The 72089-nt window shown below is 35.0% G+C and overlaps 1 protein-coding gene across 1 annotated transcript; it reads left to right on the forward strand.

Annotated features, from left to right (window-relative positions):
* The first annotated feature begins 4822 nt into the window (after positions 1-4822).
* LOC121974853 (la-related protein 1B-like) lies at positions 4823-35760 on the forward strand. Its single transcript, XM_042526111.1, has 6 exons — positions 4823-5461; positions 5572-6136; positions 6231-6381; positions 6470-6560; positions 34796-34867; positions 34969-35760. The coding sequence occupies exons 1-6, from the start codon at positions 5048-5050 to the stop codon at positions 35293-35295; spliced, it is 1620 nt and encodes a 539-aa protein (XP_042382045.1). The 5' UTR covers positions 4823-5047; the 3' UTR covers positions 35296-35760.
* The last annotated feature ends 36329 nt before the right edge of the window (positions 35761-72089 follow it).

The raw sequence follows: 72089 nt of genomic DNA on the forward strand, positions 1-72089 counted from the left end.
AATTCACTACTATGTATATCAAATGGCATAAGTCAAAAGTACCCGCCTCCAATAGGAAAAGTCCAATCAGTCCAAATCCGACGCCGAGATACTCGTCTCGCGTCTAGGTCCTGTATATCAAATAGATAATGTATTTAGCTATATAGCTAAATAAAAATCTCCAAACCTATTTAATATTCTTATCTATTCCTTAATTCAACACATATACCTAGGTTAACATTAGTTATTAACCTATCTATCAACCATCGACAAATGATCAAAACCCAATACCTTACCTCAATTCACAACCATTCTTGTTGCCAATGAAGGGTTGTTTGCTGCTGTAATTCAAGGTAAGCATCTGTTAGAACAAAGTGAGCCAATCCGCTGTGATTCCGGGTCGAAGTGCGATCAAGCAACAACACCCAAACATAAATCAAGCCCAAATTCACAGCTAGATACAATACTTACCTCTAATATCGCCAATCTGTTGTATCAAGGATCTGAAAAAAAAAAACAAAAGATACAGATATAATGATATGATCTATAGTAGCTATAGAACAAGAACAGAACACTAGATCACGATCTAAACCCTCACCTTTCTGTCACAATACCGTATCACCAATGCTCTGAGGAGGAAGCAATGCTCAGAGCTAGGGCACGCAAGGTGAAACTTGGGCTCGGCTCTTGGCTCCTATCTGAAGCCAACTCAAACAGAAGTGGCAGTAGCGCTGGGCCGTACCTGCAGCCGGAAAAGAGGCCTCGGCAGAATTCTGGCACGACTCGAGAAGAAGGAATAAGAGTCGATCGGCCCCGAACAGTGAAGGTGTCGGAAAGCAAGGAGTTGGCTAGGGCACAGATAAACCTCGGCCGGCAAGATGGCGTTGGGCACTAGAGTTCGGCTTCAGTGCTAGAGCACGGGTGAGTAGTTGGCGTCGCTGCAGGGAAGAGGGATCGGGAGGCAGAGGCTAGGGCACCGGCGATCGGAGTAAACACCGGCAGTGAAACTAGGCATAGGAGCAGTCGGCGGTGTGCTCGACTAGGGCAGAGGATGGGTCGCCAGCGTCGGCACCTAGGGCTCGGCACTGCTCGGCGTCGGGAGAAGGAGAAGATGTAAGAGGAGAGGAGGAAACCGAGAAGAGGAAGTGGAGGAAACCGCCGTGAGCGCCGGTTAGGGCTCGGCGTCGGAAATGGCTCGGGCGTGCAGAGGTTTTCGGCGAGGAGGAGAGGAAGTAAAGAAAATAAAGAAAAAGCAAAATAAATAAAGAAAAGGAATTTAGAAATTCAACTTTTCCTCATTTAATTGGGGAAGCCTAAACAAGCTTTCCCGGAACCCAAATTTTATCCCCCGTTAACTCGCCCATACAAGCTCCGAAAAATTCCCGTAAAATTCCGTAAAATTCCCTTATTAATATTTGCCTATTTTCGGTATTTTACATCTGCTGTAGCAGTCACGGCTTCGCTAGCCACTGTCTGACTCACTCCATCGTCGCTGGCCAGCACATTTGTCTCTCCAACATCATCGAGCGGATTGTCCGAATGGTTGACCGACGCTAGGCCACAACTCTCTAGCTCGGCCACGCCCGTAGCATGATCTCGACATCCGGAAGCCTGTTCTTGCCGGCCAGACGTGCACTTAATATGATTTAGGCTGCATAAAAGGAAGAAAAATCAGTTTGATTCAAAGTTAAAGAGAAGAAAGAGCATACCTAGGCTGGACGGAAGCCGCGTTCAGATCAAGCTTAATTCGAAAATATATAAGACGCTTTCCAACAGTAACTGGTGGATATGATACTTCTGACTGGCCAAGGCGGAAGCTAATTAGAGATAGTCCAAGCAGCTTAAGTATCTCCTGAGAGATGGAGGTGTCATCACTTCCATCTGCCAACTGGTCGGGAAGTCTAGCCGAACGGGAAAACGGACGAAAAAATAATATTCCCTTCAATGCTTATTGGAGGTCGGCATTTTATCAAAGAATACTAAGTCTACTCGGGCTTGGAATAAAAAGGTGTCGGACTCGGATAACTTAGGATAATAAAAGTAATGGAAGACTCGAGGCACTAAGGGATGCCGTACAGATGAAATAACACGATAACCCCACACAGCAACCTAAACAAGTTCGACACTAGTTGATGTAGAGAGATGTGGAAATATTTACTGATGGCGGAAAAGGAAGGATGAATCAGAAATTGAAGACTGGTGAAAAATTGGTCCTTAAAAAAGAGAAGCAAGTCGGTGGGAGGTTTGTGTGGCCGGTCGTAGGCAAAAGGAATGACAATTTGATAATCATAGAAAAAATGGTATGTGGATTTCAGCTGGTCCATCTCCTCCCCGTTAAACTTGGATTTGGTGGAAGTGTACCAAAGCCCGGGAATAGACACGGGCAGTTGCGGAGAACCAACCATCGAAAACAAGGAAAGCGAGAAGGGGTAAAGCATGGATTCAACTAAAGGAAGGAAGAAGAACCTTACTGAGAAAGGTTGTCGGCGAAGATGAGGAGAAGAAGTGTCGCAGAGAGTGCTCAAAGACGAAAGCGCAAGGCAATGACAACGACAAGCAAATGAAGGTTTATAAACCTCACGATCGATTGCCCAAAACCATCCGATCAAGGGTTGTATAAAACTAGGATGAAATCTGATCGTGAAATTTGAAAAGGCGCCTGTCACATCACTAGCAGATATCTTCCTATCACGTCAAACGTGCGATGACAGAAGGTAGGACACATGACAGTCGACCACGAGAGAGCATTAATGAGACTTAATTAAAAGACATGGCCGCATGCTCGGCCATAATAATCAAAGATTTGCATAGTTTTCTAGAAATTTAGATGATGTCAGCCACTATGAACTAGCGCTCGTCCGAGAAAGTGTAGAGAAATGGAAAAATTCACTAAGTGCTGGCATCAATGATCTCGATCGGCACAAATATCTTACTATGGTATAGCTGAGTGGCCGATCTACCACCAGGCTTATGAGGAGCTCGGGACAGAAAGAGGAATGATCGGTCGACGAATTAGATTTCTGAGTCGACGATAGAACTTCGATGCTCAGTATATCCGAATGGCACTTGGGCTCAAGTTAATAAACTAACGTTGAACAACGATTAGAAGATATGAGCTGACCGACATCCAAAGCACAGACAATGTCCAATCGGGGGAGGTCACCCGATGCAGTGCTCGTCTAGTCAGTCAGACTTGCAGCATCCTTCGACTACACTTGAGGGGAAGGCTTGTGTTGCGGTGATAAAGAGGGGTCCATTAAGTGTGGGTCAAAGGATGGAGATAGCAGCTGACATAGAGGTCAAAGTTAAAGAGGTCGATGCCAAAGGATCAAATGGGCTCACCCTCCAAAAGGGGGTTGAGCGGAGCTCTACGACAATGGCCGATTGGTCATAAAGCTTCCGACCAGCAAAGTATTAGTCCAAGCAGAATGCCCATACATCCAAGATCATGAGGCGCTTGTCATGGAGCAGAGGACCATTGGGACGACCTGAGCGTTAGTCTAGTTGGGCAATAACAAGCTACTATACCCAATCACCATAAGGAAGAACAGTAGAAGCCGACCGATCGACAAAGTCCTAGCCGATCGATCACCCGCTCAGCCGAATAATAGGATCATTGTCGTATTTCTCGATGTCCTTTTGGGAGATAGTGCCACTGACACATGACATGACCAATAGACGGATCGTACGACAGAAGCTTCTACTATCTTGTCAGAGATATGCATGCCCTGTTAAGGTATGATATTAAAGGCACTCTCCTGACAGGTCCTTTCATAGAACAAATTGGAGAACATGCCCACAACCACATGAAGAACGCGCTTATGTCTTGAGGAGTGTGCACGCCGCCTACCAGGGCACTATATAAAGGGGGTCTATATATTGGTAGAAGTACGCGTTATTCACTATTTACGCCTATGCCTACTGTTGCTTCGTCTTTTTTCCTCTTTCCGGTGACCGACTTGAGCATCGGAGGACCAACGCTGGGATCCCTTTTCTAACTCGACACTCACGTTTCTTATGTTGCAGAGCGAAGTGAAGTCTACATCTAGTCAACACAATAGCCACATCCCTAATTTATTATCTCTATAATTTTTGGACAGGATAAGAGGTAATCTTTCATCTCAATAAAAGGAATCTAGGTTATTATATCTTTAGAGTGATTGCCGATAATTCATAATCACTTGAGTAGAGTAATACCATTTTAATAAAAGAAGAGTACTGACCTTCACCTTAATTGAAAATGATGATACTAAGAAATATACATCTATTATCTAAAGGAGTATCTTGATAATCAACCGGGGTGTGTAGAGAGTTTAAATAAGATAAGGATCATGTTACCATAAAATTCTATCGATTTGAATCGTCAATTTATCATCGATTATTTGTTGATTCATGGTCGAGCTAACTAATTAGGCTCAACTATTAGATTAACACTGTCAATCAATCTAAACAATATATTTTTTTAAAAATATAGTGACCTTATAAAGTGTGATGTAGTGATAAAATAAGAGTAATAAGAGGGTTTAAATTCCAAATGAATGACTATTTATTGTGGATAAGCTCAGGGAAGACCGGCTAACTTTAAAATTATTCGAATGAAGTTCACCTTAGATTATAAAAGAAATAGTATTTTATTAAAAAAACTAGTCGAGATTATAAAATAACCTTATGCTTTACTTCTTTTATATAATTTAAGGATGAATTATAAAACATAACCCTAAAAGAAAATTAAAATACAGTGCTCCTTTAATGGGCAGGGTCCTTTTAATTTTTGCCGATGTTATTTGGAATATTGTCTCATTGACGCTGTTGTACATGCAGTCCCTATTATAACGAGGCTTTTAATGGGAATAAAACGAGGCGACCGAAGCTAGAGATGCACGAGAGACACCCTCGCTCTCATTGCTCTTCCTCCCGTAGCCCGTAGGTCGTAGTGACTTTTTTTGTACCCTCGCCGGAGTCTTGAACCACCAATTTTATTCCCTTCCATTTCCCTTCTCATCCCATCGCCGGCGCAGCTCCCCCATCCGTGACGCTTTCCTTAACAACCTCTCCTCTGGCTTATCTCATGGCCGCAGGCGCCGCCGATCCCTCTTCCCCCTCCACCTCCCCCCGTTCCTCACAGGCCACCCTCCACCCCGGGCCTCAAGTCAACGGGGCGGAGACCGGGGCTCCTCCCTCCGGTGTCCCGCCTTCCCCTTCCTCCCCGTTGCCGGTCGTCGCGATCCCCGACCTGGAGATCTCAGATCGATCCCCTCATGAGGCGTCTCCAGAAGATGCGTCTAGGACTCCATCGGACGCCGCCCAAGGTAAGAAGCAGGCTTGGATGCGACCGCCCAATGTGTCGGCGAAGGGGGGCGCCGCCGTGATTGGAGGAGCCGCGTCTTGGCCCGCTCTCTCGGAGTCCGCTAAACCCTCCCCCAAATCATCCTCGTCCGATGCCCTGAAATCCCTTTCTGATGCACCGCTTTCTGCGCCGGCGGTGAGATTTTCCTGATTTTGGTCGAATTGCATAGGTTTCTAATGACATCGATCTGAGCACCTGTGCGTGCTACTCTGGTAATCTATTTTATGGTTCTCTATTCTGCTTAGGGCTCTGCGACGTCTACTTCTTCGCCAAAACCCAACTCTAATCCTTCTCTACTCCGGAACCATGCGACTCCTGCCCGTCAGAAATCAATGAAACGTGGCGGAGGCAGTCATATTAGTAGCAGTGGCACAGCTGCTGATGGCGGGATGTTACTGTCTTCACCACCACCTACTTCGTCACCTATGGCAAATTCGGAGAAGCATCAACCTTCAGAAGTCACACTCTCACCTCGAGATCAAATTCCTAGAAAAACCACTAATTGGGACCGTGGAAACACCACGGGCGGGTCTGGGTCACATGCCGATGATGGTGGCGACCGTAGAAGCTATGGTGGTAACCGGAGGTGGAACAATGGTGGGGGTGCTGGTTCTCACAACAACTATAGTAACCACCGTGATGTTGAGCGTGGAGCCTATGATGGATATCGTCGCAATGCAGGTGCCTCAGACGTTCGCATGCAGCCGCGGAATACCAGGCTCATCAGGCCGCCTACACCCGTGTCACCTCCTTTCCTTGGCCATCATCCTCCTCAGCCGGGGCCTTTTGAGAATCCAATGGTCTTTCCTGGTAAGTGATCTGATCTGAATCTTTGATATGCTGTTCTCCTTGATAGTTCCGGTATGGTTCACCTATCATGGCGATGATTTTAATCTGCCTTCAGATGTACCTTCTCCTATCTTTTATATTGCTACTCAGACACCTCCTGGAGGTGTGCCCTTCGTACCTCATCCAGCAGTGCCTCATCAAATGTTTATTCCTGCTATTGATCCACAACGTGCCAATTTATTGAAGCAGATAGATTACTATTTCAGGTGAACATCCCTTTTTCTATTTGATTCTGGTTTTTGAAATAATTTAAGGTGTGTTTGAATTCATAGCAATTGCTTTGCTATCCTCCAGTGCAGAAAACTTGTGCAGAGATGTTTATCTGAGGCAGAACATGGATGAACAAGGATGGGTTCCAGTGTTTTTGATCGCTGGTTTTAATAGAGTGAGTAACCTATAACTGCCTACCTTTTAGTTTTCCTGTAATCAGTTCATGTTCATGCCATGTATCCTAACTCTAGCTATATGTCACCTTTGTTGTGTATGGTGCTACATGAACTGTTATCTGCATATTTAACATAAACTTATTCTACACTTTCCCTCTCAATTATTGAAGAGCAGGTAATTTTTTTTCTGTATAAATGTCATAAATGCCATAAATCTCCTATTTAATAGGGTGCAGTTCTATTTCCTTAGTTATCAATTAATTCAGTGCATTTTTGTTTCTTTTCTCGTTTGGAATTTTGAACGGTACTATGTTTCATCAGTTGTATTTTACATAATTTGTTATTATAAAATCAATGCATATGTTTAAAATAAATAATGTAGAATCATTCTCTATTGTATATTTATCTTTAAAATTTTTAGAGGAAGTATTGATATAACAACTAAAAATTATGAGTCTACTATTTGGGGTTGCCTAATTATATCTATATCTATATCTATATCTATATTCTATTATTGAACTATATAAAACTATATTGTTAGAAATATCCAAAATTTTTGAATCATTTTAATTATGTTAAGTAGTGGTTCTTTACTCCTTTCATCTCGAACACATTCAACTTCTCTGGCTACAAAATGTATTACATTTTACATAACTTAATTGCTTCTTTTGTCTCTCAATTTATCACCTGTTATTGATGCACCTAATTGCTATTGAATAATAGTAAATTTACCTCTTATAACAAGCTTAAATATTTATCTTACGTCTTGTTTGGTAAGTGAAATCTTTACTATATTTAGTTTCTCTCTGAAAATCATGTTTAAAATGTATATTATTACAACATCATCAATAAATCTAACATACATCAAGAAGATTTAATATGATTATTAATTTATTTATTCATTCTCAGCAAAATTTAATAGTTTTAAATGCTCAGATTCAATTATATGGATATCTCCATCCATTGAACACTGTGTGAGACTACATCATTAGCAATACATATATCTCTTAAGATTACTTTTAGTTAGATACTTAGAGTAACTGGAGTTGTTTGGTCTCATGCCATCCCTTGCAAGTTCAAGTATAATCAATTCAACTTATCTAAGTATAAAATCTTTGAATTGCCTTATGACATCTTAACAATAATTTTAAAACTACTAGTACATAGACATGTTTATCACATCAGTATAGTTACTAATTTTTTTAAACACTTGCTATAGTTATCTTAATTAATACATTTTTCTTAATTAATAAAAATCATAGGGGAATAATTCTTTTTCTCTTTTCTTTTCATTAGTTATCTTATTAAATAATTAATAATGTAATCAGTCTTCCAAGCACAGGATCAATTTAATTCAGATTCTGTATTCCATCTCTTATTTTTATCTGAAGCACTATTTCCTAAAGTTTCATAATGACTCATCAGCTTATTTAACTAAAAGCACTATGTCTAAAAACTTTGACAAATGACTTAGTCAAATTATACCTTAATATTCTAAACTCTTTCAAATTTGGAAAACAATTCAACCTCTCCCTTTGTCTAATAGTCTAATGCACTTTCTTGTACCACCAACTGTAGATATATTACACGTCTACTTTTGGCAAAGAATTGACATATTCCTAATCTTTTGTATCTTTAAAATCCACATGACATCAATTTTTTCAATCTCTTCTTCCAAATATCCTCTTCATACTTTTGAAAAGCCTTACATTAATTCCTTAAAATTGCATCTTTTACTCCTGGATAACTAGAAATGATTATTTTCGTACAGTTTCTAAGGTCTACATCTGGCACCATTAATTGGTTTTGATTAGTTAAGCATTCCCCAAATATGTTCTTATAGGTTTACCTTTGTGGTCAGTTAAAATCCTATTGAACTGATGTCTTTTATTCTTAAATAGGAGTTGAATGCCCATTTTTAAAATGAGAAACAATAAGATATATCAAAATCCAAATTCCTACTACTTTATTTCTTTCCAATTAAATTTCTTTCTAGTAAATGTTTTTGATCATAATATGCGATGAATAGTTTCATTTATGGTTTCTGGAATTCTATCTGATTTGATGATGCAATCCTACTTGTAGTACTAACAACAAATTGTGTTAGTCCTTAGTATTGAAGAGCGATTTCATGGATCTTTTATCTCAATTGAACTCCATGCAAGATTATATCACTAGTCATATGTAATCTAATAATAATATAGTTTTATCTGTTCTTCGCTACCTATCATGCATTCAAATCTAACGGATTCAACTTGTGTCATTATAGTTTTTACTAGTCATCTTTGAACATGATATATCATTTTAGTCCATTCTTTTCTCATTTTATTGTTAAATGAATCTATATTTTTTTGATTGGTCATCTTTTGGATTAGTAATATTCTTTATTATCTTGTAATCTCACACTAACATGCATAAATTAGCATTCTCATATTTGACATTTTGTTCTTGTTGTTTCCAACTACCTAATGTTTTGACCAAAACAACTGTCTTGTCTTACCATTAGCACATAAGATTTGTTTTGCTAAGAGACACGACAATCACACAAGATTCCAAAACTTCTTTTATTCCAACCATTCATTCTTTATATTATAATGATATCTTTATCAATATCAAATAGATCCAATATATTATTATTTTTTACTTGTTGAAATTTCTTGGCCATCCATTTTAATTATTTCTCACTTCTTTTAGTATTGTTGAAATTACATTTTTATTTAATTTTGGTGCTACTTAAAATCTATAGTTCATTGACATAATTGACACAATGATATAGAATAGATAAGATGTGCCTAGTAGTATCAAATTTTGATAATTTTTTGATTGTGCCTCTTGACATGATATGACATGATATGAGGTTTTACACCGTGATGCCACTTTCATTATTAACATTGATACTAAAGCCTGTTTGGAAATTGTGTTGTGCTTAGACATGATTGAGTAATCTCTCCCATGTCTCCTGTCCCAATGAATATCATATTATATTACACTCAACAGACTTTCATACACATCAAAGCATACAACTACAACCACAACACCCAAATTCTTTATTTCACTAAGTAGAGTCAGCTATATTGGGCTCAATCCCTTACTATATCCTCATCCTGATTTGTCGTTGCTAACCAAGTCTTCTTTAGTCACCCTATTCCTCTATTTGTCATGATCTCATATTTCCTAATTGGGATATTTATTGGACGTCTACGTAAGTGCCTGAACCATCTTAAATGTTTCTCTTAGAATTTTTCCTTAATAGGGAAACCTCGACAATTATACCTTCACTATTTTGTTGATTTAGGTATTGTGATTTTGTCATTTACTTTTAATTTTAATCTAATTGACTATCTGATTCTTATAACCTTATTTTGTTGAAGTAAATAAGTTAAGTGGAAGGTGATTAATAGTCTTAAATTCATCTTAATGTATCTAATGCATGTTGAAGTGTACCAAGTGTTGATATAATATGGTATGGTAAAAATTTAATTTAATTGATTATCTAATTATTATGGTTTTGCTTCTAGAAGTAGAAAAGCTAAGTGGAAGAGAATTGAAAGGTGTAAGACTCTTCTGAATTAATTTTGAAATTCTGTGTTGGCATAATTTGACATAACAAAATTTTAATTTAATTTACTACCTAATTGCTATAATTCTGTAAATATACCTTTGATGGCATTATCCTTTTTAAATATTTTTTAATATCAATTATACAACTTTTATATTGAACTTTTCAGTAGATTGAATTTGAAAATTAGAATTATGTATTTCTTTTTGATTTTTTTCTATATTATATTTACTCTTCTATACTTGTGCTTCAAAGTATTATTTTATTGCAAATTAAATTCATCATTTGCATATTGAGCATATTGAGGTACTTAGATGGTGAAGGCATTTTCTGTTCTTATCAATGATAATTATAATCCATTAAATTAAAACTCATATTCTTAAGGAAACGCCTTTGACACTGGTTTACTCTGGGACCTAGCATTGCCCTTGATTTTGTTATTCAGATTTGAGACTGACATTAACTGTTTTTTAATGCATGTATATGCATATTTTTGCATTTCTTTTTTTTCCCTTTTGTAATGGTTGATAACTAAATTTTAACATGGTTATAGAAGATGCAAAACCATTGTCTTTAGCTACAATGATCTCCATAACTGAAAATTTAAAATATAAATGATAGAGTAGACTTATGTCCTAGGTATTTTATCTTCCTTACCTGAGTTAATGAATTATTTATGAGAAAATTAGGTGACATGCATATTAGGATAATATGTAGATACTTCACAGGAGACTTTAAAACAACTATTGTTTTTTCTTTTTTCTTATAGACAAGACAATGGCGACTAGTATATTATTTTGTATTGATTTGAAAACATCAGCTATATCACATTAAGGTTACTGATGGTGAAACATAGACTATATTTGCTAACCAATTTTGTTGTTTGTCACTGCCTTTAGGGTTTTCCTTCCAGAAAAATATTCCTTTGTAATAAAAAAATAAAAAACTGCGATGGTATCATTTATATTCCAACAATTGAATGTATAGTCATTAAAAACAATATTGGGATTGAGATCGTATAGCCAAATAGTGCAAGTATTGTTGCAACAAATGAGTAGGATTAATGAAATTGGAATCAATAGAAAACATTACCAAAAAAAAAAAGAGAAAGATATAATAAAATTATTGTATCCAACAACAACAACAACAACCAAGCCTTTTCCCACTAAGTGGGGTCGGCTATATGAATCCTTTTACGCCATTGAGCTCTATCGCCTATTATATCATCATCTATATTTAAATAAATTTTATCTTGTTTTATTGTTGCTAACCAAGTCTTTTTTGGTCTTCCTTTTCCTCATTTGATATGCATGTTTATCATAGTTTCACATCGCCTAACTGGAGCATTTATTGGTCGTCTAAGTACATGTCCGTACCATCTTAAACGTGTCTCTCGGAGTTTGTCCTCAATAGATGCAACTTCGACTTTCTCTCTAATGCTCTTATTTCTTATTTTGTCCATCTTTGTATGCCCACACATCCACCTTAACATCCTCATCTCTGCAACTCTCATCTTTTGCTCATGTGCTCGAGTCATAGCCCAACATTCAGCTCCATATAACATAGCAGGTTTAACTGCGGTTTTATAGAACTTACCTTTAAGTTTAAGAGGTACTTTACGGTCACATAAAACACCCGACGCTCCCTTCCATTTCATCCATCCTGCTTGTATTCTATGTAAGACATCTCTCTCAATCCCTACATCATTTTGTAAAAATGATCCTAAATATTTAAATCTCTCGGTTCCGGGCAACTCGTCCTCTCCTATCTTAACAATTGTTTCATTACTTCTAATATTGCTAAACTTAAATTCCATATATTCTGTCTTTAATCTACTAAGTTTAAAATCTTTCCCTTCTAGTGTTTCCCTCTAAAATTCTAGCTTAGCATTTACTCCTTCACGTGTCTCATCTACCAAAATAATATCATCTGCAAACAACATGCACCACGGTATTGTGTCTTGAATGTGCTCAGTGAGTTTATCCATAATTAGTGTAAAAAGATAGGGACTTAGGGCTGATCCTTGATGTAACCCTATCTTTATTGGAAATGCTTCAGTTACTCCGCCTGAAGTCTTTACTCTGGTCGTTACATCCTCATACATATCCTTAATAAGTTCAATATATGTTACGCTAACACCTCTCTTTTCTAAAATTCTCCATATAAGTTCTCTTGGGACTCTATCATAAGCTTTTTCTAAGTCAATGAATACCATGTGTAGATCTTATTTTTGCTCCCGATATTTTTCAATTAATTGTCTAAGGAGATGTATAGCTTCTATTATCGACCTTCCAGGCATGAACCCAAATTGATTTTCTGTCACTGTGGTCTCCTTCCTTAATCTTTTTTCTATTATTTTTTCCCAAAGTTTCATAGTATGACTCATTAGTTTAATACCCCTATAGTTTGCACAATTTTGTATGTCTCCCTTGTTCTTATATAAGGGAACTAGAGTACTTATCCTCCATTGATCAGACATTTTTTTTGTTTTCAATATCATGTTAAATAATTGTTAAATAATTATTGTATCCAACAAATTACCAAATTTTTTATTATATGTCATTGCACCTCTAATTTTTAGTAATGCATCAAGCAAATATTGTCATATTTATTAATATAAAATTAATAAATAAAAATATAAAATCATATTTTTTTATTATACATAATAACACTAGATTGCATTTAAAAAAATATAAGTGTTATTATTTCATATTCAATGTTATAATGTTTAATCAAGTCTCTTCTAATATTCAAATTAATTTTTAGTTGGTGTTAGTTTCAAGATTATTGTTGAACAAGCTAGATTTTTATATTCTCTATTGAACCATGATAATGACTGTTGATTCATGATAACCTCCCTCGAAGGACAATAAGGGAGAGAAATTTATGAGTTGTTGATTCTAATGAATGATATTAAGGTTGAAGTAATGATCCTTGATCTTTATCTCATGGTGAATCTTGAGCTATAGCGAGGTTAAGAAATTTAAGAGAGTGAAAGACTCTCTCATTCCCGTGTTAGGATTCTCTCATAATCAAGCTAGGATTAAAGAAAAGGTTAGACCGGTCACTTTATTTTTAAAAATCATCTCAATTTGTCCAAAGCTTACCACAATTTTATCCATTTTCATTCTCAATTTGAATTAAACAAATTTAAATGGATTTCAGTAGTTCTCTTATATAATTTGACTGTATATATTTTTTTAATCTAAAATTTATTTAAATTTCTCTTGAATCTTTGTGAGACATCGATTTCATTGAAAAATAAATTGGATTGAACCTTCCTGATAAATGAACTGCATCATTGTCATGTGCTTTTACCAATTATACATGGAAGTGCTTCTGTATCAATACAAGGAAGTGGGAGGGCTACATACCAACTTGACTTCTATTTGGGCAAAAGATAAAACGGTGCCCCTTATTTTCATTATTATCAAAAGGTGCCCTATCTTGAAAAAAAAAATATCAAAAGGGCACTCCATCCTATTTTCCATTCCACCTTGTTGCAACACTATTATAGCAGGCTAAAGTTGCTACAACAGTGTTAAGATGAAAAATAAGATGGGACATTGTTTTGATATTTTTTTTGTCAAGAAATATGGAATGAAATTCTTACTTTTTTCATTATGCACGATAATGAGTGTCTATATATATATATATATATATATGTTGCACATTAATTATGTATATAAATCAGAAAAATAGAAAAGAATAATTAAAATATTTTATTCCTAAACTGGATCCTCATATTAATTGTCAACTTTTCAATACTCCCCCTCAAGATGGTGAATTGATATCAATCCATTTCCAGCTGGATATAATCATTGACAAGTCATGTCTATTAAGTTCCCTTGCAAATGCATCTGCAAGTTGTTCCTTTATAGATACAATAGGGAGTACAAATTAACTTGTTGTCTAACTTCTCCTTTATAAAGTGCCTACTGATCTCGATGTAATTTGTCTTGTCATATTGTATTGGATTATAAGCAATATTGATAGCTAACTTATAGTCGCAATATAGTTTCATAGGCTCCTCCCACTTTATTTTGAGATTTTTCAGGATGATCTTCAACCATAGTAGTTCACACACACTTTGAGCCATAATAGCCCTAAACACTGCTTCTGTACTTGACCGAGCTACCATATTTTATTTCTTTCTCCTCCTCATGACCAAATTATCACCTAGGAACATGCAACAATCTGTCGTAGAACGTCTATGATATCCTACGTAGTCTGCATAAGTGTAAGTTTGAAGAATCAACCTCTCACCTTAAATAAAATTCCTTTTCCTAAATTAACTTTGAGATAGTGGACTATTTGATTTGCAGCTTGTAGATGGACTTCTTTAGGATTATGCATGAACTCACTTACCACACTCACAACATAGACAATATTCGACCGAGTGTGTGGCAAATATATTAGCCTCCCACTCAATTTCGAGAACCCTTCCTTGTCTATTGCCTTATCATCATTCGCCTTTCCAAGTTTGTGATTGGGATCAATCAGAATTGATGCATATTTACATGCTAATTTATTAGTTTCCTTCAAGAGGTCAACCACATACTATGTTGGGAAATGAAGATACTTTGCCAAGATCGATCTATTTCTATCCTAAGGAAGTATTTCAAGTTGTCCAAGTCTTTGATCTCAAATTACTTTGCCAAGCAGTTTTTCAAGACCTTCATTTTTTTTTTCTCATCGGTCCCGGTAACAATTATGTCATCCTGAAAGTCGTGTGTTTAATGAATAATCTATGATCACTTTAACTTTGTTCACCTTTGTAGATCTACTAAACTAAGCTCTTTGAGAGTCCATATAATAACCTTTCTCCCTTTGATCTCTCCTCTAAAGTATGATGGAATCACCATATATATCTCTTCCTCTAAGTCACCACTAAGTAAGACATTCTTTACATTAAACCAGCGATTGAAATGTCTAGCGTGCCGGGTAGCACGGATGGTTTTTACCTTTACGTGCCGTGTGACATGGACGGTTTTTACCATTCGGTTGGAGAAGCGAAACCGACATCCTACACGTGGCTGTTTCAAGCATGCATCATGAGTAGTAGGGCATCCAGAATGCGTCGCCGGATGCTTTCGGTGCCGCTGGAGGCGTTGTGGGACACCTGAAGCGTCACGGGCGTTGGAGGCTTCGCAACGCTTCTGGCGGAGCCGGAAGCGTAGCGGGATGCTTTCGGCGTCGCTAGAAGCGTCACCGGATGTTTTCGATGCTGCTGGAGGCGTTGCTGGATGCCTCAGGCACCACCCGAGGCGTCACGGGCGCGCGTCATAGAAAGAGCATGTCCTATGCAAAATTAATATTGTAATTTAAATAATTCAAACAATTTCCACATAAATGTGATATTTTGAAGAGACTTTCATAAATCCTAATTAAATTATCTTAATAAAATATAAAAAATATATTTAAAATTTTAAAAAATTAATAAATTTTATTAAATAATATTCTTAAATTATTTTATTTAAAAATTCTAAATTTTTTCATAAAATTTTTAATAAATTAAATTTATATTTTGATATATTTTTTAATTATTTTGTATATTTTTACTATTTTAATATTTAATTGATATTTTAATATTTTTATTATTTTAAATATATATTATTTAAATTAATAATTAATTAAATGAATAAATAGTTAATTTATATAATTATTATATATAAAATAGCATATTTATATTAATTTATATAATTATAATTATTTAATCTGGACATTGGAGAACTATAGAGGTTATCTAAGCAAAATGTTACAAGAACCAATGCTTCCATCTGATTCATGTCACTCATTTTAGTATTAGCAAGGTAACATATTATGATGTATTAATTTTAATTCAAATTATTGATAGATCAATTTTTTTTATAGAAAACTATATTTAATTATTTTTTCTAACAATATTAAGTTGTTTAATAATGGAGAACTTATATAAAATCAATATACAGCTTATTTTTAAATTATACACAATAAATATATTTATCTAATAATTACTATATATAAATAAAAAAAATACCGAAACCATATCGGTACGGCACGATACGATACCGAAATTGTATTGTTCCAGTCTGGGACCGAAATCTCGGCACGGGTCGAAATTTTAAACCTTGCATCAAACTATTGTAAACCTCAATTGAAATTTGTGGCAAGGATATAGAAGCCTCACTGTATTCATTTTAGCTACCGGTGTAAATGTTTTTTTGATAGTTCACTCCATAGGTTTGTGTGTATCCCTTAGCAACCAACCTCACCTTATATCTCTCTAGAGACCTATCTGATCTTTACTTCACCATAAACATCCATTTGTATTCCACTACTCTTTTATTTTGTCTCAACTCTATGAACTCCTACATTTTGTTCTTCTCAAGTGCTTCTATTTCTATTCTCGTAGCTTCTCAACATTTCTCATTAGATAAAGCCTTAGATAAGGCATTAGGAATTGGGATGATATCTAAATTTGCTAAGAAACTTATATGTGAAGAAGAAAATTGTGAAAAAACACGGACTCTTATCTTATTTAGAGGCACAAGATCCTAGAACTCTGATACCATGTCAAGAAATGTGGAATGAAATGATCTCTTATTTTTTTCCATTATGCATAATAATGAGTATATATATACATTGTACATTGATGATTTATAGAAACTAGAAAAATAAAATCGTATAAATTAAAGTATTTTATTCCTAATGGATCCCCATATCAAGGGTTTCATGTGTCAACGGATTTCCATGATAAGAGCAGTGTTATAAATGATGGTAAGCGGTGGTGAGGCGGTCAGTGACCACCTACCGCCTTGGCAACATAGTTGGTTGAATTTTTTATATACTATTTTTATACATAATATTATAAATAGTCATCATTCTTTATGATATATTTAATTAAATGATGTTTATTCATAAATAAGCTTCAGATAATACAATACAATTTATATAAGGTACAAATAAATATATAAATATAACTAACAAGATAATTAATAAAGATTCATCACCATATAAATACTAAGAAAATAGTATCATTACTTTTGTCAAAAGCCTATGTTTAAAATTCAAAGTTTCAATTCAACATGGCAACAAGCCAACAAAAATTAGACTAAACATAACTAATCTTCTAAATCATCCACACATGCACCATCAACTGCATCCATAATCCTCTCATCATCGAACTCAAAATCAACATCTTCATTCTCTTCCTCGATGTATCTAAATCCTTATCAAGTTCCCTAATAGGGATGCTCCTTGCACTCTTTGGTTTGTAGCACTTCATCCGCTCCCGAGGCCTTTGCCACCATTCTCTAATTAAGTACTGAACCCGACTCAACCTCATCTTCATCACCACCATCAATAAGTCAATCTTGAACTTCACTAGTTTGAGAGGATAGAAACAAATCTTCGTCTATTTCTCTTTTACTCTTCTTCTTCATAAGATTGACGTTGAATTTGACATATACAAGATCATTCAATCTTGATATCTTGAGCATATTCCTCTTCTTTGTATGTATCTAAACAATTAGAAAATTATTAAAAACTAATAAAAAGAAAGGATAAATAACATAATTTATGAATTACTATTTACCCTTTCAAATTGGTTCCAATTTCTTTCACACCCGATGAACCACTTGTCAAAGATAGAAATCTCATTGCTATTTTTTTATAAGTGAGTGTCACCACCATAATTAGATCATCCAACTTCAAAAAGTAAAGAGACAAAAAAATAATAAACCAAGAAAAAGGTAAAGTGACATGTATGTTAGTGAATAAAAATAAAGGAAAGAGATGTACTTGATCAAAGTCATGATACACATCCACCTTCTCATATGCTGCGGTCGCTATTTTTCTTCCAAAGTTTCCGGATTTACTCTTAAACTTCAACAATTCATCATTAGAAATGGTAGATTGCATGTCCTCGTCGGTGGAAAAAATTCTCTCCAATTCAAGAACTCATTCATAACATTGATATTATTTTGTATGGTTGGATTTTTGAAGTAAAAAAATCAGATTTAACAAGTAAGCGACATGATGCAAAGAACTATCAAGTCTAATCTTATACTTCTCATTAATAATCTTCAAAATAGGGATGACATTTTGAAACCCTTTCTAATCTCTTTCTTGGCTTATTTAAGTGCACCAAATAAAAAGACCATTGAGAGCTTTTTGTCACCTTTCGCTAAGGGTGAAAATATTCAAAATCAAAGAAACATCATTCCAAAAGAGATACTTTTACTCTGTCGCCTTCACTTGAACTTTCTTGCCTTTGATACTTCCCAAAGTAAAAAATGAAGTAGCAAATCTAGTCATCCCGGGCCTCACAATATCCCTCTTCTTGGTATATTTCTTTATAATAGTCAAAGTTCCATGATATGCATAGATGAATATTGTTAAGGCTTTTGCTTTCTCAAGGATTTTACTAAACTTGGGTAACTTTTCAATTGCTTCAAGTATGAGGTTGATTATATGAGTCACACGAGAGATTCAAAAAATTTGGGGTTGTGTAACCTTGAACAACTCTATTGCCGCTATATTATTTGTAACATTGTTCATCACTACTTGAACAACATGTTGGGGGTCAATTTCATTGATGTATTTTTCCAGAAACTCAAATATGTAAGCCCTAGTGTGTGCCTCCATGGATTCATCAATAGAACCAAGGAATGAAGTGCCTAGTTTGCAATTACTACATAAATTCGTAATGCTTCTCTTGCGATCCGTCCATGCATAGATCATAATTGAACATCCATTTTTCATTGACTCTTTTTTATGTTTTTTTAGAGATAATTTGGTCCTCTCAACTTCTTGCTTCAAAAGTGACTCTCTTAGAAGATATTAACCAAGGTTTGCAACCCAGGTTGAATTGACCAACTGCCTCTACAAACTATCTAAAATTTTGATAGTCAATTGCATGAAAAGGAATCTCCGCCTCATAAATCCATCTTGCAAGGTACTCATGCACATCATTTGTAAACTTTATGTCACGCCCTGAGGGTAAGGTTGTCCAAAGAAAATCGGGCAGCACCTCCCCTGTAGCAGTGACAAATGAAACCAGTATACAATGCACAATGCTACTCACAAGCTATTAACAACAACCCACATGGCTGGAACAAAAAAAGGATAACCATGCAGTTGTATAATAAGTAGCCCACACGGCTTTAGCAAAACACAGCGGAAGTCACAAAATAACGATCACAAAATCATAAAACAATCAACTCCGAGCCGGCTTGGCTTGACACCACAATATCAAACCAAATACAAAAATCCACAAAGTTAAACTCTATACAAAAAATACATATACACGAACAAGTCCAAAGCCAATAATGCGAATGGAAGCAATAACAGAAGAAGTCGCTCGATGTGACATGAGACTGACGGACAGGATCTCCAGGCGACTCCACAAATCTTTTACCTGCTACCTAGTGAAAGAAAACCAGTTAATGGGGTGGTGAGTGCTAGGACTCAGTGGGTAATAGACAGATAGTGCATGAGCATAACATATATATCTAGAATTCATAAGTATACAGTCTCGTAGGGAAACGTAACATGAACTACAGTGAAATCATAATAAATATCCATAACTGAACCCATAAACTAAACTAGCAATAGAAAGTCAGGGGTAGTGAGGATCTGCAATAGTACTGCTCATACTACAAGGGTAACATGTGAGGTATATACATACTACCCCAAAAGAAAGCTAGTGTCTTAACACATGCAATAGGTATATAACTTAACATATGTAAGTATATCACATGGATACAATAAAGCAACAGTATGAGTAAGCAAACAACAACATAAGCAAATATAATAATAAAAGCTTATGAACGGATGGTCACTCCCGCCGACCCCTCTACACCACGACCCTTGTATGGTCGAGAGGCCGGGATAATGACAACTGTACACACTCCAGTTACCATTACTCTCGAGTGGCCGAGTGGACAGGCACTGAGTAGCTAACTAGCTACGTAGCAATGGAGTCCCTGTTGCTCGCAACTCTAGCTACCACTACCCATGAGTAGCTGAGTGGGGACACGACATGACAAGCGGCATGTACTCTAGCTACCACTACCTATGAGTGGCCAAGTGCGCGGCTCTAGCCAATGGCTCAACCACAAGGGAGACATGGTCGCCGACATGCATGTAATGATATGATGTGCAATCATTGTATATATATATAAACAGAAATCAGGTATGCTATAGTAAGCCAGCATGCTCAATAAGATATGTGAATAAACAGCAATCAAACCAAATAGACATAGTATCTAGTATTTGTTAAGTATCATAGATGGCAACGAGAGACTGTATATAGACATCAAATCGATTATCTCAAATATCGAGTGAATAAGTATTAAGCTTAGGAAAAAATACGAGTGGAGTCAAGGTCAATACAGTTACTATCCAAATACAGCTCATGCACTAAGGTCAAAGAACTAAAGAATCAAGGTAAGAAGTACCCGGCTACTCGCCTTTATCTATCAATCGTGCTAAACAATCCCACGTAGAGACGCTCGTCTCGTATCAAAGTCTTGCAATCACGTAATGTACAATTTAGCTAATCACATATACAACAACTAACTAAATTCAAAGCTCAATCCTAATTCAATTAGGTAACCATGTTTAATTCCATCTAATGATCTAAATCCAATTAGATGATAAGTCCATCCTTAATCCACCAATCAATTCCTTAATTCTCACCAATCAATCACAAATCAAACCCATCATAAATCCTTCTAAATCCACTAATCACTAATTAATTCACAACATCAATTTAATAATTCCATTAGTCACAACATCAATTTAATTAACAATTCCAATACAGAAAATGAAATTAATTCTGTATTAATCCCATCATCAACTAATTCATCAAACCACAACCGATCACAACTCAACAACCTATTGCTACTAATCAAAGGTTAATTAACAACATCATCTATAAACAATACCTCCTATTCTTTCAGAAATGGAATCACTCCTATAATCAATTAACCCATTCTTCAATCCATTGTATCAAGTACCAAACATGATAGGAAAAATGAGCGAACTAATCATACCTAATCCAAATGCATCACTGTTGACTCATAGACAGAGAGGCTTATTGTCGGAAATAGTGGCCGAAACTAGATGAAGCTGCTGTCGGAAAACAGTGGTCAGAGTTACAGTGGTTGGCCAAACTACAAATCACAATCTCCCAATACAAAAAATGGAAATCAGATCGCTACAAATACAGATTGCTACTAATCTGACACTAAGCATCCTTACCTCAGTTATGTATTGATAGATTTCTCTTCGACAAAGACCAACCTCTTGCTTGTGGCCGAAGCAAGGATTAGGCAAGCTATGGGCGACAATCGGTGATGGCAATCAAGCGGTGGCAACGATGTAGCTGCCAACCTTGGGTAGATGCGACGCTAGCTGCTGCTAGGGGTTGATGTCGAGCAAAGAAAGGTCGGATGAGGTGTGACGACGAATGATTGCAAGGTGACAACGAGATCGGGAAAGAGGCGACGAGAGGGGAAATGGACGATAGTACTGGCTACCGTGGCTGTTCCTCTGTGCTCTGCCGGTGAAAGAGGCGTCTACGATGCTGTCGGGCAGGGATGCACGAGGAAGAGGGGCGGTGAAGATGGGATCGAGAGAGATGGAGAGAAATCGGTGCATTTAGATTTTGGTCACTAATGCCACCTTTATACTTAGTATATCCTTAGGGTTTAATCAACCAAAACCTAAGTTAATTCCTCACTCAATTCTTAGCTTTAATGATATTCCAAACAGGCCTTCTCTGAACGTACAAATTCATCCCCTTAAACATGTCACACAGATTCTGTTTAAATTCCGAAAAATTTCTAAATAATCTAATAAGGTTATTTCTCCAATAACACTTATTATTAAATTGTCGGATCTTACACTTTAACTTCAATGCATCATTTGTGTTTTGTTGTCTTGCTTTGTTGGATTGATTGTGGATCTCCACTTATCAATAGGCTTGAGGTGCTTTGACTTCTTTTTAGAAGAATCTCCCTCTACTTGATAATCATCATCCTCTATAGTTACTTCTGCCCTCTCTTCTCGCTTCTTATTCTTGCTATTTTCAAGATAAACTCATACTCTTTTTTTTGTCTTTATCGGATGCTTTTGGACATGCTACAACTTGTCTTACAATATCCGCAATATAATGCTTCATTCAATAAACTCCTCCTTTAATAAGCCTTTTACATAATTTGCATGTGATCCGATCTTTTTTTTTCTTTACAATACAACACCCTATAATCTCAAATAATATCACTGGACTTTTGCTTCAATTTCGTCTCCGGTTGTTTCTCATTTTCCATCATTAATCTTCAATAACCAAATAAAAGATCAAAAGCTAGAACAAAAACTTATTAGAAATATATAAAAGTTAACCTAGTGTGCTGGTGGTGACAACAGGCAGTAGTGGTGGGGGCGGTTGGAGGTGGGTTGTGGGTGACTTAGTGGGTTGGTGGAGTTATTTATATTTTGAAAGGGAGATAAAGTGTATTGATACATCTAAGGTTTTTCTAAATTTTATTGACTTTAACCGCCTCACCTGCTCTCTTGACCGCCTCACCCATTGCCTCGTTTGCCTCGTACGCCGCCTTGTCCGCCTCACCCATTGCCTCGTTTGCCTCGTACGCCGCCTTGTCCGCCTCACCAGACTCGCCTCATCTTTGACCGCCTAAAACGCCGTCTAAGGCAAAGTCAATGCGGTTGATGTACGCCTCTTGCCTCGGCGGTCACCTCGGCCTTGCCACTGGAAAAAGGACAGGGTCTAGGGTTTCGTTCTGTGCCGAGCGGAACGGGGGAAACTTACCGTTCCACCCATGCACCAAAACCGGCATCGGAAGAGCAATGATTTTGGCGTGCGTCACGCAACAGAAGGAATCGCGTGCGCTCGTCGTCACGCTATAGAAGGAATTGTGCATGCTCGCGCGATAGAAGGAAGGAGGAAGAATGAATCATTGGGATAGTTTACGGATCACTTACCTGGAACATCTGCCTCGGCGAGGCCACCGGTGAGAGATTAGTAGTGTTGGTGGTGGTGAGGCGACGACGACGACGACGACGACTCCCGTGCGAAGGGAGGCGGCGAATCGTGTATCGCGATGAGAAGAAAAAATAGGGTTTTTAAAAAACTTATAATTAAAATTTAAAATCATTATTATATATATAATTTCAAATTAATTATTATATATTATATAAATTATTAATTAATTAAATAAATGGTTAATTAATTAATATAATTATAATATATAATTTTATTTTATTTTGTTTTTTTATTAAAAATATAAAAAAATTAAAGTAAAAAATTAGATAATTTATATAATATATAGTTATATAATTTAAAATAATTTTAAAAATCAAACTTTAAATTATTTTTATAAATTAAAAATAGATAAAAATGTTATAAAAATATTTAAAATAATTTTAAAAATTGATAAATAGGTTTAAAAGTTTATAAATAATTCTAAAATTTTAATTGTTAAAAAATTTAAAAATATATAATTTTTTAAAATTAATTTGATTTTAGAATGCAGCCAAGTTAATAATTCTCTCTTTATATATAAAATATTTAATATAGATTATTTAGAATATCTATAAACTATAATTATATAAATATATATTAAATAAATTAATAATTAAGTAAATTAAAATTTTATATAATTATAAATTATTATATATAAATTAGGCTTTTTCTATTAATTTATATAATTATTATAGATAATGTATATCTTTTTATCTTAGAATAAGAGATTTAGAATTATAAATATTAAAGAAAATACTTTAAATTACCTATCCTTTATTTTGAATGTTTTGATAAATGTATGCTATCAAGTTACATAAAGTTAATATAACAACTTATTTTTAAATTTTTTATATATATATATATATATATTGTATCGAAACTGTATCGGCAGGTCGAGATTTTAAACCTTGATAAAGGATTCCCCGTATCAAGAGATTTCCATAATCAACTATCCTAAAATTGTTGTAACTTTCCAACATTTTCAACATAGGGTGCCCTTTGGATGACAATGAAAATAAGGGGTGAGTAGGAATTTAGTGACACTGAATGCTGTTATGTTATAGGCATTAGCTAATCTTTACATAATCCAACTTTCAAATAATAGATCCGTAACTAGATTAAATTTCATTGACTCCAAGTGTAGATAATGAATAGCTGCAAATGAAATCTCATAGATTCTTAGTTTTGCAATTGTGATTTACCTTTGTTGCAACTTTACTACCATCGTTGATGGTATAGGAATAAAAAATCGATGATGCAGTTGCACTTTAGTAAGATGGAACAGAGATTTAATGAGCAAAAGAATGCTAGCTTAAAGCAAATTCAGCTTATAATCTACAATTTGGTATTCATAAATAGAGAGACACGTTGGCATTTGATGCTTCCTTTTCTTGCTTTAGTGGATATTAAAATTTTGGATAAATATTTTGATTTCATCTTTTAAGTACTCCCCTCTACTTATATATATAGTGGTATTTATTAAAAAAACGAATGGACGATGCGCATAATATGCCTATCTAGGTATTTGTTTTTTCTTTTGTAATGGACAAATTTTAACAAAATCATTTTTTTATTCAGTGACACTCAAATTTAGTTTCACATTTGAATTTGTGCATTAATAATAAAGTAGTTTTAAATGTTTAGATGAGCTAGTTACTATGAATTTGGACTTCAACATTTTGGGCTAGTTGTTGAGCCTCAAGTTAATTGGTCAAATCTCTTATCTACGTGGCTTATGACAATTGGTGTCAAAGTAAACCATTTTATGTATTTGAAAAGCGATGTATGTATGACGTTATAGACACCATTAAGTCTCACATGCTGCCAGCCAGTTAGGCATGCTTCAGCTCAATGAGTTTGGCTATTTGGGATATCAAACTTTAATGTGGTGGCTCAGTTTAGTTATACACTGTGAGTTGTGAGCTAATAAAGGGATTTAAATGAGTAAGCTACTATGAATTTGAGCTTAAGCATTTTGGTCAGTACTTGGATCTGACAAGTTAATGTGGATCTTACAAATTTATGGGCTATTGCTCTCAACTAAGTGGGTTGGTATTTTGTTTCAATGAGCTTATAGGGCCTCAGCAGACTCACCTATATAATGAAAAAATAAGAATACTGTTTGAGTCAGTATTTAATCATCCTTATATAAGTTGATGAATGATTTCTGAGAAATTTGGTATCATACTCTTCCAGTTAATATGTAGATACTTCCCAGATGACTATTTTAAAATACCATTGTTTTTTCGTTTTTAATATGGCCAATATGAGCAGTGAATAATGTATTCTTCCATTAAATACACCACATTAAGAATAATGAAGGTGAAATACAGACTCTGTTTTACTTAATGCTTTTCATCGTTCGTCACTGGACTTTAGTATTTTTTTCTTCTAGAAAAATTTCTATTGTAATGATTAGGTTGGAATTATATCATATATATTCCAATACACGAAAGTACTGTTTCTGTAGCAGCAAGTGGGAGGGGGTAGATATCAACCAGAGATTGAAAGTTCTATTTGATTTATTATTCAACTTCAGTCTTTACCATGTAATATCATATTTTGATTTAATTAACCTTACAAATATATATCATGTTTTATTTATAGCTCAATATTGGTTCCGTGTGTATGAATTTAGTTATATACTAATTTTTGTTTTGCTCTAGGGAATAGCTAATCTTACATATCTAATAAATCAATCAAGGTTTGAGCCATGTTGATTTTTTGTTCTTTAATTGGGATGATAATATTTTATTATTATGTTGGCATTTGGATGTATAGTGCCGCTATAGATTTGGAGGTGGAGGAAAGAGATGAAGAAAAAATTTGACATTATCTTGTATGGACACAAATTTAAAAAATACTTAAATTTGGATTTTGTGTTCCATCTGAAAGGGTACAAATTTGACATTATCTTGTATGGACACAAATTTAAAAAATAACAATATTATCTCAATTATCAAGGGGCATCGAGTGTTGGCATAATGCGTCACCCATCAATATGATTGATGCAATGACATTAGAAACATCGTATGTATTGAGTAATATTGAGTTTAGATAATTTACCACAATAATATGTTTCGATTATGTCGTTCGGCATGATATGAGATTTCAAACCATGAAAATTTAATTTCATTTACTCCCAAGTGAATTTAGGTATTCAATGAATAATACTTAGTTAGACGATGTGAGAGCATGACAAATACACACGTTAGTAGAGGAAGAGGGAGATCAAAGAATACTTGGTTAACAATGATAAAATATAATAAAATTTATTTAAATATATATAAGGATATAGTAAGACGTCAAACTCAATGGCGTATGAGGATCTATGTAGCCCGACCCACTTAGTGGGGATATAGACTTTGGTTGTTGTATTCCCAAGTGAACTTAGAGTAGTATGAAATCTTATAGATTTTTAGTTTTGTAATTTTGACTGATGTTTATTGCAACTTTCCTAGCATTGTTGATGGTATGCCAATCAAAAATAGATTATGCAATTGCACTTCGTTAAGATGCCACATAAATTTAATGGTCTAAGAAATGAGAGTGCAAAGGAAATTGAACTTATAGCAAACAATTTGGTATTCATAAATAGAGAGAATGACATTTGATGCTTCCTTCTTCTATGGATATGAAATTAAAATTAAGGATAATTTTTTTGCGTTCATTCCTTAGGTAGTTCCCTTTACTTATATATATATATTAATTTATTATCATTATTTTAACACCCATATAATGTTTCTTTTTATAGATATGCCCTTATTTATTTGTATCCCTAGAATTCCTTAAGTTAATTTAAGATTATTATTTAGTCTGTGCTTGTTATAAATGCATTTAATTCAAGGATCTCTTAAAGACTTAAATCAACAAATTCTCTAACTTATTAATGTGGTGTTAACAGATGAAGTGAATCTTCTTCAATTACCTTTTCCTCCACAAAGTGGGAATCAATCTCTTATATGTTGTCTTCTTGTTAAATATTATATTGGAAGCAATGTCATTGGCAATCTCATTGCCACGGTATAAACTTTATTTGCTTGGTAGGAGGATTATCTAATTCAACCATCAATTGTTTAAGCCAAACAAGCTCCCGTGTAACTAGAACCATAAGGGCTACCTTTATGCTTGACTTGACCCCCCTAAAATTTGCTTCTTGCCCTTTAAGACCATAATAATTCAATGTGGATCACCTATTTATAGGGGAACATGCTTAATAAGTACATGTATATCCTATATAATCTAAAGATGACTGCAGCCCAATGTAGTAACCTTTTTAATAAACATAAAAGAGCGGTGGAAAATATATTTTCATCAACTTTTTAATTAAAATTTAGGTGACCAACTTAACTTAGGTAATTTAAGTAGGTTAAATGAGTATAAAAATTTAAATTTAAATTTAAATTTTTATCATAGAATTCAAACTTTAGAAGTAGAACAAATTTTAAATAGGATGCATAATGGAAAAATCGTTGGACTAGATGATATTCCGATAGAGGTATGAAAGTGCTTAGAGAAATAAGGTATTGAATGACTTACAAAATTATTTAACATGATATTGAAAATGAAAAAAAATATCCGATTAATGGCGAGTAAGTACTCTAGTTCTCTTATATAAGAACAAGGGAGACGTACATAATTGTGCAAACTATGAGAGTATTAAACTAACAAGTCATAGCATGAAACTTTGAGAAAGAGTAATAGAAAAAAGATCTAGAAAAGAGACCCTAGTGACGTAAAATTAATTTGGGTTCATATTTGGAAGGTCGACAATAAAAGCTATACATATTCTTAGACAACTAATTGAAAAGTATCTGGAGCAAAAATAAGATTTGCACATGGTATTCATTGACTTAGAAAAATCTTATGATAGAGTCCAAAATAAATTATATGGAGAATTATAAAAAAGAGAGATGTTAGTGTAACATATATTAAACTAATTAAGTATATTTATGAGGATGTAATGGCTAGAGAAGACTTCAGGTGGATTAATTGAAACATTTTCAATAAAAATAGGATTATATCAAGGATAACTCTAAGTCCCTATCTGCATGTTATTTTAGTAGATGGGAGATGTGAAGGAGTAAATACTAAACTAGAATTTTCTCGAGAAACATTAGAAGTGTAAAATTTTTCACTTTGTAGAGTAAAAATAGAATATATTGAATTTAAGTTTAGTAATATTAGACGTAATGAGACAACTGTTAAGATAAGAGATGAGTTGTCTGAAACTGAGAGCGTACTTTAAGTATTTATGATCATTTTTACAAAATAATGGAGGGACTGAGAGAGATATCTTACATAGAATACAAGCAGAATGATTAAAATGAAGGAGAGTGTCAGGTGTTTTATGTGATTGTAAAGTACCTTTAAAATTTAAAAGGAAGTTCTATAAAACGGTAGTTAGACCTACTATATTATATGACGTTGAATGTTGGCTATGACTGAGCACATGAGCAGAAGATGAGAGTTGTAGAGATGAGGATGTTAAGGTGGATATGTGAACATACGAGGATGGACAGAATAAAAAATGAGAGTATTAGAGAGAAAGTCGGAGTTGCATCTATTGAGGAAAAACTTCGAAAGACACGTTTTAGATGGTACGAATATGTACTTAGATGACTAATAGACGTTCTAGTTAGGCGATGTGAAACTATGACAAATATGCACATTAAATGAGAAATAGGAAGATCTAAAGAGTCTTGGTTAACAACAATAAAATAAGATAAAATTTATTTAAGTATAAACGATGATATAGTAGGAAATAGAGTCCAATGACGTAAAAATATCCATATAGCTGACTCCACTTAGTGGAATAAGACTTGGTTGTTGTTGTTGTTATGAAATATTTGATATAACCTCTAAATTATACATAAGCTTTATTAGTGTCGGCTCGGTTATTAATTGAGACCTGATATCACGCATATGCCAACCATATTGCATGAAATTCTTGCGGTTAGCCATGGGTTTTTTCGCATGTTCATGGTTGGCATAGAACAAGACAGAAGGATCACTCAATGTTCTATTGATTACGTGAGAGGTACTATAAAAGACTTGGGATCTTATCAGCAAGTGATAGTAAGTGTTGATTGTCGAGAAGCTACAAACAATGTTGGCAGAAGGTTTCAAAATCTCTTCGTCTTTGGAGTAGTGACGTGCATGCACACGTAATGGGTCTATTATCGAAGCTAGGAGCTGTGGTTCAAGGAGGGAGTGCAAGTGAGAGGAGGTGGTCACCAGTTGAATGCGATCTCGGTGCAGTGGGAGAGGAGGAATCACAAAAAATCAAGAGAGTTATTATTAAATTCTCAAGAGAAATCATGAAAATTATAAGGAATTGTAATCATGGCGTGGTTATAATGATTGTTTTAGGAAAAATAATCATTACGTCATAGTTCACAAATTACATAATAATAATCCTCAATTAAATAATATCACAGACCTACTTGTTAGTATTGGAACGACCCTAGAACTACAGCAAAGACAGAATAACCAAATATTGGAACAAATATCCTTAACACAAGTACACCAAAATCAGATCCTAAGCAACCTAAGACAAAAACTTAGATTTTCTGAAAGAATCACAAGATTCTTTAGATAGGAAGGTTAGCCAACTTAGTCTTCATATTAAAAAGGACCTTATTCTACTAGATTTTGAAACTCACTACAAAACAATATTACTTCAAATTAGAGACTTAATTCAAACATACAAGAACCAAATAGAAAAAGAAGTAAAACTTCTACATACAACACTAGAAGAAATCAAATTTAAATGAACAGACTGCCGTACAAAAATACCCATTATGAAGAAGTCCTTGATTTCTCCAAACAATTCTCTAAGACAAAAGATAACGGATATTGTAGCTTTGAGCTAATAGGACTAGGAGACCAAGTATTAGTTCAACAAAATAATACTATACTCGTCTTACTTCTTTACACTACATAATAACATTATTGGAAAACAAACTTTTGACAATAGAAAATCATATATAGAAGAGTAATAAAGCTACAGATCTAAAAGAAGCATTAGGAAACATAAACAAAGACCTAAGTAAACTCTCACTAGGAAAAATAGTGCCTAGACAACTGCTAGTACCTATAAGTTTCTTACGTATAAAGAGGACAGTCAGATGAGTCTCACAAGAACTTAGACTGAACCCTTCACAAACAATAAGAGTACAAACAGAAACAAATACAACCAACTCCTGGTTTAACACTATAACAAGGAGATGAAATAGTACATCCACATATCAATTAGCAGAACTGATAGATGTAGAAAGAAACTTAGTGCTTTTTCAAATGAATAATTAAATTCACTTAATCTAAGACGCCTATACAAAAAAGGAATCTTATCCTTCTCAACAGGACACAACCCCTTCACCTGATGGAGGAGAAAAACAATTAAATCTTATGATCGAAGAAAGAACACTCGGAAAGGAGACATAATTATATACATCTAGGACTAATTGTGTTTGACCTTCAAGGTCTAACACGAAAGGGTATAGGAGCTAAAGAACTTTTAGTTCTCTATGACTCTAGATTCTCTGACAATGAAAAGACAATTATAGGACTTTTCGAGGTAGATATGAACACTAATCTAATACGGTCATTACTTTTGCCCAAATTTTAATATGACTATTATGGATTTTATCAAATACATTAAAATCTCTATTCAAGCAAAAGGATAGAGATTTTCAAAAACATAACATACAGATTGATATAATTTTCTTAGGAAAAACAATGACTCACATTAATAATAGTTTTCGGGTATAAATACATAACATCATTGAAGCCCTAACTACAAGAGGCATCTATTTCCTAAAACCCAAAGACTTATCTTCTGAAACTCTAGCAAGACTAGATTGGAATCTTAGGGGGTGTTTGGTTTAGGGGAATAGGAGTGGGGAATGAGAATGAGAATCATTGATTGCCATTGTTAATGTTTGGATTATAGGAATAGGAATACAAATAAGGGAATGAATCCTTGAAATTGGATAATAACTCATTCCCATGTACCTCCCTTTCAATGAGTCATTACCCTATTTTCATCAATCAAAATATTCCCTTATTCCAAAAATACCCTTGACCTAAAACTAAAATTTTCTCCCTTAATATCAAATATCAAAATATATTTATTTATTTTTTCTTTCATATCACTTCTCTCTCCTTGTTCTCTCTCATCATATTTTCTCTCTCATCATTTTATCACACACTTTCTCTCTCCTTAATCTCTTCTATCACACTCTCTTTCCTCTTTTTTTCTCATTACACTTTCTCTCTCATCATACTTTCTCTCTCCTCAATCTCTTCCATCACACTCTCTTCCTTCTTTTTTTTCTCATCATACTTTCTCTCTCCTCAATCTCTCTTGTCACACTCCGTCCTTTTTTTCCTCAACACACTTTCTCTCTCATCATACTTTCTCCCTCATCATACTTTCTCTCTCCTCAATCTTTCCCATCACACTCACTGTTCTTTTTTTTCTCATCACACTTTCTCTCTCATCATACTTTCTCTCTCACCATACCTTCTCTCTCCTTAATCTCTCTCATCACACTCTCTCTCCTCATTTTTCTCATTACATTTTCTCTTCATCCTCTCTCATCATACTTTCTCTCACATCATATTTTCTCTCTCATCTTTTCTCATCATGCTCTCTCCTATCACACTCTCTTTTCTCATTTTCTCTCATCACACTTTCTCTCTCTTTATTCTTTCTCATCACACTTTCTCTCTTATCATATTTTCTCTCTCATCATTCTCTTTCATCATATTTTTCTCTCACATTCATCATTCTCTCACATCTAATTTTTTCTCTTACTTTCCTTTAAGGGTAAAAAAAGAAATTTTGATTGATTCCGATAGAAAATATGCAACTAACCAAACATTACTTTTAAGAGTGATATCCATGCTCATACCCATTCCCATTCCACAATACAATGATTCTCATTTCGATTCCTATTCCTAGGAAAGAACCAAACGCCTCCTTAATATAGATTTAAACACTCAACCATAAACTCTGCAACCGACGAAATCAATAATCTATAAAGATAGGCATGGTGGTTCTATAGTGAGATTTAACAATTATAAGCCCTCCACATCACAAAGAGAGGAAAATGAAGATGAGTACAGAAGAACAAAATATAGAAGTTAGATAAGGATTGAGAATTATATTTTGATGAAGAACAAAATATAATTGCTAAAAAACAATATACAAAAGTCAATCTCAGGAACCCTACAGAATCCAGTGCCACGAGTACATCTCGACCAACCATTGCAAGTACGATATCACGAAAGTATAATGAGAACAATGGATTATGAAGAAGAACATCCCTCGAGAACAAGAATAACTCCATATACTAACAATAATCCTTTACTTAGAACCATAGGCAAAATGAGGCCACCCGAAATTACCTACTTTAGGAAAAACTCAGTACTTTTAAATATAGTTGAATGCGATGATCCCCAAATGTACGACACCTACCTAGAGCAATGGATAGTCTCTGTCAAAAGATATTACCAAGCAAGACATGAGCTTGACATAGAATATGGTGAAACTATGATGAGGATAGGAGAAAACTACTTAGGTGATGTTGCTAGAGCAGCTTAGGAAGCCTATAAAACAAATTTCCCAGAAGAAATAGCTTGTATAGCCTCCCAAGGAAACAACATCCTAAATTTCTATTATACCATTCGTAGGTTATTTACAGCCAGAGATGCAATTATAGGATTAAATTTACGACAAGGAGAAACCATGAGAGACTTAGAGTAACTTCAACTATTTAGCTGAAATTAGATTAAGCCATTTTATAATGACTTTCTTTCCTGTACATCGGTCTCGGGAAATTATTGTAATCCCAAATTAGGAGAGATTATTTAGTAAACTACTAGGCGATTTTGGAAAAGAAATTCATAGGGCTGAAAGAAAATTTTCTGGCTTGATTATAGAACGAGGACCAAAAGTGTTACCTAGTTAACTAGATTCACACTAAATATTTTGTAGAGTCAACAAGGCTGAGAAAAGTTTTTCGTAGATTATGTAATCCGCATGCTTCAGGTTCATTTCAAGAGGAGTTATTAGAGTAGATGCACATGTAACTGTTATTCCTTGATACAATCCATGTGATTCAAGCATCTACCAATTACCTTTTTAGTCTACAAATCCTAAATATAAACAAAGTCAACAGGAAAAGTTATTGGGCAATTTAGTCACCTAGTTTTCTTATAGATATAAAATCAAAGAAAATTTAGGAATATCAACAAAAAGAAAATGTTAAAGATGAAGTAGGAGTTATCTCACGTGCTCTTTCCTGTAGTTGATGAGAGAGAACCATTTTCTAGAGTAACATTAGTAGAATTAGATGTCGGTTTAAGGTATTAATGTGTTATCAAATATATGCTTTGAGGCTATTTTTGAGTTCAGAGAGAGTGGGCGGCTAAGCAAACCCTAGTAGAATTAGATGTTGGTTTAAAGTATTAATGTGTTATCAAATATATACTCTGAAGCACTTTTGAGTTCGGAATCTAAATTTTTGATTCAAGACATGCATCATATGAGCACAAAAGTGCCTTCATCAACTAAGGATGTCATGGATCAAAATGGCTAATTCCTAGTAGTACGCCACTGAAGAAAGTGTAGGTATTCCTTAACTGATATGCCGATTGTAGATCTAACATTGGAGGGTTTATTACTAAGAAGACCATTGTTGCTTGAGCTGTGACATGCTGCTAGGTTATGTGATGCGGTTGTGATAGGAGAGAGGAGTACTCAGTTTGGCTAATGGAATTACAATACTCAGTGTCGCTGCAACACAACCAGGAAGGTGCATATATTGTTTGAGATTCTAGCATGCTTGCTTTGGCTACTAGAGGCAAGGAACTCAATTGATGATGAAAAAGAGAAAAAAAATCATTTGTGAAGAAATAACTATGAAAGAAGACTCTGGAAGCCTCATTAAGAAACAGAACCAGTTTGAAATCCACACCAAGGGAAATTATCCTGGGGATGTAGCTTGTAATGTTTTGGAAGATGCAGGCAGTAAACAAGGACAAGCAACAAACCTTACTGCTGGATCTGGACATGAACGGCTCTGCAATTGATGGAGTTTGCTTGACAGAACAAGAAGCTTGATGTAGATACAAAAAGATTAGTTAATATAATGAAAAATGACTTTAATTAGTTTGAATATTGCTACTGTTATTTTTTTGCAAAGTGCTCACTGGAAGGATATGCTTTATGTAGTTGACCATAGATAGTTGGGCCCGATAATGACTGTTGGATAACAATGATATTCAGGACGAAGGTCTTCGTAGTATTTCTTAAGTGTTATTTGGAAGCTTCAAGACAACTACAAATAGACTTATAAACCATTTGCGTTTGCAATCAGAGACTATAAATAGGCCATTTGCTTGAAATGTCTTTGCTATTTGCCACTGCCTATTTGTTGACATCTAAACCCTTTGAAGTCTGAAACTACATGTATTTCTACTTTCTACCCCTAGGTACAAAAATTATGATATTTAACTTCGGGGGTAGTCACCAAATTATGGTTCCTTGATATTTTCCTTTTGCCTCTTAAATCTTCATTTATTTTGCCAACAAGAGAGTTCTCATGCCATTCTTAAAATTTATCTATGTTTTCCAGGTCAAGCAATTAACAAACAGTGTGGAATTCATATTAGAAACCTTGCGGCTGTCAACTGTAGTGGAAGTTCAGGTACCTCCATGTTGTTGGTTTCAGTTTATGAAACAGTTTCTAAGTCCTGTTATGCATGATTTTTTTTTGCTAGATTGCCTTTATTGTTATTCATATTGCAGGGCGATAAAATAAGGAAGCGTCATGATTGGATGAATTGGGTTTTGCCACCAACTGATAGTCAGTCTGCTAATGCTTCTGTAGCATATCTAAACTTCAATAATCTAGCAGCTCGTTTGCAGTCTCTTGGAATTGGACCTGCGTACCAGAACAGCATGAGATTTCCAGATCCCAATGAGGTTTTACTCAGCAGATCAGCATCCGGTAATTTGAGTAACCAGTTTCAGGTGCCTGTAAATCATAATTGGGATGCGAATAGTCAAGTCACTATTGCAGATTCAGATCGGATCAAGTCTGGACGAAGTTTACACAGGAGCGACACATTTTGAAGTGCATTCACTCTTGATGTCTAAGGCATAGGTAAAACATTTGCTATGCCAAAACTGGGAAGCTTTTCTGAGATTGAAAAATTTAAAATAAAAATAAAATCTTCCAAAATTCTAAGAAAGAGGAAATTTGAACAGAAAAAGGGAAACAGAAATACAAGCTACAATTATGAGGAGGTTCTATTTCTGGACAGATGGTGTTACTGCTGCCTATCTTTTGATCATTAGTAGCTGTTCCTCTTAATTTTCAGATCAAACCATTTCTTTTCTAATCAAGGGCCTGGACTAGGCTCATTTTGAGTTCCTCTTGTAAGACAATCAAAACATCCCTTAGGATATTAGTTTTCTTTCTCATCTTTTGAGGAATTTTGCTGCATAAATTAAGGGCTACGCTGGAATGTCAGACTATTTTGCTAGGATTTCGTTTATCACTGCTGACTGAGATTCAATAAATATTTACTTGAACTATATCGTAGATGGGTTGTTCTGAGCTTTTGCATTCATGCACATTATCTATGCTTCATTATAGCATCACTAGTTTCTGATTGTTCTGCAGTAAAAGTTTGATATTCTGTGTGAAATAATAAAAAAAATGTCTTCTTTATCTTGTACTCTAGCCTCATTCTTTGTTTGAAAGAGAATTTAGAGAAGTTGAAATGTTAATACAATTTATTGAGTCGGTATGTGGTTATAAGAAACAGCATCAAAGATAAAAAAAACACTTTCCCAAAGCCATCAAAGTGCTGCAGTAGTACGTAGTATATAATTTGGAATAAGAAACAGTATCAGGATAAAACATTTCCCCAGAGCGAATCTAAAATATGGACAGATCCATACACTTTTAGTATATGGATGCTCCATTATGGAGTATGCCCATACCTTAGTCCCCACAACTTTAGGGTTGATTTACGGACATCTCTCCCAAATCTTCACGAGCTCGGGATCGAGCTCCTTCGTTTCCCCATGGATCTGGGGTCAGCCTGTGGACATCTCTCCCAGATCTCCACGATCTCAAGATCGACCTCCTCAGCCCCATGCAACTCTAGGGGCAGCCTCTTGACGTCAAGTTCACTTGCAATTAGTATAAGTGGGCTTTTCCCATACCATTTTATTCATTCATAACAAGTTCATTACATTGTTTCGTTACAAGTTGCTTAATCAAACATATTACAAATCTACTTGAGCACAAAAGCCTAAGGATGAAGACTCATCAAAGCTCTTGGGAACGTAAGCAGCTCAACCTTGTTCACTTCCAACTCCATCAGAGAGGCGTTCTATTTGGACTTTTTTCAGGGGCACTTCCCAGCTTAGCTCAGTTGCTCAAGGCTAACTTCAGCAAGGCTTTGTATATCCTGCTAACCTTAACACTCGAGCCCGTTTTGTACATCTTGACTCAACCTGAAGGGGGGCTTAGTAATGGTCTCACCCTAGTTTAGCAAGTCATCCCTACGTGGCCTCACTCCACACTAGAATTTCATGTGTTCTAAGACCCTGGGCTAGGTTGGCACATCACCACTTTGGGAGGTCGATGGATAAATGCTATTAGGTATGCCAAGTTGTCTACTTTGAGCTCCCAAAGCTTTCTACTTTGAGCTCCCCGAGCTCATCTCTGAGAGCCTCCATAATGGTTGGAGCTCTTAGAGAGTTTATTCGTTGCCATATCCGTGTCACGTCAAAAGTAAAAAAATCTCATATATTTCTACATTATAAAAAAATCTCTCAACAACTCATTCATGAGTCTCATACTTTTCATTATATATATATTTCTCATCTCTTCCTCGTATTTTACATTAAATATAATTAAATTTTTATAAAATTAAAATCCATAAATTGCTAATATGAAATAACATTAATAATTAAAAAAATAATAAATATTATAGTACATCAAATAAAAAGATATAAATTATAATAATATATAAAATAAACTTAAATATATCTACAATAGACTACGTCTCCATTTAATTTTTTTAACCATTTTCTTATGTATATGAAATTGTTTTAATGTCTTCTCACTAGTATCCTTCATAAGAATTTCATAATCCTTATGAAAGATCTCGGTTTCCCGCAAGGTCATTTTTTTTTACATTTGATATTCTTTAATATCTTATCATTCATTGTTGATGTTGTGTTCCATTGTATCGTCCTTTTTGACTTTGGATTTACTCCTCCTCTTTGCTACCTTTTGCTTTATTGGATAAATGCAGACTTTAGAATCATCCACACTAACACTCGTATCTGGATTTGATGTTGAAATGTCCCCCCGATTCAAATGTTTTTGCCTTTTTGCTAAAGTAATGAGATTGTGGAACATATTTCTCATACTCTCTGAGAACCCTCCACATATGCATATACTTAAAGTCCTTGTTATTATTATTGGCTTCCACATATTTAGTGCATTCTCCAACACATTCTCATCACTCCAACCTCTTTGACGATGAGTATAAAAATTATTATAGGTTGTAGAAAATTCATTTACCATCCGTGCAAAACTATAGTAATGCGATTTTAGTCGCTGATAGCTTCTCGTCATAGATCTAGTGGGATGATGCTTGTTTTAGTAATCAACTATATATTTTCAAAAAGCTTGATCATTTTGGTCATTAACAATGACTGTATCAGTGCTGATAGTTGTCCATAACTTCACAAGGACCACATCTTCATCGAGAGACTAAAATCTTCATTTCGAATCATCTTTCTCTAGTTCAACTTACGCTCTTCTTGTGATGAGTGTGGCGGCCATTGAGTTGTTGGAGTAGATGATGACGTTAGAGATTTTTTGTCGCTAATAGATGGGTCAAGAGTAGTTCTTGATTCATTCGAAAGCATGACTAATAGTTGAGTAGGAGAAAATACATAAGGAGAAGACATCCCAAATTTTCTACCAATGGCTAACTAATCTTGTGGTGGATACATACCAAATGGAGCTAGGGCGGCGTTACTTGGATTCTCAAAAATTTTGAGAACTTTGGGAATTTGAAAATTTTGGAGGATATTGTGAAACATATAAAATGTTTTAAAAATTTAGAGGGTATTGTGTTTGAGAGAAAAAATGAGGATATTGGACATTTGGAGGAATATGAGTATTTTAAGAAGATGTATTTTCTTCTATATTTGAAGAATTCAAATTTGTAAAAGAAATATTGAAATTTTCATCTATCTCGAATATAAATAGAGAATAAAAAGAAAAATAAGAAGCAGAGAGTGAAGAGAATAATAAGATGAATAAAAAAAAAATGAGATTGAAGATGTATTTATAGATTTTTAAAATTTTAAAAAAATTGATCATTGAACAATGACTAAAAATTAGCCATTATTCAACAACTAAAAATTAGTTATTGTTCTTGATGCTATTTTTTTTACAAATATTAAAAAAAGAGTTTATTTTAATATTAAAAAAATAAAAAATTTGAAGAAGCAGCTCCATGGTTATGGAGTCGCTTCTTTGTTTAATCCAAGGAACTCCCTCCCACTATGGGAGGGAATTCCTTCCCATTGGCCACGCAGACAGTGGGAGCTTCGAAGGAGCTCCCACTGTGGATGCTCTGAGTACTCTTAGCTCCTTGAGCTATCTATGCTAAGCTCCTTGAGTTATCCCTTTTTAAGTTTAATAAGTTGTACATGTCTTTGTTGGGATTGTTGACGTTGCTAAGTGGGGTCAATAGTGATTTACTTGGATTGTGCTTGTTTGTGTGCTCGTTTATAAAAGATTAGTATGTATTGGAAATAGATATAAGAATAATAAACGCACGCATAGGAGACACAAGATTTTATGTGGTTCAAAATACCCGGTTCCTACTCCACGAAGAACCCTAGCGGTGTTCCACTCATGAAGGCGCCCCACTTGCGAAGGTGTGGCTTTCCCAACTCACGAAGAACCCTAGAGGCATTCTTCATAGGTATATATTTGGTCATTGTGGAAACTAGACCTTGAATTGTTGCTTTTTTCCATGAAAGACTGTGTTTTAAAGCCGTGCATTTCTCGTTGTTTTCTTCCTTGGATATCTCCAATGAATTTCTGTCTGGGTTTGTTTGTTTTAACATTGTCTTGTTGCCATTTTGCCCTTTTGTACTTGCAACAAAGCTATTAACTATGACAATGAATACATTTTATGTAATTTCCGTGACTCGGTGATCATGTGGTTTTGATTTAGTTAAGTTATATTTAGTTCTTGCTAGTTTGCTTCATACTCTAAAATAACTTTGATTTATTTAGGTTATGTTTAGTTCTTGCTAATTTGATATTTTCCTACCAACTATCTCTTGGTTTAGAGATAATGCTAAATCTTGCAACTTGTAAGTTGAACCTACAAATTCTATTTCAACTAATCCTTAGGCAATTCAGTTTCAAGTTCAGAAATTTCTAATTCCATTCCTATATTTCCTTATTTCAGCAACCCCTAGTTTTATAGCCGTCTCCTTAGCAGTAATTTGTATTTCTGCAATTCTAGTATTCCTCGTAGCTATCTTTGAATACCTCAGGCTCAATATGTAGGTCTTTGAGTCATGAAAGGGTGAGCTTCATGGGGAAGAGGGAACACCAAATGATAATGAATAGATAAGAGCTTCACATGAAACTGATATGTATTCAGGGAACTACAATAGGACTTGGCACACACATGTAATAATTGATACCTCAATTATAATCCTCCTTTCCTAATCCTTCAATGTTAAGAGATCTACATCAAGAATCAAATTGAATCCTACAGAAGCCTAGCAAATCCTTCCTTTAAGCTCCTCTCATTTTTTTTTTATTGTCAGCTCACTCTGATTTTTTTTTTCAATCTAGAGATTTATAAACCAACTCTCTTGTTTGCAAATGCTATTTTTTTCCAACTCATCTTCTCACACTTCTAGAAATCATATAAGAGTAAAATGATTAATGCCCTTATCAAATCACTTAAGAAACCTTGCAAATTTACTTACATTTTCAGTCTTGTAATTTGCATCTTTTTCAATTTTAGTCCTGTTATGAGTTAATTTACGTTCTTAGTCCTGTAACTTGTAATATTTTCCAATTTCAGTCCTTTTTCCTCCAAAATTGAAATTTTTCAACGAAAAATGTCTAGTTTGTGGTTGGAATATAAAAAACACATGGGTCATAAAAAATTAAAATCCCCAAATTCAATTTACAACTCATCATTTTCCGTTATAAATTATAATTTTAGAGGAAAATGACTGAAATTGGAAAATATTACAAGTTACAGGACTAAAAATATAAATTTACTCATAACATGACTAAAATTGAAAAAAGTGTAAGTTACAGGACTAAAAACGTAATTTTCTCTTTACTGTTTGGTTCAACTTGTAAAAGTGATTAATATCCTATTGTAAGTCCAACTTGCAAACAAAATTCTTGTTTGAAATAAAATTTGTAGGTTTGTATTCAGTATTTTTAGTTTTATTAGAATTTGAGATTTTCCACATTGCTTTTGTTGCCCAATTTACATGATAGGTTGATATGGCTCGGTTAGTAGTAAGGTAGGAGATGAAGATGATTTCTGTACTCATTATAATAGACCTAGTTAGCCTCAGTGACTAGCTATGGGGTGACTGGTCCGGTCCCATGGAATTTTTCCGTCAGCCACCAAGGTAAATCGGGAAGTGCTTGTGGTGAGTGGTCAAGATGCTCATCATCCTTTGGTTGCGCTTCCCATTTGGAGGAAAAATTCTTACAAATTTACCATAGCTGGGGATTGAACCGCGGGTGCCTGGATGATAACCTGAATATCCTGCTATTGCACTATAGCCCTGAGGGTGATTTCTATACTCATTATGTGCATGAAGATGATGGAAAGCAAGTTATTTATGCTTTTAGTGTTGACAATTGTCTTAGCTATCAAGTAGAGTGCTAGATTGAGGAGCAGCATATCATATGCTTATCATATCATATTCTTATCAGGCATTGTTTATATATAATATTAGGTCTATAAACTTAAATGAAATGGGTTTTCATAGTGATTGACAATGTGTTGATAACTGTAGGATGGATAGAAGGTCTTTAGACAAACTTTGTTATTTGCTAACGAATCATGGAAAATTGAAAGGAAATAGAAATATATCAATTAGTGAACTTGTAATATCTTTTCTTCACATTATTGCACATAATGTGAAGAATATGTTGGAGCAATCCTAATGGTCCGTGCGACCATGTGTTTTGGTGTTTGGGCAAAGAGTTTAAATTAGGTTCACCCTTGTATTTGATATGTGTATTTGAGTTGTGCAGGTTTGCATGATACACATATGACTCAGGTTGATGGCTTCGGGTCAGATGAAGGATGAAGCATCTGAGGGACCATGGACAAGGCAGCAAGGACAAGGGCCGAGGGAAGCGACTTCGAGGCATACACGAAAGATGACATTGGGGACAAGCTGCGGGCTTGAATGCATTCGAGGGATGAGAGCTAAAGGAAATAGGCTTGAAAGTAAGAGATTACGGCTGCAATGAAGAGTCAAATGAATCGTAAGGGTGAGGGTCTGAGTGCTAAGAGATTGTACTCAAGGTAGTCTGTTGGATCAAATGGGTACGATAGAGGGGGGGATGAATATCATGTTTTTAAAACTTTTCTTTTACTCGTTAAAAATAAAGTCGTGCAGCAGAAAAATAAAGAACAATTCAGTTACTTGATTCGGAGCATAGTTCGACTCCTACTCCAAGGCCCGCGATCCTTGACCACACAGATGGGCAATCCACTAATACTCTTCTGTTTTCGGAAAGAAGCAGTGCGTACAACATGCAAGATAGTAACACCCTACTATCTTGTAAGATTTTAAGTACAATGCAAGTTTTTCTAAAATAAAATATACCAACAAAGATTTACGATGAAGCTTGGTCGGCCCTTCTGGATGGAGCAACTTGCGAGTCATAGACCAGTAGCAGAAGCTTGCACAGAGATGATTTTTGAAGTAGAACAACGTTAACTTTAGCCTCGGACCTTGAGCTCTTTTTTATAAGAATTGTCAATGTTTGGTCGATCGATGCCTGGGTTCGGTCGACCGAACCAGCTCCCTTTCTTTCTGGCTGAGATCCGATGTTGATTCGATCTTCGATAATTAATGACCATTAAGGGTTTGGTCGACCGATCCCTTTGTTCGGTCGACCAAATAGGCACCTTCCCTGTTCGTCGAGATTTGCCGAGATTCGCATTTACTGTGCCATTAATGATTGATCATTCGATCGACCGATCCCCTGGTTCGATCGACTGATCAGTGTAGTTTCCTTCTGTTTCTGATCGTTGCTGATTGAATTAAACTGTGCCGAGTCACCTTGTTCGGTCGATCGATCCCTACGTTCGATCGACCGATTAGGTCATAACCTGCAAAACAGTGTTAGACAAAGTATTCCTGCAATACAAAGGTTAGCACAGTAATATATAATGCATGAGTAATATTAGACAGTAGAACATGTCTTGATCTCAACTTGAAAATCTTCCTGGTTTCTTCAGTTGGATCAGTGATCTTAGGTTATTCCCTTCAGGAACTCGATCTCTCTGTCACTCCTCCAGTTGTTTACCTCAACCTACCTATCAAACATTGATCCTCCATATCTTGTTTGGACTTTTCACTTAGCCTTGATCGGCTCGCCAGGACTTTTCTTTCAACCTTCGGTCCTCCAGACCTCTCGATCACACTGCCAAGCGTCAGGTCCTCTCGACCCACTTAGACTTTCACCTGGGTTCCACGATCTGCTAAGACTTTTCCTGCCTAGTCTCCAGCTAGGTCTTTCTCGATTGAGAAAACAACCTGCACACTTAGTTAACTTGTTAGATCACAATAAAACTTAACTTGAAGCTTTGGCAACATCAAGACTCAGGTTTGATTCTGGTGCAACTTACACCAACAATGTCCCCCATTTTGATGTTTGACAACCAAGGTTCAAAGTTAAGTTAAAAAGTACAGAAATAAACAAGCATTTTTAATTTACACTCTCCCCCTGAGTTGAACAACTTCCCCTGAATTCACTATCTCTCCCCCTTTGACACACATCAAAAATAGGGGAAGCTAACAAAGAGAATTAAAGTAGAAGTTTGATAAAAATATTAGAGTGAAAAACTCTTTAAAAATTTGTAAAGTTATAGATTGTGAAAAAAAAGATATTTTTTACCTTTTAGAATTTTAAGGTAAGGAATTGAAAAATATGTCGAAAGTAAAAGTTTGAAAGAGAATAAGTTTAAGGCATTGGAAATAAAACCAAATGTTTGAAATAATCGTAAAGTAAAAGTATGAAAGATTTGAAGAGTATAAATTTTCTTAAAATATAGCAAGGTTATAGTTATTCTAAGAAAATAATTTTGAACATTTGAGTGCAAAGTTTAAAATTTTAACAAAGTTAATATTTTGAAAATTTGGTAAAGGAACGCTTTAGCTAAAATTTTTTTTAGAAAATTTAGTAAAGATAAAATTTGAAAAGTTGCTTAAGGAAATAAATTTGAATAAACTTTTCTAAATTCATAAACTCCCCCTAAAATTGATAACTCCTAAAAGTCCAAGCATGGGTTAAGAAAAGAAAGTCCTTATGATGAAATGTCCAACCTTCGTACAAAGTTAACCATCACAAGATAGAAGCTATTGACTCAGGTTGGTCAATTTGAGCATTTGGGATTAACTAGGTTGTTACTAGCTAGGAAACTCAAATTGATCAATGTTTTTATTTAAAGTCCAGATTTATAGTGATGCACTAACATAAGTATCTGATAGGCTAAGTCCTAAGTATCCCACCCAATCTAGGTTGTACAAGCAAGGGATCCTACTGTGCTTGTGAGATGCTGGCTTCTAAAATCATAGAATCATGCAATTCTACAGTAGGGTCTAGGCTACTCTAGAAAGATAAAAATATTTTGAAAGAATTTTGAAAACAAAATTTTGAAAGAATTTTGGAAAATAAAATTTTGAAAGGGGAAAGTTTAGAAAATTAATTTTGAAAAACTACTAAGTAATATTTTTCAAAAACATATTAAGAAGCCTACTCTATAAATGACATGGAAAGAAATTGAAGAAAGATAATTATCACAAAGCGTACATAGTCATAATGCAAGGTATCTCAAAAGTACAAGTCACAAATAAAAGTGCCAGAGGTCACTCATCCTCATCCACATCATCATCTTGAAAATAATCAAACATCCTTTGCTGCTCCCTCTCTAAAGCATCAGTACGGTCTGTCATCTCCTAACGAAAGTCTGCAATCTGTCCTTGGAGAGAGGTGTACTGATCATTAATCTTAGTTTCTAAGGAGTCAAACCGACTAAAAATGTCATCTTGAAGATGACTAAAGAAATCACTAGTCGGTGGGGAGGTGCATATGAACTGCTCTGAGCAATTTCAAAATAAGGTGTCATGGCAAATCCTGGATCAATAATCAGTGGAACAGGTATGCCAACTGGAATCGGTTCATCTTCAGCAATAGCTTCCTCGGCAGTCGGTGGAACGTAATGTGGATGGGTCCGTTTATACACAAGACCCTCGGCACTAGTCCTAATCTCAGCCAAAGATAATTGCCTAATTCCGACAAGATCAAAGTCATACAAATCAATTAGCTCTCCATGGTGAACTCCTACCCCTAAAGAAGTAATATACGCGGTGAGGACATGGCACTGGATCATGTGAACTTTATTCGAGGTGTTGTACCCCAAATAGTAGATAATAGATCAAAAGATCTAGTATCCTAAGTCAAAGTCAAGATGGTGTCGTAGTGCGTACATCAAAAAAAGATGAATAGGATACAGAACCCCCTGATCCCTAGATGACAAAGGATGAATACATGATACAACCATCTTATAAAGGGCATTGTCATTTGGACTCAGTGGTACAGTAGACATCTTCTTAGGACATACCCCCTCAAAAAATTTGACATACATAAGATCTAGACTTAGATGGGCAAAAGGAGCAGGTAATGTGTCAGGAAGGGAAGCACTAAAAAAGATACGGTTAACTGAAGGTCGGATACGTAAAAACCTGAGAAACATATCAAGATCAAACAACATTTCTCGGGTTGCAACTCTAGTCCTATAGTGATGGGGGTCAAGTTCACACAGGTTGTGATAAAATTTAGAACAGAGAATGAGATTGTAAGCATGGCGACAAAAGACAATGCTATCGAGTTGAAAATGTTGAGCGATGTCTATGACCTCTAGATAGTATGTTTGATATAATTGAAGATAAAGATAACGAGAACCTATAACCTTAAATTTTTTATTTGGAAAAGATTGTCATAATTATTCAGAGGAAAACCTAGGGTCTTGGCTGGGATTTAAGAGCTAGGCTCCCTTTGTGTAGTTGTAAAGCTCTTTTCACTAGTATTAAGGAAATAAAATAAATAACTTGTATACAAAAGTAGAAAGGAAGAAGTCGGAAGATATTTACCGAGGCATTATCGGGCTCCGAGAACGAATAGATCTAGCGAAAGATCCTTTGAAAGCAAAGAAGAAGGCAAAGAGGAGAGGTAGTGGGTTGAGGCTTAGGCTCTGCCCGAACACCGAATATATAGAGGATGATCGATCGATTGATAAGGGGTTCGGTCGACCGATCCCTTAAATTCGGATCTTTATGACTTGATTTGTCGGTGTTCAATCGATCGAACAAAATGATCGGTCGGCCGATAAATTTACTCTTATAGAGATATAAGTTAGGTGTTCGGTCGACGGAATTGTAGTTCGGTCGACCGAAAAATTGAAGAGTTCAGCAATAAATTACTTTTTTGGTCGATTGATAAATGGGTTCGGTCGACCAATAAATTAAACGTGAAGTTATTTGTTCGGTTGACCAAACCGGTTGTTCGATCGACGGGGAAAAAAATTAACATTTAATTAAGTTTAAAATAATTTAATTAAGTTTGAAATTAATTAAGTTTTTTAAAATGATTTTTAATTAAGTTTTAAAATACTTTTTAATTAAGTTTTAAAATAATGAAGTTTTAAAATCATTAAGTTTTTAAAATGATTTTTAATTAAGTTTTAAATTACTTTTTAATTAAGTTTTAAAATAATTTTTAATAATTAAGTTTTAAAATAATTAAGTTTTTAAAATTATTTTTAATTAAGTTTTAAGTTTTAAAATAATTAGTTTTTTTAAATGATTTTTAATTAAGTTTTTAAATACTTTTTAAAATAATTAAGTTTAAAAAAAAATTAATTTTTTTTTAAAATAATTAAGTTTTAAAATACTTTCTAATTAAGTTTTAAAATAATTTAGTTTTAAAATGATTTTTAAGTTAAGTTTTTAATTAAATTTTAAAATACTTTTTAATTAAGTAATAAATTTTTAATAATTAAGTTTTAAAATAATTAAGTTTTAAAATTTGAATTTGAAAAAGTTTATTGAACTCATGTTAGATTTAAACTTAGCTTTGGGTTAATCAAACAAGCTTTCTAAGGATAAGTTTTCAATTCAGTGGCGAGACATATAGTCTTTTTGTATATGAACGGTGAACCACTTGCTGAATACTTTCCAAAATAATCCTGCCAAAAAAATTTAATACTAAGTTTTGGTCTAACTAGCCCATGTTTGACTAAGGTAACTTCAGTCAGATCTGCTAAGTCTAGTGTATCAGGTAGAATACACAAGATTCAGCCTAGACATGCCTTCGACAAAGCTTCTTTGACGTACTATCATCACAATCCATTCCGATGTTATGTTGTAGGGTTTGGTAAACCTTTTTAACTAACCGTTCTAAGCAGAAAGTAAACATAATCCTAAGTGTGTAAGATTAATTAATCATGTTGGTTGAACTGTTTTTCTATTTGCTCCCCCTGAGTCATAGCTTAGATATGGTCTATCTAAGTAATGAACAATGACTTTTAGGGATCAAGTAGAGATTTGGTTTAATTGGTTTGGTTAAATATTTTATATGGACCCATGCTTGGACTTGACTTATAGCATTTTGACTAATTAATGACAAATATGGTTTGTTTGTTTGATTTGGTTTATAACCAAGTCCTGATTTGTTGTACATGGCTTGTTGCGATCCAAGTACCATATTTAGACACTTGGATCACAGTTTGAACTTTTCCAACGTTTTCTTGAGTTGCTCGACTTGACATTTCAAGTTGGAATTTTCTTCCTCAAGTTTTGCAACTTGAGTTGAAGTTTTGACTTGAACTTGGTTAGTCAAGTTACTCAAATTAACTTGCTTCTTAAGGTGGTATATTTCCTTAAGTAGCAAGTTATTTTGTTTTTCGAATTTTGATAATTTTCTAAACAACCATTTAACAACTTTAAGTAAATTTGACTTCGAATAAATCGTTACCATATTTGGACCTTCTAAAACGGATGCGGATCTGTGGCTTCTCTCAGACTCGATGTTGACCTCGGAATCACTATAGTTTCTGGACTCGTACTCTTCCTCGAAATCGGATTCTTCATTTCTTACCATAAAGGCAAGATGGCTGGAATGCTTCGGTTCTTCCGCATCGGATTCCTCGGAGGATGACTCGTCCCATGTCGCATGGAGGGCTTTCTTTCTTCTTGTCGACTTGGGCCTTTCTTCCTTTCAATTTGGGCATTCGTTTTTGAAATGCTCCTTCTTATTGCATCCGTAACAAATAATTTCTGATTTATTTTGCATATGGTTAAGTGGTGTCTTCTTAGCACTTCTTCTGAATTTCTTCTTTATCAGCAATCTCCAGACCATGTTGACTAGTTCTTCTTCATTTGTTGAGTCAGAGTCTGACTCACTTTCTGACTCGATCTTTCATCTTGATTTGGCTTCCTTGCTTGGACCTGCATACAAAGCGACTCCTTTCTCGACATGGCTCACGTTAGATTGTTCGTGTAATTCCAATTCACAAAATAACTCATCTAACTTATGAATTGAAAGATCCTTAGAAACTTTGTAAGCATCTACAATTGATGCCCACAAAGCATTCCGCGGAAAAGCATTTAGTGCGTACCTTATTGTGTCACGGTTCTCCAGGTTGTGTCCAATCAAATAGAGGCCATTGAGAATTTCCTTTAGTTGAGCGTGTATTTGCGAAGCCGTCTCTCTAGGGAGCATTTTAATATTGAATAAATTGTTTAAAAGTAAGTCCCTTTTATTTACCTTAGACTCGTCAGTCCCTTCGTGTAGTTTTACTAGGCAGTCTCATAGTTCCTTAGCATTGTCGTAGGGGTCGACTCGGTTCAACTCCTCCATTGTGAGCCCACACTGAATGGTGTTGATCGCCTTGTAGTTTAGTTGTGCCTTCTTGATCATTGGAGGAGTCCACTCTTCAGGTTATAGTCGTGCTCCATCTTTTGTCGGAGTTGTGTAGCCTTTCAGTATTGTGAACCAAAGCTCAATATCAGACTTAAGGTAGCATTCCATTCTATTCTTCCAATAGCTGAAGTTCTCCCCTTTGAAAAGAGGAGGTCGGACGATGTTGTATCCTTCTTGGTAAGAGTTTGACATCCTTGAAATAAATAAAATAACAAATAAATTTTCAAGACTTTCGTCTTGGGATTAGTAGTGTTGAAAAAATATAAATAAGAAAAGAAAGATTATTCTAAAAGAAAAGAAAAGAAATAAGTGAAAAGTAAAAGTTTTGAAAATGCTTTGAAAAATGGTTAAGTAACTTCAGAGCTACGAGGCTCTGATACCAATTGTTGGATCGAATGAGTGCGATAGAGGGAGGGGGGGTGAATATCGCATTTTTAAAACTTTTCTTTTACTGGTTAAAAACAAAGTCGTGCAGCGGAAAAATAAAGAACAATTCAGTTACTTGGTTTGAAGCCTAGGTCGACTACTACTCCAAGGCTCACGATCTTTGACTGCACCGATGGGCAATCCACTAATACTCTTCTTTACAAAAACCTGGGAAAGAAGCAGTGCATACAATATGCAAGATAGTAACACCCTACTATCTTGTAAGATTTTAAGTACAATGCAAGCTTTTCTAAAATAAAATATACTGACAAAGATTTACAATGAAGCTTGGTCGACCCTTCTGGATGGAGCAGCTTGCGAGTGTAGACCAGTAGCGAAAGCTTGCATAGAGATGATTTTCAAAGTAGAACAACGTTAACTTTAGCCTCGGACCTCGAGCTCTCTTTTATAGGAATCGTCAATGTTCGGTCGATCGATCCCTGGGTTCGATGGACCGAACCAGCTCCCTTCCTTCCTGGCCGAGATCCAATGCTGATTCGATCTTCGGCAATTAATGACCATTAAGGGTTTGATTGACCGATCCCTTTGTTCAGTCGATCGAACAGGCTCCTTCCTTGTTCGTCGAGATTTGTTGAGATTCGCATTTACTGTGCCTTTAATGATTGATCGTTCGGTTGACCGGTCCTCTGGTTCGGTCGACCGATCAGTGTAGTTTCCTTCTGTTTCTGATCGTTGCTGATTGAATTGAACTGTGCCGAGTAACCCTGGTTCGGTCTACTGATCAAGTCATAACCTACAAAATAGTGTTAGATAAAGTATCCCTGCAACACAAAGGTTAGCATAGTAATATATAATGCATGAGTAATATTAGATAGTAGAACCTGTCTTGATGTCAACTTGGAAACCTTCCCGGTTTCTTTAGTTGGATCAGCGACCTTAGGTTGTTCTCTTCAAGAACTCGACCTCTCTGTCACTCCTCCAGTTATTTACCTCAACCTACCTGCCAAACATTGATCCTCCATATCTTGTTTGGACTTTTCACTTAGTCTTGATCGGCTTGCCAGGACTTTTCTTTCGACCTTCGGTCCTCCAAACCTCTCGATCACACTGCCAAGCGCCAGGTCCTCTCGACCCACTTGGACTTTCAACTGGGTTCTATGATCTGCTTAGATTTTTCCTGCCTAGTCTCCAGCTAGGCCTTTTCCAGTTGAGAAAATAACCTGCACACTTAGTTAACTTATTAGATCACAACAAAACTTAACTTGAACCTTTGACAATACCAAAACTCAGGTTTGATATTCTAGTGCAACTTGCACCAACACAGTCGATTGGGAGCAAACAGAATTATTTTGTTCGCTCGGCTAGTGTGGATAAGCCAACTAGTACTTTCACCAGTTGACTGGTATCGAGCCATTGAGTTGTAACGGTCGAATATCCACAGAGGGTAGTCGACTGATGATTTTGACAATCGACTGGTAGGCGGGGTTTCGAACCCGTGGCCTATATAACCAAGGCTTTGGAGCTTGGTTAAAGCTGACGAAATTAGTGGTGGTTAACCCTAATTAGTAGTCAACTAGTGCCCTAGCAATCTGAGTGCTCTTGGTCAAGTTGTGGCGAGGTTTCTCCATCGACAAGGAGGATTACGCTAGCCGGAGTTTCCGAGGATTAATCTACCGACGGTTTGAGGAATCGTCCACCTTATGGGCGGCCGTGGAGTAGGAGCAAGTTATCTCTGAACCACGTAAACAAGCTTGTTAGTGGTTTGCATTTCCTTCTTGTTTTTAGATTAGCTTTCTATTTGTTATTTGTATTATTCCGCTGCGCAAACTAATAATATGTAGGAAACGATCATTTGGGGGAGGGCGTATCCAACCCCCCTTTTAACCGACCATACAAGATCCCCAATAACTGGTATCAGAGTGAGGATGCTCTCCTTCGGATTAATCGTCGAGAAAGCAAGAAGATGGCCGACTTGATAGCACCTCCAAAGTTTGAAGGAGGAGGCTTATGGAACGTCATGTATTGGATGTTGAAGATGAAGGTCTTCTTCAATACGGATTGGGATACCATGATGGTGGTCAAGGAACCATTCAAAGTCCCAAGAGACAAGAAAGCGAAGAGACTATGACCACGTCATTGTGTTAGTTAGAGCCCTAGAGCCAATCATTTGATGATTGTTGTATGAACTCGTTGTATCATATTCTTGTATATAAATAAAGACATTTATTTTTTGGTTATTATACTTACTTGTATTGGTGCCAAATAACTAAGTATAATAGCGTCCTTGAGTAGAAGGTTCTTACCTATATCAATCGATTGGTTGAATCGATAGTGAGATGATATAGGGAACACTACTCTTAATCATTCCTAGTCAAGTATTAGCATTCAGGGGACAATGTTAATGCGACGAGACTAACATGTAGATCAACTCGATGACTTGATCTCACAAGTTATGGAGATATCAAGTTGACACATGGGTATGCATTGGAGAATGTATACTGAATGACCCGCCATGAGAAAGTATCATGGATCGTTATATGAGTGTCATATACTTTCTCATGTGGCTATTAGTATGACTATTAGTTCTTGGACCTGAAGTCACCATGGTTCCCTACATAAGGAGTTACGTACTTTGGCTTCATCAAACGTCACCCGTAACTGGGTGGACTATAAAGGTGATTACTAGGTATGTAACGAATTATGCAGAGGGATGTGAGTGATGTAGATGGGATCTATCTCTCCTATATGACGGGAGTGACATCGATATTCTTGATAGAGTGAGACCACGAAGTACATGGCCATGCCCAAATGAGTCAATATGAGATATTGAGCTCATTTGATTGAGTGAGTCTACTTGGAGTTCAAGATTTACATTGATTAGAGAATGACACGGTCTATGCCTCATATTGATCAATCTAGATGTCTAGGATAGAAGGACAATGTTATATATTGTGAGGAGTCACAATTAGTAGTCACAAGGTGATGTTGGATCTCAACATTCTTGTAACTTGGGTAGTAATGATGTGTTGCTAGATACCGCTCATTACTTATGCTTCTAAATGGGTTTAGGAGCATTGTCAACGTTACAAGAACCTATAGGGTCACACACAAAGGGAAATTAGATGGAGATTAGGTTCATTTGATGAACCTAAAGGATTAGGTTCATGTGATGAACCAAATTGGATTAAGAGTAATCCAAAGTAGTCTAATTGAGTTGGACTAAATTTGGTTCATGTATTAGATGAGTCTAATTTGAACTTAGACTCATTGAATTAATTTAATTCAATGAATAGAGATTCATTAAATTAAATTTGACTTGAATCAATGGTTATATTTGATCAACCAAGGGAGAAAAGTGGTCAAGTTTGACTTGACTTGAGAGGAAGATGAAGGGTCAATTTTGACTTGACCATTTGCCACCTCATTGGTGAGTTGACATAAAGTGGGCTAATGATGATGTGCCACATCATCAAGATTAGCACATGTGTGTGCACATCATGAGGGAGATCAAGAGTTGTGACTCTTGATATCCCATGGGGTTTAAAAACCCCTTCTTGAATGTGGCCGACCACTTTAGTGTGAGGAGTTTCATTTTGTGTGGTAACTCCATCATCTTCTTCCTCAAGTTCTTCTCTTCTCTCCCTCTCCTCCATGGTTACTGATCTTCTAAGGTTGCTAGCACATCCTTAGAGGTTCTCTCCATTGACTTGTTCATGTGGATACACATAGAGGGTTGTACACTTGACAACCTCGAGATCCGGCATCACTTGGACGAGCGGGATACGCGAAGGGCTTCGCATCAAGGGTAACCTTTCTTCCTTGTAGATCTAGTGTAGATCTAGGTTAGAGAAACTCGTACATGAAGTTTTACGAAATTTTATAAACTTTGCACGATCCGTGGCATGGGTTTCGGGGTTTCCGCAACGCAAAAAGAGGTTTTTGCGGCCCAAAAAATCCAACACATTGGACGGAGGAGAAAACTTCATGATCAAAGGCAAATGATTAGGTAATATCTATTTTGATTGATATTTTACCTAATGATGTGATGAGTCATGTAGGTGAATACGAGAATTCCTTCGATTTGTGGAGCAAGATAAAGAAGGTTCCTTGGGAATAACCTATGCCTATACAAGTAGAAGAAGAAGAAGAAAAAAAATCCGAAGAAGAGCATGAAGTGGCTCAAATAGCGGAGGAGCAATCGGAAGATGCCGTATGTTCAACTTCCAAGGAGGATAAGGATGAAGAAATGTCATCCACAAGTGTGGATGAGGAAACAACCTCAAAGGTTGAAGAAGAATCCAAGACAAGTGAAGAAGAAGGAGTCTTGGAAGTTAACCTAGTGAGCATCTCTACCGAAGTAAAGTTAAAAGACCACGTCATTTGCTTCGGGTGCAATGAGAAGGGGCGTCTATCCAACCTCCCTTTTAGCCGACCATACAAGGTCCCCAACAACTGGTATCAGAGCGAGGATGCTCTCCTTCAGATTAATCGTCGAGAAAGCAAGAAGGGATGTTGAAGATGAATGTCTTCTTCAATACGGATTGAGATACCATGATGGTGGACAAGGAGCCATTCAAAGTCCCAAGAGACAAGAAAGCGAAGAGACTATGACCACGTCATTGGACGGAGGAACAAACCTCATGATCAAAGACAAATGATAAGGTAATATCTATTTTGATTGATATTTTGCCTAATGATGTGATGAGTCGTGTAGGTGAATATGATAATTCCTACGATTTGTGGAGCAAGATAAAGAAGGTTCCTTGGGAATAACCTATGCCTACACAAGAAGAAGAAGAAGAAGAAGAAAAATCTGAAGAAGAGCATGAAGTGGCTCAAATAGAGGAGGAGCAACCGGAAGATGCCGTATGTTCAACCTCCAAGGAGGAGAAGGATGAAGAAATGTCATCCACAAGTGTGGATGAGGAAACAACCTCAAAGGTTGAAGAAGAATCCAAGACAAGTGAAGAAGAAGGAGTCTTGGAAGTTAACCTAGTGAGCATCTCCACCGAAGTAAAGTTAAAAGACCACGTCATTTGCTTCGAGTGCAATGAGAAGGAGCACTATAAGAGTAGGTATCCGTTGGGTAAGAAGGTAACTCCTAAACTCATTCAAGTTAATTTAAATACTAACAAGGGTTGTAGGAATGAAGAAACCCAAGAAAGGAGATTGCGCATCATATGCTTCATGTGTGGGGAGAAGGGTCACTACCGCACCAAATGCCCCAAGAAGTTGGAGATCAAGAAGCTTGCACATTTGAAGAAGTGGGAAGAGAAGAAGAGAAACAAAAATAAAGGGGGAGCTTCAAGGTAAGGAAGGTATAGCCTAACTTGAATTGCAATTATAATTCTTATACTCTCATGCATGCTAGGAATAATTATCATTATTTACCCATGTAAACTTTGATTTTAAATATCATGATAGGAATATGGTCAATGTAAATCATAACCCTAGGAGACCAATTCATGATAGATCTAAGGTAAATCTAGGCAAAAATCCCAAGAAGGGAAGATAAATGCCTAGAAAAATGGGTAGGTCTAAGAATGTCCAATGTGGGCATATTTATTCTAGGTTTAGAAACCTAGAAAGGGAAAATCAAGCTTTGAAGACAAAGCTTGATAGTTTGGAGAAAACCCTAGCTAGATTCACGGTTGGATCTAGAGGGTGAAGTATGGTGTCGGGTAGCCAAAGACGCAATAATGATAGATCGGGTTTAGGATACCGATCTAGTATCTCCAAGACTAAGAGAAAGTCTTATACTAGAGTTGCATATGATTATAGTAAGGAGAAGTCAATAAATGACAAGGGAAAGTCATTTAATGGTAAGGAGAAGTTAACCAAGGACAAGGTGTCTAAGGTTAAGAAGGTTAGATTTGTAGGCCAAATGTCACCGGAGGTGCACCGATGTAGCCTAGCAATTATGGATGAGTCCCCTAGGGAGGTGGCTAAGGCTAAGAGCTCTAGAAGAAGCTCAAAGAATCAATTGGGACCCATATATGATAAATGGATCTCAAGTGGATTTTACTTGGGAGTCTATATTGGGTCATGAAATGTGTCAAAAGGTTTGGAGACGGATTTGAGTCTCAACCTTAGGGAATTGACATAATTGGGCCGTGTTTCATGCAAGGAAATATGACATTGGGGTCATATTGCATGATAATTGATTTTGGATGTATAGATGTCATATAAACCAATGCTAGGGATGCATTGTGGTTTAGTATGAGCAAATACATCAAGAGAAAGCCAAAACTAGGACTTTAGGTCAATGTTCAATTGAACCATTTAGCTAGTTTTGAGTTTTGGGTCAATCTTGGGATTGGTGATAGATACATTTTTGAATATATTTTTCCTATGTAGACATAGGTAAAACAGATCTCTCTATAAAATTTAAATTTTTTTAAATGTTTGTGGAATTTTTTATGCATTTATAAAATTAGGTCAGAAATGCTAAAATGGGCTGAAATCAGGGTGGCAGTCGACTGGTACAGTTACCATTCGGCTGATAACAGTATTTTTCGACCACAGAATGGTTCTGTGTGTTGAAATCAATAGAGGCAGTCGATTGGTGATTTTGGCAGTCGATTAATACCAGTCTGAAATTATTTTTAGCACTGGATTTTGATTGGGTCAGCTCGTATAGGTATATGAGATCCTAGGAGGATAAATACATGAGTTTAGGGTTAATCTGGATGATAAGTTTTAACAATTGGGATATTGTTGGAGCTTTTTGATATTAGGCAAAGGTGAAGAAGTAAGGTTTAGTTGGGAAAACCTTAAATGCCTTTGCATTCGATAAAATTCCTAGCTCAATGGGGACCATAGATATAAGGGGAGCCTTATGATAAGTTCTTAAATAGCCCTATTGTAAAATTCCTACCTCAATGAGGAGCATAGGTGTAGAGGGAGCCTTGTGATAAGTTCCAATATATGTTTGTATTTTTATTTTGGCGGTGTAAGTCCAAGTATGTAGCCTTGAAAACGTAAGTTCATTCGACGGTGCAAATCCAAGTGTGTAGCCTTGGCAACGTAAGTCCAGTCGATGGTGTAAGTCTAAGTGTGTAGCCTTGACAATGTAAGTTCATTCGGCAGTGTAAGTCCAAGTGTGTATCCTTGGCAATGTAAGTCCATTATTTTTAGCATGCTTATTTACTATTATATTTTCCCTAATTTAAATGTATTGTCAAACATCAAAAAGAGAGAGATTGTTGGAGCAATCCCAATGGTCTGTGCGACCATGTATTTTGGTGTTTGGGCAAAGAGTTTAAGTTAGGTTCACCCTTGTATTTGATATGTGTATTTGAGTTGTGCAAGTTTGTATGATACACATGTGACTCAGGTTGATGGTTTCGGTGTTGGATGCTACTCGGAATTCCGTTCTGCTTCCCCTATAAAAAAAAGTGTACAAGCACAGAACTTTCCTAACAACCTATGTGTTCCTCATGAGTTAAACTTGAATTGGAAACGGAACTTAACATTTTTACTTCAAGTTCAACTCATGTGTTCTTCAGTAGTTAAAACTTGGATTACAAATGATACATAACATTATTAATCCAAGTGCATCCCATGTTACAGAAGTTGATTAAATATCTATTTCAAGGATTGACTTCTAGGTTAAACATGGCGAGGCACTCGATCTTCTTGGGTATGAGATCATCTACCACTTCCTAGACAAAGCCTTTCAAAGAAATTGGATATTTAAACTTCTTACAGTAACCCTAGGTTTAACTACAAAGACTTCAATAGAAGCACAAGATCAAAACACTAAATCGAAACACAAAAAATAAAACATGAAATCGCTAGCCTCTTGTGTTGGTATTTCAGGATCCATACAAAGAAAAACTAGTTTCGTTACAAAATTAAGAACTAGTTATACCTTTCTTTGTAAACAAAGACCTCTTGATCTTCTGTTGTATTCCTCTCCTCCTCTTGGACGTCGTGTGGATGACGATCTACCAAGATAAAATCCACCCGAACCTTCTTCTTTACCTACACGTTTCGGCCACCCAAAGAATGCCAAAATAGAAAACTTCCTTCTTTTTTCCTTCTTCTCCAAGCAACCGGCCACCAAGTGCTTCTTCTTTTCTTTCAAGTTTCGGCCACCAAGAAGAGATGAGTGCCAACCTTAGAAAGAAGAAAGGGAGAGAAGAAGATGTGTGCCGCCGACCTTAGGGAAGAAAACAAGGTGAAGGGGAGAAGATGAGAGAGCCGGCCACACAAGGAGAAGAAGAGGAAGAGGTGCCGGCCCTAAGGGAGCAAGGGAATTATGGAGATGTATATCCCATAAGGCACCTTCTACCTCTCTTTTATAATCCTTGTTCATGGAAAAAAAGGAAATTTTAATAACAATTAAAATATCTCTCTTTTAAATTTCCTATTGTGATGGCTACAAAAGGAAAGTTTTAAAATTAATTTCTCTCTTTTAAACAATGTAGAAGGCTACAAAAAGGAAAGATTAAAATTAAAACTTCTCTTTTAAATCATGGTTACAAAAAGGAAAGTTTTATCAAAATTAAAATATCTCTTTTTAAACATTATAGATAACTACAAAGAAAGAAAGATTTTAACAAAATTAAAATCTCTCTTTTAATCCTTTGTAGATAGCTATAAAAGAAAAGATTTTAAAATTTAAAACTCTCTTTTAAAACCATGTGAATGACTTCAAAAAAGAAAAGATTTTATCAAAAATTTATTTTAAATAAAATCTCCTTTTCTATCATGCTATGGTCGGCCCCTTGCTTGGGCACCAAGTAAGGCTTGACAGACCACTACTTGTGCTCCAAGCTAATGCTTGGCCGCCCCCCTTGCACCAAGCAAGGATGTGTCCGACCCATTACTTGGGTAAGAAGTGGACTTGGTGGATATAAGGCTTTATAGAGGCTACAACAGGGACCGAGATGAGGAATTGGTTTTGGTCACTCGATGAGCTTGAGCTTCCTGTGTTCGACCCGAACACCCAACTCAAGTTCATCAATAATAACTCATACCACTAAAGAGTTATTATTGAACTATGACACCAATCCCATATTACATTATGGGCTCCTTCTTATTATGAGTGCGTTAATCTCCCTGTGTTTAAGATATCGAATGTCCATTAATTAAATGAGTTACTGACACTCACTTAATTAACATCTAGCTCCAAGAGTAGTACCACTCAACTTCATTGTCATATCACACTAAGTCCACCTGCAGGGTTTACATGACAATCCTTATGAGCTCCTCAAGGGGACATCATCAACCTAGATAACTAGGACACAGTTTTCTTCTATAATCAACAACACACCATATAAATAATATTATTTCCCAACTTATCGGGCCTATTGATTTAACGAATAAATCTCACCCATTGATAAATTAAATAAATAAATACTAAGTATATGTGCTTGTTATTATATCGGGATTAAGAGTACACATATCCATAATAACAGAGGTTATGTTCTTTTATGCAGTCAGTATAAAAGGAACAACCTCAAATGGTCCTGCTCAATACACACATAGTGTACTAGTGTAATTTTATAGTCAAGATAAACTAATACCAAATTACACTACAATCATTCCAATGGTTTGTCCCAATCCATCTTGGTTTTGAGCTACTATTTATAATTTGTAAGGAACTGATAACATGATCTTCTGTATGACATCACACACCATGTTATCTATAATATAAATTAAATGGACAACTACTTTTAACTAAATGCAGACATTCGACCAATGTGATTCTTATTACAAAATAAATGTTCATTCAATAAATGTTCATACAAAAGCTAGGCTTTTAGTATACATCCTAACATTCGGGTCTGGTGAAGGATGGAGCATCCGAGGGATCATTGACAAGGCAGCAAGGACAAGGGCCGAGGGAAGTAGCTTCGAGGCATACACGAAGGATGACATTGGGGACGAGCCGCGGGCTTGAATGCATCCGAGGAACGAGAGCTAAAGGAAGTAGGCTTGAATGCAAGAGGTTAAGGTTGCAATGAAGAGTCAAGTGAGTCGTAAGGGTGAGGGTCTGAGTGTTGAGAGATTGTAATCGGGTACTAGTCGACTGGTGGTTTCATCAGTCGACTAAACCGTCGACTGGGAGCGATCAAAATACTTCTGTTCGCTCGGTCAGTGTGGATCAGTAGATTGGTACTTTCAGCAGTCGACCGGTATCGAGCCGTTGGATTGTAATGGTCGAATATCCATAGAAGGCAATCGACTGACAGTTTTAGCAGTCGACTGGTAGGCGGGGTTTTCCAACCCATGACCTATATAACCAAGGCTTTAGAGCTTGGTTAAGGCCGATGAAATTAGTGGTGATTAATCCTAATTAGCAGTCAACTTGTGCCCTAGCAATTCGAGTGCTCTTGGTCGAGTTGTGGGGGAGGTTTCTCCACCGACAAGAAGAATTGTGCTAGCTGGAGTTTCTAGGGATTAATCCATTGATGGATTAAGGGATCGTCCACCTTATGGACATCTGTGGAGTAGGAGCAAGTTATCTCCGAACCACATAAACGAGCTTGTTAGCGGTTTGCATTTCCTTCTTGTTTTTAGATTAGCTTTCTATTTGTTATTTGTATTATTCCACTGCGTAAACTAACAATACGTAGGAAGCGATCATTGGGGGGGGGGGGGGGGCGTCTATCTAACCACCCTTCTAGCCTACCATACAAAATCCCCAACATAATAGAGTCCTAAAACAACAAACAACTAGATTCGGTGAGACAGTTTGTAGGCAATTTCATTTAGTTTTGAACTTTGTTCTATAGTTACACAACATTTTGCTTAAGAAGCTAAAATCAATCCAAAAAAAATTACACGGATGAGAGGTGGAAATAGTTTAAGGTACAAGTATATAGTTTCTATAAATTTATTTTTTAAATCATTTTAATGTACACAATAAAATAATTTGATTTTGTGATACTTCTTTGAGTGTAGGATTGTTTGGAAGCATTAGATTGGACTTATATTAATCTCAATGTCCCAATAGTTGATAAACCTATGTATCGAACTAGAAAAGGTGAAATTGCAATCAATGTCTTAGGTGTATGCACATCGAATATGCAATTTAGCTATATCCTACAGGGTTGGAAAGGATCTGCGGCAAATGGTAGAGTCTTAAGGGATACTATTAGCAGGAGGAATGACTTAAAGATTCCTTAAGGTAATTAAGTTATAATTATTGTAAAATAATTGTCACTTATAATATAGTTAACAAATATTTGTTTTATATATATATATATATATATATATATATATATATATATATATATATAGCACCAACTAGCGACAGCCAAATAATACTTTAATATGAAACACTCTCAAGCGAGAAAATTCATTGAGAGGTGTTTTGCCATTTTAAAGCTAGATGAGCTATATTGAGAGATAAGTCATTTTATTCTGTTAAAACTCAATGTAGGATTATTTCTACTTGTTGTATTCTCCATAATTTCATAAGGTATGAAATGACAATTGATCTGATAGAGATTGAGCTTGATGTCCTTGAGTTAAATGAAAGTGATGAAGATGATAATGGTGATGATGATTTGATCATGTATTGTGAGACCAGATTTGCTTGGACTAAATGGAGAGACAAGCTTGCGAATGATATGTTCATGAGCTGACATTCATCAGTTAATTAAAGATAATATTCTTTCTTGAAATTTGGGTTTCATTTCCATGTACTGAACTATTTGATTATGTTGTATTTGAGTTTATTATCCATTTGAATAATTTGAACAATTTGATTAAGTTTGAACTATTTGATTGTATCTGTGTTTTGTATATTGTTCATTTGAACAAATTGATTATGTTTTATGCAAGAACAATGTGTTATTTGGATGATTTAATCTCATTTTCAATGGAAGGAAAGAGTCAAAAGATGCCAAAAGTAGTAACAATGGCAAAGGATGTACCAACTTCATAGCTAGTTCTATCAACCATAACTGAACAAGTAGAAAGTTCAATGCTAACAAAGTTTAAAAGAAAAACTTACCAAACACCTGTGGGCAAAACAAGAGGATGCCTCATTAGTTGACTGCATTATTGAGTTGAGTAAAGATTAAGAGTGAGAATGATTTTTGAACTGGGTACTTGCTACATTTGGAGAAACTCATAGTTACTAAATTTCCATTAAGCAATTTGGAGGCTACCCCTCATATCGAGTTAAGGTGCAAGCTACTGAAGAGGTAGTTCCATGCTATCAACAAGATGTTGAATCATAACAGTGGATTTGGGTGGAATGATGTTGAGAAGTGTATCATTACAACAAAAGATGTCTTTGATGATTGTGTTAAGGTAACTTTTTCTATTTTGTGTTTTTCCATTTCTTTGATAATTATGGGTTTTTTTGCTAATGGTATATTTTTAATTTAGAGTCATCCGGCTACTATTGGTTTAAGGAACAAAGAGTTCCTCCATCTTGATGACTTGATGTCAATGTGGGAGAGAAATTGTGCTATAGGTGCTAGCGCAGAAACTCCAACTGATGTAGTAGCAGAGATAAATTTATGCGATGAAGAGGCTGACACGTTTGAGCATGGAAAAGATGAACATATTGAAAATCACAAAGATGAAGAATGTAATGATGTCAACCAAGAAATAATGAAATCTGAGACTATAGATTCATTAGTTTGTCCATCAAATAAGAAGCCAACCATCAAAAAGAGAAAAGGGAAGTTGATGATATTCTAAGTGACTTAGTAGGAGAGATTCACAAGTATGTTACTATTGTTACTGAGGCTAATGAGGAGATGAAGGTAATTTCCACCTATTTCAAGAAACAATCTGAGAGTAGTGATAGAAAAATGAAGATATATGATGAGTTAATAGAACTTTTTGAATTCTCTAAGCAAGAATTATGGATGTTGGGGAGTGTATTCTTAAGGATAAACACAAGGTTGACAGCTTCTTCGCATTGCCAAAGGCATTTAGGAGAAATTATGTGGTGAAGAAACTCTTTGAGATCCATCCAAAATGAATTAGATATTTGAATTAGGTTGTTGGTACTTAAATTTTGATATACTTTTAGACAGTCATGATATTATTTTGAACAAAATTTATTGGATGAATGTCATCTTGGAGTGAACTTGGATGATATTTTATTTTATGTCTATCAAAATTACTAGTTGAATTTGTTGGATCGTGAATTCGATAGAAGGGGGGGGGGGTGAATATCGATTAAAAACTTGAGTACGCAGCGGAATAAAAAACAGCAATGCTAACACAAGTATTTTTTACTTGGTTCGGAGCCTTCGGTGACTCCTACTCGAAGGCCCGCACTCGTCGAGTGTTTTCGTTGGGCAATCCACTAGCAATTCAGAATATTGATTACAAAATTGAATTACAGGAATGCTAATAGAAAAACAAATACCGACAATGAAAAGAAGGAAACGGAAAACAACACTTTGTCGGTCATGGAGTCGTAGGAGTACAACAGAGCACGTGATGAGAGATCTTGTTGTTATTAATTTGCTCCAGCCTTCACCCTCCTTATATAGGAGGTTCGGGGCACCTGGATCCCTTCGGGACGCCCTGAATGTGACGTAGCTGAGCCAACCAGGGTGCTCCACGTGACGAAGCTCGTTGGGGATAAGTTTTGCATTCCGGGCGCCGGACCTCCACTTTACCAGCTACCTGCATAAAAGTGTTAGTCCGAGGTAAAATGCGAACTACCCTGCAAAACAAAGTATTAGTACAACATAGTCATAACAAGGAATAGTGTAGTAATTAGATTTCGTCTCACCGAAATCAGAATCTAGTCAAGATTTCAACTTAGAGTTCCGAAATGGTTCTAAGTTGGATCGACGCCTAAGTTCTCTTCCCGGGAACGCATCCTCACAATCACTCCCCTCCAGTGACTTACCTCAACTTACCCACCAGACGTCCGGTCAGCCCTTCGACCTATCTGGACTTCGTGTTAGCTATCAGGTCAGCCCATCGACCTAGCTGGACTTCGTGCCAGACGTCAGGTCAGCCCGTCGACCCGTCTGGGCTTCGTGCCAGCTATCCGATCGGCCCGTCGACTTAGCTGGGCTTCGTGTCAGACATCCAATCAGCCCGTCGACCTGTCTGGACTTCTCTTGCACACTTGATCAAAGTGTTTAGAACACAAATGAAACTAATTTAACCTACTTTGTCATTCATCAAAACTTGAGTTAGACCGTTAGTGCTAACCGCAGCAACAATCTCCCCCTTTTTGATGCAATGACAACCTGGTTAAGTTAGTGAAAAATATGCAATTAAAACAATCAAGTTGGTTTTTAAGTTAGCCTTTATTTTAAATTTGGTAGTTTGTTGTTTAACTAATTTGACCACCTAACCCTCCTCTTTTAGCATTCATCAAAAATAAACATAGAACAAATGATAATTTAAAATGCAAGGAAGTCTACAAATGTAAGTCAGATTGACTTGGGGGAATTTAAACTAGAAAGATAACTTTTATTTTAAGCTTTTATCTTTTATCTTTTTCAAAAAATAGCTAAGTTTGAAAAATAGTCAACTCTAGAAAGATAACTTTGTAAATTTTTAAAGTAATTTTTCAAAGCTAAACTTTGCAAAATTAACCATTTTTTTAAAAAAAAAAAATTGCAAGTTTAAGACTCTTTGAAAGACTCAGTTTTTAAAGTTGAAAGGTCCAATTTTTTTTAAAGCTAAGTAGAATATAATTTTCAAAATGAAGTATGAAAAATCTAAGTTACAAAATCGAGTAAAGTTTATTTTTCAAAATTAAGCTTGTAAAATCAAATTTTCAAACCTAAGTTTGTAAGTTCTAAATTTCAAAACTAAGCAGATAAATACGATTTTCAAAATTAAGTTTGAAAAGTTTAAAGTTCGAAACTAAATAAAACCAATTTTCAAACCTAAGTTTAAAACAATCCAATTAAGTAAATCTAATTTTCAAAACTAAGTTTGGAAAATCCAAATAAAATTTTAGTTTTATAAAAGTTAGTGTTAAAAAGATTTAAAATGTTATTAAAGAAATATTTTTCAAAAATTAATTTCAAAATAAGTATGAAAACAATTAATTCTCCCCTTGAACCTGACATTACAAAAACTATCTAACCAATTAGTTACTTACTAACTGTCAGAGGACAACAACTTTCACTTGGTTAGTCAGGTTAAGTCTAATTGTAATCAGTTAGTGTTTGACTAAACTGAATAACTTAACTTGATTAATGTCTGTTTTGTATTTAACGCCCATACTATGTCGATGTACTGAAATAAGCATCTTAAGTCCAGAATAATTTGCCTATGCATTTCACCCCTTTCTATGTTCGGCAATCACAAACAAGAGAATCCTAAGGTGTTAGTGAGATGCTCAAGTACTAGCCCTAAGGGAACATGCTTTCTAAGGAATTGTTCTAGTCTAAGGCTAAAACTGGTTTAAAATTCTAAAAATGGAAGATTTTATAAAAAAATAAAGATTTTATCCTAAAATTTGAAAACAACCATTTTTGAAAATAATTTTAAGAATTTCAAGGATCCTAGTCTATTTAACACATCCCTAATTTTCTACGTAGATTGCTAAACCCACTTTCAAGGAGGGGTTTGGTAAATATGTCAGCTAAATTAGATTTGGACTCAATGTACTTGAGTTCAATATCTCCTTTAGTGACATGATCCCTGATAAAGTGATGCCTAATTTCAATGTGTTTGGTTCTTGAATGATGCACAGGATTTTTTATTAAATTAATTGAGTTAATATTATCAATTAACACTCTTACATTTGTAAGGTTTAAGTTAAAATATTTTTAGGTATGCAGCATCCATAATAGTTGTGCAACACATTCTCCCATAGCTATATACTCTGACTCAGTTGTAGATAGGGCAACACAGTATTGCTTTCTACTAAACTAGCTGACAAGTGATGGATCTAATAGTTGACATCCACCACTTGTGCTCTTGCGGTCTAATTTACACCCAGCGTAATCTGAGTCAGAATACCCTATTAATTTATAATTATTAGTTATGGAATACCAAATTCCTACATTTGATGTTCCTTTAAGGTATCTAAAGATTCTTTTGACTTGAGTCAAATGAGATTCTTTAGCATATGTTTGGTATCTAGCACACATACTAACTGCAAATAAAATATCGGGTCAACTTACAGTTAAATATAGTAGGCTACCTATTGCACTCCTATAGTATCTTAAGTCAATTGCTTTTCCATTAGGATCATCATCTAGGATTGTGTTAACTGCCATAGGTATTTTTATTTCTTTAGTATTTTCCATCCCAAATTTTTTAAGTAATTCTTTAGTATATTTTTGTTGATAAATATAGTTTCCCTCATTTATTTGTTTGATTTGTAATCCTAAAAAGTAAGTTAATTTTCCTACTAAACTCATTTCAAATTCTTATTCCATTAGATTTGTAAATTCTTCTAGAAATTTTGAGTTGGTTGAACCAAAAATTATATCATCTACATGTATTTAGGCTATAAAAATATCCTCTTTTATTAATTTAACAAATAGGGTTGGGTCAATTTGACCTTGGTTGAACCCTATGGATATTAGGTAAGAGGTTAGTCTTTCATACCATGCCATGGGTGCTTGTTTAAATCAGTATAAGACTTTCTTTAATTTAAAGACATAGTGAGGGTGTTCTAGACTTTCAAACCCAGGTGGTTTCCCTACATAGACTTCTTCTTTTATCAGTCCATTTAGAAAGGCTGATTTAACATCCATTTGATAAAGTCTGAATCCTTTATGGGCTACATAACTGAGTAACATTCTAATGAACTTTAATCTAGCTACTGGGGCATAAGTCTCATCATAGTCAAGTCCTTCTACTTGACTAAACCCTTTAGCAACTAGCCTAGCTTTATTTCTAGTAATTTCTCCAGTTTCACTTAATTTATTTCTAAATACCCATTTTGTTTCTATTATCTTTTTATTTTTAGGTGGTGGCACTAAGTCCCAAACTTCATTTCTTTCAAATTGAGCTAGTTCCTCTTGTATAGCAATAACCCAGTCTAGATCAAGTAAAGATTCAGCTACGGTTTTAGGTTCAATTTGTGAAATCAAAGAAATTTGGCTCAGGTTTCTAAATGATGACCTAGTCTGAACCCTTAGGTCTGGATCACCAATTACTTGGTCAATTGGATGATTTGGTTTGACTCTTATGGTTCTAGGCTGTTGATTCTCTTGAGGTTCTTCTTCCTCTTCGTGATTGGTTCCTTCTTGATTACTATTGCCTTGAGTAAACTCAATTGGTTGAAGTTGGGTTTATTCTAGGTTTTATTTGGATTCCTCAAATTTTACATTGGTGGTTTCTTCAATTCTTAATGTAACCTTATTATATATTCTGTAACCCCTACTATTTAGTGAATACCCTACAAAGATTCCATTTTCTATTTTAGAAGTGAATTTTTCAAAGTGTTCTCTTGTGTTTAGTATGAAGGCTGGACACCCAAATACTTTAAAGTATTTTATATTGGATTGTTTATTATAATATATTTCAAAAAAGGTTTTGTTATGTTTTTTATTTAGTGTTGTTCTATTATGTACATAGCAGGCTGTGCTAACAACTTCTGCCCAAAAGTACTTAGGTAGATTATATTCATTTAGCATAGTTCTAGAGACTTCAAGTAGAGTTCTATTTTTCCTTTCTACAATTCCATTTTGTTGGGGAGTTTTAGGACATGAAAATTCGTGATGATATCCATTTTCAAGATAAAATTTATTAAAGTTGTGATTTTTAAATTCTCCCCCCATTGTCACTTCTAATTCTTTTAATTTTAAGGTCTTTTTCATTTTCAACTTGTTTGCAAAAGTTTGTAAAGATTTCAAATGTTTCATTTTTATTTTTTAAAAATTTTACCCAAGTGAAGCTAGAATAATCGTCTATTATTACTAAACAATATAAACTTCCATTTATTGATTTGACCCTATGGAAGTCAAATAAGTCTAAATGTAGAAGTTCTAGTATTGAGTTGGTTTGAGTTTGATTAGTTGGTTTGTGAGTTGATTTTGTTTGTTTCCTTGTTGACAAGCATTACATATTGTTGAGTCTAAGTTAGGTAATTTTGGTAATCCTCTAACTAATCCATTTAATTTACTTATATTTTTGAAATTAGTGTGTGACATTCTTCTATGTCATAACCAAGTTTCTCCTTTGTGTTAAATAACACTTAATTGAAGAAGTGGTTAAGTTAATTGCATAGATGTTATCTTTTCTAAACTCTTTTAGACTTATCATAGTGTTATCTAGGTGCTTGATTAGACATTCTGAAGACAAAAATCTAACCTTATATCTAGTGTCACACAATTGACTGATACTAAGGAGATTATACTTGAAATTTTTAACAAGTAAAATATTTGTAATAATGAAGTCAATTTTAAGCTCAATGTTACCTATACCAATTACCTTGATTTTGCCATTGTTACCAAAGGCAACTGTTCCTAAATTTTTGTAGGTAAGTTGAGTGAATTTGATGTGATCTCCGGTCATATATTTTGAGCAACTACTGTCCAAGAACCACTTAATTTCCTACAATAAGTAGGGGTTGAGGGTTAGTCTATGTTTTAAATTCAACCTTACTTACGTAAGAATATAGTAAAATAATAATATTTCTAATTTATTTATTATTATTATTATTATCATTATTATTATTATTATATATTTTTTAAATGATTTTCAAAGAGTTTTTTTTAATAAAAATAATTTCTAACGAGTTTGTAATATAATTTTTAAGGAGTATTTTAAAGAATTCTCAAAATGAATTTTTAAAATAAATTTTTAAAATGAATTTTTTAAAGAATTTTCAAAATGAATTATTAAAGAATTTTCAAAATGAATTTTTCAAAGATTTTTAAAACGAATTTTTAAAATGAATTTTTAAAATGAATTTTTAAAGAATTTTCAAAATGAATTTTTAAAGAATTTTCAAAATGAATTTTTAAAGAATTTTTAAAATGAATTTTTAAAGAATTTTTAAAATGAATTTTAAAGAATTTTTAAAATGAGTTTTTTTAAAGAATTTTTTAAAATCAATTTTTAAAGAATTTTTCAAAAATTCATTTTTTAAAGTGAATTTTCTAAAGAATTTTTAAAATAAATTTTTGAAGAATTTTCAAAATGAATTTTTTAAAAATTCTCAAAATGAATTTTTTAATAAAATTTAAAATGAATTTTTAAAGACTTTTTAAAATATATTTAAAAAAAAATAAAATGAATTTTTAAAGAATTTTTTTTAAATGAATTTTTAAAGAATTTTTCTTTAAAATGAATTTTTAAAGAATTTTTTTTTTAAATGAATTTGGTAAAGATTTTTTAAAATGAATTTTTAAAGAATTTTCAAAATGAATTTTTATAGAATTTTCAAAATAAATTTTAAAGGAATTTTTAAAATAAATTTTTAAAGAATTTTCAAAATGAAGTTTTAAAGAATTTTCAAAATGAATTTTTAAAGATTTTTTTTTAAAAATGAATTTTTAAAGAATTTTTTTAAAATGAATTTTTTAAAGATTTTTTTTTTAAAATGAATATTCAAAGAATTTTTAAAATGAATTTTTAAAGAATTTTCAAAATGAATTTTGAAAGAATTTTTAAAATTAATTTTTTAAGAATTTTTTAAAATGAATTTTTTTAAATATATTTTTAAAATTAATTTTTAAGGAATTTTCAAAATGAATTTTTAGAGAATTTTCAAAATGAATTTTCAAAATGAATTTTTAAAGAAATTGTTTTTTTTTAAAATGCTTATTTTAAAGAATTTTCAATATGAATTTTAAAAAAAATTTCAAAATGAATTTTTAAACAATTTTGAAAATGAATTTTTAAAGAATTTTTAATATGAATTTTTAAAGAATTTTAAATTGAGTTTTTTTATATAATTTTCAAAATGTATTTTTAAAAGAATTTTCAAAATGAATTTTTTAAAGAATTTTTTTAAAAGGATTTTTAAAATGTTTTAAAATAATTTTTAAAAGAATTTTGAGAATGTTTTTAATAATTTTTAAAAGAGTTTTTAAATTGATTTTTTTAAATATTTTTTTAAAATAATTTGAAATTGTGTTTTCAATTGAATTTAATTTGATTTGGTTTAGCTCGATTCGATTTGGTTTAGTTCGATTTGATTTGATTCGATTCAATTCGCTTTGATTCGATTTGGTTTTATTTGTTGTAGTTAGTCATCTCACTCGATCTAAATTTTTAATCAGGGAATCCTATATTTTTTGTGAGATGAGTTGGATTCAGTTTTAGGGTTTTGTTTAACTTTGTGTTAGATTCAGGTTTTGCTTTGGGCTCAACAAATTGGTATTCTCTGGATAAATTTCTGGACTATGGTGAGTCACTTGGACATCATTAAAGTAACCATGCCTTCGAGGTTTTCCAAATAGTCCTATCCACTGAACTTAGTACAAAATCTCGGTCTAACTAGTTAGGATTCGTAAAGGGTAGCTTCGGTTAGTTCCACTAAGCCAAATGCACCGGGTCGAAGTCATATCTTCCTAGACATGCATAGATATAGTTTTCCTAACGTACTATCAGCCAAAACTTCATCAGTACTGTTGGTCAAGTTAAACTATTTTCCCATTAAACTAGTCCTAATTACCTTGCGGGGCAGATTGGTTTTGGTTACCCTATCGGGTAGGTTAATTTTGGAGGTGCCAGCTATTCTGGAGCCTCCCCTGAATTATTGGTCTGTTATTTTTAAATTCTAGGTTTGTGTCTGTTACTTTTATAACTATATTTAACTTAATGATAATCTGTTTTTTAATTTTTCGATTTTGATTTTATTGATCTAGGTTTGTGATTTGGTTTATTAGATTTTATATAGTATATTTTATCTTTAGGTATGTAATATTAGTTAATTCCTACTTGCGTGGTTAAGCACACTTTCGGAACACGCTTTATTTTGTTGTTTATGTTGGGTTATTAGTGATTTAAATGTTTTATTTGAACTTGACTTGTAGCCAAGTCCGATTTTGTTGTAGATTGCTTTTTGATTGTTTAAAATAATATCTAAATTTTTTAATCTTGTTGTAAATTTTTCTAGAAGATCTTTTAATTTATTAATTTCTAATTTTAGTGTTGAATTTTCCTCCTCAAGTGTTAAGTCTTGAGTTAGATTAGCATTTGTGATTTGTTCCTTGATGTTTTGATTTTCCTCAAGGAGCAATTCATTTTCATTTTTTATTATAACTAATTTCCTATTTAAACAAGCAATAATTTAAAAAAAAAATATTCAATTAGAATATACCTCTTCAGGACCTTTGGAAACGAGTGCGGACTCGTGGCTTGATTCGGGTTTGGACTCGTCTTCCGATTTGTCCTCCGATTCTACTTCGCTGGCCATAGCGCGAGGTGACTCTGGTGTTTCTAATCTTCAGCTTCCGATTCTTCTGAGGACGAGTCATCCCACGTTGCTTTGAGAGCCTTCTTCTTGGTTGTCTTCGTCTTGTCGCTCTTCACTCTTGGGCACTCGTTCTTGTAGTGACCTTTCTTGTTGCACCCGAAGCACGTTACGTTCCTTGGTTCGGTTGGGGAGTTGATTTTTTGCATGTCCTTTTTAATGAAACTCTTCTTCCTCCTGGTGAACATTTTCCTTACCAGGTTCACCATGTACTCTTCGTCTTCAGAATCCTGGTCAGACTCATCTTCAAACTCAAGCTTGTTTTTCATCTTTTCCTTGAAGGCACCTGCAAACAAGGCAACACCTTTCTCGGTTCTAGCATTAGTCTACTCGTGTAATTCTAATTCGCAAAATAATTCATCGAGTTTTAATTTGGATAAATTTTTTGAATTTTTGTAGGCATCCACGATAGATGCCCACAAAGTATTACGCGGAAAAGCATTTGACGCGCACCTGATTAGATTGTGATTCTCCATTTGGTGGCCTATTGCGTGGAGTCCATTGAGGATGTCTTTGATCCTTGCATGCAGTTGACTCGCCATTTCTCCTTCCTGCATTTTAATATTAAATAATTTGTTTAAAAATAGACCACGCCTTGTTACCTTGGCGTCGCTTGTTCCTTCGTGTAGTTCAATCAGTTTATCCCATAATTCTTTTGCGTTTTGGTGTGGTCCTACCCGGTTCAGTTCTTCCTTCGTCAACCCGCATTGTAGTGTATTGAGGGTCTTGAAGTCTATAGAGGACTTCCTTCTCATGTCCGGAGTCTACTGTTCTGAGTCCAGTAGATTTCCGGAGTTGTCGATTAGCGCCTTGTAGCCTCTGGTGACGTTGAACCATTGGTCGAAATATGTCTTTAGGTAAACCTCCATCCGCTTCTTCCAGTATGGGAAATCATCCCCGTTGAATAGGGGAGGACGTACTATGTTGAAGCCTTCAATTTGAGACATAATTATCTTGCACACAAATAGACAAGAAGTCCCAAGACTTGGTCTTGGATTAGTAGTGCGGTATTTAAGAAAAAAAAAATCTAAAGCTGAATTGGTGTTGCACCAATTCAGATTAATTGTGACGAGAAGATTTCGAAAAAGGTAACAATACCAGTTTGGAATATAACGAAAAACTGAAAATCGAAAAAAATTAAAAAGGTTTCACCCCCTTGTCTGATTGGTGGTTGCAGCAAATCAGAGCGGTACCTGCTCTGATACCACTTGTTGGATCGTGAATTCGATAGGGGGGTGAATATCGATTAAAAACTTGAGTACGTAGCAGAATAAAAAACAACAATTCTAACACAAGTATTTTTTTACTTGGTTAGGAGCCTTCGACGACTCCTACTCCAAGGCCCACACTCGTCGAGTGCTTTCGTTGGGCAATCCACTAGCAATTCGGAATATTGATTACAAAATTGAATTACAGGAATGCTAATAGGAAAACAAATACCGACAATGAAAAGAAGGAAACGGAAAACAATACTTTGTCGGTCGTGGAGTCGCAGGAGCACAGTAGAGCACGTGATGAGAGATCTTGTTGTTATTAATTTGCTCCAGCCTTCACCCTCCTTACATAGGAGGTTCGGGGCGTCTGGATCCCTTCAAGGGCGCCCTGAATGTGACGTAGTCGAGCCAACCAGGGTGCTCCACGTGGCGAAGCTCGTTGGGGATAAGTTTTGCATTTCAGGCGCCCGGACCTTGGGGCACCCGAATCCCTTCCGGGCGCCTGGACCTCCACTTTATCAGCTACGTGCATAAAAGTGTTAGTCCGAGGCAAAATGCAAACTACCCTACAAAATAAAGTATTAGCACAGCATAGTCATAACAAGGAATAGTGTAGTAATTAGATTCCGTTTCACCGAGACCGAAATCTAGTCAAGATCTCAACATAGAGTTC

This window comes from Zingiber officinale, chromosome 4B (assembly GCF_018446385.1).
Source record: "Zingiber officinale cultivar Zhangliang chromosome 4B, Zo_v1.1, whole genome shotgun sequence".
NCBI lineage: Eukaryota > Viridiplantae > Streptophyta > Magnoliopsida > Zingiberales > Zingiberaceae > Zingiber > Zingiber officinale.

Bases quoted from the DNA above. Each gene is read 5' to 3' on its own strand.
- LOC121974853 (XM_042526111.1), top strand. From the start codon at position 5,048: ATGGCCGCAGGCGCCGCCGATCCCTCTTCCCCCTCCACCTCCCCCCGT. The intron at 5,462-5,571 runs GTGAGATTTTCC...TATTCTGCTTAG, and splicing joins CACCGCTTTCTGCGCCGGCG to GGCTCTGCGACGTCTACTTC. The intron at 6,561-34,795 runs GTGAGTAACCTA...TATGTTTTCCAG, and splicing joins TGATCGCTGGTTTTAATAGA to GTCAAGCAATTAACAAACAG.